Source organism: Acomys russatus, chromosome 18, assembly GCF_903995435.1.
Source record: "Acomys russatus chromosome 18, mAcoRus1.1, whole genome shotgun sequence".
Classification (NCBI taxonomy): domain Eukaryota; kingdom Metazoa; phylum Chordata; class Mammalia; order Rodentia; family Muridae; genus Acomys; species Acomys russatus.
The window spans coordinates 22,801,672-22,873,760 of record NC_067154.1 but is presented as its reverse complement, the minus strand read 5'-3'; the positions used below and the strand labels follow the sequence as shown (position 1 = coordinate 22,873,760).

General features: G+C 41.7%; 1 pseudogene; it reads right to left on the bottom strand.

The window, feature by feature from the left end:
- Nucleotides 1-25,539: 25,539 nt before the first annotated feature.
- On the bottom strand, nucleotides 25,540-26,323 carry LOC127202381 (60S ribosomal protein L7a-like; annotated as a pseudogene).
- Nucleotides 26,324-72,089: the final 45,766 nt, after the last annotated feature.

Here is a 72,089-nt window from a genome sequence, read left to right as displayed (position 1 = left end):
CTGAGGTAACAGCCTCATCCCTCTATTTTGAATAGCTTTTTAAACATGAGACTACATTACTATTCTTTAAAATATATGTTTGATCAAATTTGATTGACACAGTTCAAACATTTCCTAAAATATATTTCATAAGGCATCAGTTGTATGAGATATTAAAAGACCTAATGCAAAAACAAAACATAAAAAGACCTCCTTCTTTCTACAGTAAGAAAAGAACTAGAAGATACTAGTTACAAATTCTAGTTAAACATGTGTCTTCACCATGTGGCTTCTGAGAATCTTTAGTTTATTTGTTATCTGCCATGTATTGAGATTCTCGTAACAATCAGGCCCATTCTTATTTCTTAATGGTAAAGAATTCTTCTGGTTTTTCTCCCCAACTCATATTTTAATAAAATATAGAAATGTTGATTTACTGGGAAAAGCAAAATAAAAACATCATATGTATATAAAATATGAAATTTCCTTTTTAATATCAGGTTTATTTAATAAATATAAAATTGTGTCAAATTCTTCCTCAAGAGTCTCTGATTTTTTTCACATATCTCATCAGGGTCAGGCCAAACAATATGATGTGTCTAGTTGGTATGGGAGTGTCTTTCCAAGAGGCGTATGTGCTGGGAACTTAGTCCCAGCTGGTGATGCTGTTTGGGGAGATCCTGGAATGATTAGGAGGTTGGACTGGGCTGGAGGAAGTAAGTCACTAGAGAAGGGTCCTTTCTCTTTGTTTCCTCTCTGTCCTGAGCTGGATAGCCACCTGTTCTGTATATTCCCTCCACCATGACACTCAGCTTCACCACAGGCCCAAAGTAATACAGCCAGCCATCCACCCCTATGAGTGAAAACACATCTTTCCTCTCTTAGGATGTTTATGTCAGGTACTTTATCACAGTAATGCAAAAGTAACTAAGACACCAGTGTTCAGAGAGAACAGGTTGGAGAATGCTGCCTTGTTTGCAAAATGTTTTATTACATTCTTCCAAGTTTATTTGCCTTCAGACGAAAATACTATGAATTAATTACCAAAGAACAAAGCTGAATCCTTTTAAGACTAAAGGATGAGGAAGAGTTATATGAAAGGCACCTGGGATTAATGTCAATGGAAGATGCTACAGGGTAGGAAGGAAAAGGAAGATGGCCTCATGGCCCTTGTTTTCTGTGGATGTCTTCAATGCTCAGAAAAAGAAAGGGATAGTTTAAAAAAAGGGGGAATGTGTAACACCTGCTTGTATTAGATTTTTAGTTAAATAAATCCTATCATTAATAAGCATGCAATCCTGGCCTATACGTAAAATGCATCCAGTAAAATCCCACAGAGGTCATATGAATCTCAAGCTACATCTTTTTTTTCAGTCACTTTGGATTAATGAATCTTATCTTTTAGTTAATTAATATGTACCTAATAATGTCTCAAATTCTATGATGTTCAGATTCTGATCCTATTTTCTAATATAAAAGTAAAAAAAAATTAGGAGTTGGTGGTATTTGCCTAAAGTTTTGTTCCTCCAAAGAAATGCTAAATTATAAAACTATAAATCATGGTTTTAAGAAATGTGCCCTTGGTTAGAAAAAAAAGATTAATGAGAATTCTTCTCAAAATGGAAGAATTGTAGAAAACAAAAGGAAATAAATTCCATTGACTTTGTATTTGACACTGTTGTTGAAACCTAAATCAAATTTCTTGAACATAGTTTTGGATATTAAAATGAAACCTTCTTAAGGCATAATGTGCTCACCAGAACTGAAATGCAAAGAAAGAATGTTTTCGTTTGCCCTTCACTCTTTCACAGTGCTTTTTGCAAAAGGTAGAAACTTAAATTATATTTCCGTAAGCATATTGTGGTACACAATATTATACTGTAGAGTGACTGGGTCAATCTGCTTTGGTTAGTATCCATTAAAAATAAAGAAAACATTATTAAAGTCCATATGAATGAATATAAGCCAGATATAGCACTACAGGTAGCTAGGGTCAATAGTAATAGTAATAAGTTATTACTTATTCTTTCACCACAGTCTCTTAAGTAGGCTAAAATTCAGAGCCAATAGGAGAGGAGAGGTATTATTACGGAGACCATCTCTACTTATCCAGGGAACTCATAAGTAAAATGTTGTTGGTTTCAGCTGACCTTTTCTCTTCTGTACTCTTCTTACTTTGGCTAATGTCCCATTTTAACACCTGAAAAGGTCATTGTCTTACTGCAGTCAGATGTGTGAGAATTGATAATGATGATGGAAGTTTTTGTCTTCCCCATATAATCATAGTAGGCCACAGATTGTTTGACATTACCATGTAAGCGGAGTCAATGCTGTAGAAAGATTTTACAAATGTCACTTGAGGAGTTGCAAAATGTCCACTTTGTCCTCCGAATTTCTCTCCCAGTGAAAGCTACATCACCCGTCAATTTGGAGCTTGGGATTGTTGTTTGAATAAAGATTCAATGTCCTTATGATAAATGCATCTTCATCAATTTCATGGTGGTGATGGTAGCTTTAAATGCGTGAGCCTGGATGGGTAGGGGATCAGAAAGAAAGAGAGATCTATGCTAAGGGAGCACTACTTAGAAAGAGCAAGAGAGTACTGAATAGCAAGAAAGGCCAATGGGAAAATAAGTCCAGAGAGGCTTCAGCATCATCTTGAGGGAAGGTAGAAGCCAAAGATATTGTCAAACACCTGCAGTTTGACAGGCAATACATGCAAGGAAACAGACCACTAGACTGATGTGATAGATGCTTTACTGGAGACAGCATGCTAAATCATCATCAAGATGGATCTTGATGATGCAGATAAAAACTGCCATAGAGCCAAACTGTTAATATACTAAATCCAAACTACCTTGTAATTAGATATACTGTTCTCACTTGACAAGGGAATTGCTCCATATTTACATGGTACTCTTGCCCTTTCTACATGTACCCGGAAGAGTTTGTTATAGCCAAGACACTAGAGAAAAGTTCCTATGGATTCCCAGGACATCACTGCTGTAACTGTCGTAAGACCCTATGGCTTGTCCTCACCCTTCACTAGTCAATGTTTTTGCATCACTTTGAGTACATCAACCTATAGGAAATGCATATAATTTAAGGATTAAAGACGTGGTTATCAGAGCCCATGCCCATATCCTAGGACTTGGCCTGTGTAGACACAGGGTGCCCCTGGTTCTCCCTGGTGGCCCCCTCAGCCTTTTATTATAGCCTATCTCCAGTTCTCTGTGACTCCATTGAGCCACAGAACCTCTCTCCACCAGGGACTGGAAGCTGCCACAGTAGACTGAGACCCAGGTGTGGGGATAATCGTTTCCCTCCCTATCCTCCAGTCATGTCCATTCAGACTTATCCTTAGTCCTACTGCAAGTGTGCACAGAAGCCTCTCCTTTCGGTCCACACCCATCCCCTAAGACGAGGCCTTTTAATGCAGACTCAGGGTTCCCCAAATTCTTCCCCTGCTCAGCCTTTTATTCCAGCACATCTCTATTCCTTTACGACTCTCCACCACCATGCAGAAGATCTCTCGTCTAGGGATCCCACACATAACACACTGAATCCAAGGGCCCTACAGCCACCCCACTTGTCTAGGACCTAGATTTAAAAAATGCAACCTAAGAATGGAACACCCACCAAACAAACACAAGGCCAGATATCTACGATAAAAAGCACCTCAAAACCTCATAACTCCGGATGCTCGAGTCCCAGTGCAAAAACACAGTCATAAGCAACCTAATCACTCCACCTCCTCCAGAAGCCAGGAATTGTATTAGGCCTGAAACAAACAACTCAACCTAAGTACAAGGCAAGGACATCAAAATAGCAATTATGTACATGCTACAGATCTTAAAATGACACAAATAAATGTTTTGATTAAGATGATGAGAACTCAAACAGTTGAACGCAATAAAAAAAAACCATTCAAGACATTAAAGTTGAATTTAACAAAAAGTAGAATCACAAAAAAAAGTGCAAAACTGAAATAAAATTAGAAATGAAAAACTTAGGATGTTAAATAAAAGCCTCAGAGATAGTTCTCAGCAACAGATTAAAATACATGAAAGAAAGAATTTCAGGTCCTGAAAACAAAGTAAAAGAAATAGCTCAGTCAAAGAAAATGTTAAATTAAAAAAAGAAAAGAAAACTAGGCATAAAACATCCAGGAAATATGGGACACTATGAAAAGTTTAAACCTATGAATAATATGTACAAAGGAAGGAGAAAAATCCCAGGTCAGTGGTACATAAGCAAAATGATAGAAGAAATTTTCCCCAGAAATGTCTATCAAGGTACAAAAGGCATGGCAAAACCCAAATAGACAAGACTCTAGAAAAGAAACTTCCCATGATACCTAACAACCAAAATACTAAATGAGTGGGACAAAAAAAAGAGTATTAAATTATTCAATGGAAATATACATATAAAGGTAGACCCCTTAGACTAACACCTGACTTTTCAATAAAGACTCTAAAAGCCAAATGGGTATGGACAAGTGTTTTACACAATCTCAGAGACTACATATTTCAACATGGATTTCTTTATTCAAAAATCTTTTTTTTCCATTCTTTAATTTTATTAATTTATTCATATTACATCTCGATTGTTAGCCCTTCCCCTGTTTCCTCCCATTCTTCCCTCCCTCCCATTTCTCTCCTTCTCCCCTCCCCTATGTCTGTGACTGAGGGAGACCTCCTCCCCCTATATATGCTCTTAGAATATCAAGTCTCTTCTTGGTACCTTGCTATCCTTCCTCTGAGTGCCACCAGGTCTCCCCATCCAGGGGACATGGTCAGAAAAGGGGCACCAGAGTTCCTGTGAGAGTCAGATCTCACTCTCCACTCAATGGTGAAGAATATCCTGTTTGTCGGCTAGGTCTTTGTAGGGGTTCGAAGCTTACTGCCTATATTCTCCTTGGCTGGTGCCTTAGTTTGAGGAGGACCCCAGGATCCAGATCTGCCTGTCATAAAGTTCTTCTTGTAGGTTTCCAGGACCCTGTGGGTCCTTCTATTTCCCCTTTCTTCCATGCTACTCTTGCCTAAAGTCTCAATCAGATGTCCTCTCCTCTGACCCACTTTCTTGGTAAGTAAAGATTTTCATGGTATGTATCCCTTGGACTAGTGTTTTGATATAAGTGAGTATATACCGTTTGTCTCTTTTTTGCTTCTGGGTGAACTCACTCATTATGATAATTTCTAGATCAATCCATTTGTCCACAAATTTTGGGAATTCCTCATTTTTAATAGCTGAGTAGTATTCCATCGTGTAAATATACCACAGTTTCTTAGTCCATTCTTCTACTGAGAGACACTTAGGCTGTTTTCATGTTCTGGCTATTATCAACATGGATTTCTATATCCAGCAAAACTACCAATCATAATCAATGAAGAAAGATAAACATTTCTTAATTAAAACAAATTTAGGCAATTTCTGTCAACCAATTTAGCACTATAAAAGGCAATAAAACAATCGTACTCAACCTGTGAGTCATGACACCAGAAGAGCCACATATCAACTATCTTGCATATCAGATATTTATATTATGATTCATAACAGCAGGAAATTACAGTTATGAAATAGCAACAAAAATTTTTATGGTTAGAAGTCACCACAACATGAAGAACTATATTAAAAGGTGGCAACATTAGGAAGTTTTAAAAAAACACTTTTAAAAAAATAAGGAAACTTTAGGCTGTAAAAAATAATAATAAATAATATTTATACCCAAGGGAATGCAATAAATAATTTCAGAGCAGTTAGTCAAAAGAGGGTTGGAGGAGTCTTCACACCATAACAGCAAAACAACAAGCATTAATAAACTGCTTATTTATAACTCTCAACATCAATGGTCTCAATTCCCCAACAATAAGATACAGGTTAATAAACTGTATTTTAAAAAAAACAGTGTCTATCTTTATTCTGCAACCAACAAACACATATCACCACCAAAGACAGACACCATCTGAGGACATAGGAATGAGAAAAGGTATTCTAAGCCAATGGACCCAAGAATCAAGCATGTGTAGCTATTTTGATATCTGACAAAACGGAGTTCAAGCCAAACCTAATCAGAAGAGCACTAAATACTGAAGAAGGAAGTCCACAAAGAATATATTACAACTATAAATGTTTAGGCACTAAGTACAAGGATTCGTAAAAGAAGCATGGGTAAAATCATAAGCTAAAATAACATATTGACCAGATGTGATATTTGTAGTGAGCATTTTGGTGTCTTTAAAAACTCAGTTGTTAGTTAAAAATATTTTTGTTTTAATCTCGGGTATAGGATATGGGGTTGTTTCAGACTGTCCACAGCAGCAGACTATTTGCATTGTGCATGCTCTGGCAGGGGCATGATTCTCCCAGCAGAAGATAGTTTAATAATGGGGACTCTAGAGAGGGTATAAAAAGACCAGAGCCCCAGGAGAAAAGGCACAGCTGTTCCTCCTGCTGATTCCTCTTCCTGCTGCTGTTGTTACTGGTGGAAAGAAAAGAGACAAGACAAAAAAAGTAGAAACAAGGCTCCAACTAGGTATCTTATGCCACCAACTAAAACCTCCATTGCCAAGAAGAGGTAACATCTTGTTGGGTTGTTGACCAAGCGCATCCCATAGAAAGCCCTGCCCAAAACATCATAGGCTTTTCCCAAAGCTATTGGTGACTCTCTATAATTTGATGGCAAGGCCCTTACTTATGTCACTGAACAAGGAGAAATCAAGCTAGTACCCAACTAGAAGCTTTACCCCTACTGACTAGAATTCTTGGTGATAGAAGGTACTTGGCACATTTCCAAAGGAGAAACTTTTACCTAACATGTGACCTACAATAGTCACCCGCCTGTAAGTTATACTGATGTAACAGTAGCATAAATGTTATGGGACTAACCACTCACTGTTTGATTGGATTTAAAGCCTATTCCATGAGATTGAACTTATATGTGACACTGATAAAGTGACTAATAACCTAATACTAGATAGGTCATGAGGTCCAAGGGGAAACCTTTTACTATTATTCTGCTGAAAGAACATAGCAAACAAATGACTTTCAGTGATATGCTGCCTTGCCCATAGATCAGTGCCTTACTCAACTGCTCATCAGAGAAGCTTTTTTTTTTTTCTTTTGACAGTACATGGTAATTAAACAAAGACCCAGAACTGGACAACATGAAGACAGTGAGAAGCTTTGGAATACTCGGCCCTAAATGGATGTCTTTGGCAAACCTTTTACCTCAAGGCTCAGAGGTTTATGCTGAAGAGGAGGCATCAAGATTATTATAGCCAGAGGTAGGAGATAACTCCAAGGAAACAACAGACATGACAGGGCTTATACACACATAAACTCACAGAGACAGTGACAGTATACACAAGCCCTGAAGAGGACCAAACCAGACACAATCCCATCACTCAGAAGGCAAAGTGAACATAAAGTCCATCTGTAACCAAGAAGCTAACTGCCATTTATAACCTGATGGGGAAGGAAAAGTCAAGTTTTCTCCAGTGGAATGTCGACGAGAATACCAATTGCACTCTAGGCCAGTCCATGCCCAGGGGTAGCTCTCCAGTGCAAAAGCTTCATGATTTGATGGGGTAGTATGTTTTTGTAAACCACTTTACAACCTAATCTCTGCCCCCTCCCCTCTCTCCTCCCAGTCCTGCCCTCATGCTCACCTCCCAAACTCGAAGATTTTTGTGTGTATGCTTTTTGGTTTGGGTTGTGGTGGTGGTGGTGGTAATATTATTTTTCTTTTCCTCTGTTTTTATTTTCATTTTTGTTCTTTTGTCTATTTTGTTTTGTTTTGCCTTTGAGAGAGAAGGGGGGTGGGTGGGGGACTAGAAGTTGTGTTGAGAAGAGAAGTCAGGGGAATCTGGAAGGAATTAGGAAAAGGGACAGAATATGATCACAATACATTTTATAAAAAATAATTTCAATGATGTTTTTCAAAAGAAATAGCTATCAGGAAAGATAGTCCTGAAGAAATAACAATAAAATTGGATAAATGTTGTATACAGAAGAACATTTATGAAAACCTAAAAATAAGAGTAAAAAAAAAGCACTCTAGAAGTAGCAGAAATCCAGTACAATGGCCACGAATAAAAATGCGGGTCAGACCCCAAGGCTCTCTTGGGACATATTACAAGTTGAAGCTTTTGAAGACTGAAAGGCTTCAACCACTGTGGTCCTGGTGGTCTCCACCTTAGCTAGTCATGGAGTGTTAAGTCCTTGCTCAGGACTGAACGAGTCTCAAGTAAGCTCCATTCCCATGGCTCCCTCTTGACAGTAGTTGGCGAATGTTGACTGTCAGCTGCATCCAGCATGCCCACACTATTCTCATTAGTTTATTCATATTAAGTCATTTAACACTCACAGCAAACCTGTAAATTAGATAATTATCTAATAATTATATAATATGCAATAAACAATTATCTCCACTTCATAGATGAGGAAGCTAAGAGTCAGATAAATTTAGTTACCATGCCAGCAAGCCACAGAGCTAGCTCCTTAATTTTACAATGTAAAGAAACTAATGTAATTTCAAATTAGGTATAGCAATTCAGAAGTGCCAGTATTTTTCTGATAGCTAGAGCTAGATTTCCACATAGTGTATCTATCCAGATTAATAATGAGTGAGCAGAAACCCAAGGGTCAATTATATGAATTTGAGTCTACAAACACATCATGTTGGGTCAGTGAGTCTCAGTGCTATTCATGAGCCTCGCACATCATAAATACATCATGTACAGAAAATAGAGAGAAACACAATAGCCAGCCAATGATTGGCGTTATAAAGCACAAACCTGGGACTTGGAGAATAGGTGTAGAAGAAAGGGGTGAAATATTTATAGATTTCAACTTCACATTTACCAATGAACACCAAGCATGAGTGATTCAAACATCCTTGGTGGGCACCACATTGGGGAAGATACAAAAATGTAAGAATATTGCCTCTAAAAATGGGAGAGATGTTTCCTACTCCTCAGGAATTTTAAATCTTCTGGCAGAAAGTAAAAGTAATGTCTAAATAAATATAACATAAGACATAAAATAAATGCTCTGAGCATATATAAATGAAACCCAGAGACCCCCTCCAAAGGTCAAAATCAGTAAAATTGGGAGGACAATTAAAAGTCATTGATAGGATCCTGAAGAATGAGCCAGGGAAAGACTTTTTGGGGAAAAATAGAGAAAACCTAGTCAAACTGGAGTAGCAAATATATATATTTATAATTTTATAATTGGTGTGTCTAAAATTATGGGGTTTATTTTCAATGGATATGTTACATGACAAAGAAAAAGCAAGGGCATAAAATGAGGTGTCATCTGGATACAGCGACGGTACACTGGGAGCAGCTGAAATGCCAGATAAAGGCATTCTGACTCCATTCATATGTGCCAAGGAATCAAGGTTAGGGGTGGTGAGGGAGGTGTAGGTTGTTGGTCAAAGTATGACTGCCAATATAACGTTTTGAAAATCTTAATCACAGAGATAGAGCTGAGAATAAAATAGGCAAAGGAAATATACAGGAAGGTCCTGCATTAGTCTATGAAGAAGAACTAGCGTAGTGGGTGTAAATATTAAAATGTATACGAGTGGAAAGGAGAAAAACAATAAAGTAAACACATGCCTTGGGCAAACATGTGGTGAGTGAGGTCCAGAGCCAACGTCTGACCAAGAGGTAAACAACTCTATTAGTGGCCCGTGAAGCCAGGGAAAGGTAGCAATGTTAACAGAATGTCTTATCCCTACAAAGAAAACATAGAGCAGAATAGGGTGGGGGCCCAGAATCTACTTTTAACCATGTACAGCTTGGTAGCTAACTAGCCCACAGGAGCAAATTCTCAATTCTGACCTAGGCACTTATCTTTTTTATGGTGTCCATTGCTGTGATGACATACCATGACCAAAAAGCAAATTAGAGAAGAAAAGCTTATTTGGATTACACTTTCAAGTCAAGACAGGAACTCAAACAGGGTAGGAAGCTGATGCAGAAGCCACGAGCTGTGCTGCTTACTAGGTGGCTCTTCGTTGCTTGCTTAGCCTGAATTCTTATGGAGTCTAAGACCACCTGCCTAGGGATGGCACCACCTACATTGGGCTGTGCTTTCTCCATCAATTACTAATTCATGTGGGTCCACTAATAAGGAGAGCAGAGGCTGTCTCTGACATGAACTCTTTTGTCTGCTTTTCAATCACTTCCCCCTGACAGGGCTGCCTTAGCAGGCTACAGAAAAAGAGGACACCTGATACAACTTGATGAGCTGGCGTGGGTGAGTATTTCTGAGGAATGGGTGAGGGGGACAGGGATGGAGGGAGCTATGACATGGCTATAAAGTTAATTAATTAATTAAGAAGAACTAAAAATCTAAAGAAAGGGAAGAGAGAGAGAGAGAGAGAGAGAGAGAGAGAGAGAGAGAGAGAGAGAGAGAGAGAGAATATGTCTTACAGGCTTGCCTACAATTCAGTCATATGGAGTCATTTTCTTAATTAAGGTTCCCTCCTTTCAGATGGCTTTAGCTTGTGTCAAGTTGACATAAAACTAACCAGTACACTACTTAAACATACCCAATAACCCATGAAGATAAACTGTCAAAGGCCAGCTTTGACACCACGGGGTAAACTGAGTCAAGGCATAGCTTGGCAGCTTGCTGATCGCCCAGCAGACCTCCTCTGAGGGTAACTTTCCAGGCCAGAACTGATTGTTCATGGTGGTGGGCAAGAGCTAGTAGCTTCCTGGCGGGAATTCCACCTGAATGTGGCAACTGAGGGGCGGGGCTGGCGACTAGAGCTGATGACTCTTAGAAGGGGCTCCTACTGGTGGTGGCAAGCCTCTAAAAAAGAAATAAAAGAGAGAAACACACACACACACACACACACACACACACACACACACACACACACACTTACACTTGATGATGAGGTAAGACATATTCTAGCTTCTTCCAAGCTTCTTTAACTTCATACATACATACATACATACGTACGTACATACATACGTACATACGTACACACACACACACACACACACACACACACACACACACACACACACACTCACATTCACATATTGGGTGGATGGAGCAAACTCCAAAGAGCGAGTTCCAACCCAACCTTACACACGTACATGTACACATGCATACATCTTTGCAGATGGAAGAAGATTTCAACCTCTCCAGCTACTACTGTACATATGCATATATACACTTGGTGGATATAACACACTCTGAAGAGTGAGTTCCAACCTCTTTTATTATTTCTCCCATACCTTATACATCCCAGCAAGATCTTTCAAGCAGAATAAAAATCACAATGTGGTTACATTCTATTTTTCTTTAAATGAACAATTACAATGAGCATGAGTAAGAAAGACATGTCCCCCAATACCCTCACATGATCAAATATCTTACATATTAAGGTGAGGAACAAATATGAAAAACAAATTATTCCCAAGAACCTATATACAATTCTAACTAAGAAACTTGTTATATATTAACAAAGTGTGAGCAAGCGAGGTAATTTCTCACCCAGCTTTTCTTTGCCAGCAGGCTGCAATTTGCAGTTACAAAAAAGGAATCAATTATCTTAAAAAGTAATCTTATAAAAATATTAAAAGAATCACAAACTAAAACTTTTATATAGAAAAACAATAAGCCATTTCTACTTCAAGTCCTCAAGGTGCACATCTACTCATTAATAATTTTTATTAAATAATATCAGGAAGCTGAGGGCATAAATGAGCATAAGATAACTAATTGCTGTCTCAGTCCCCAGCCCAGCTTGAAAGAGTCACATCTGCCAGTGCTATTCTGGGCTATTGCTCTTGCTCTCCTACCTCAAAAAGTCTCTAGCTTTACTATTAAGAGTGTATTTTGAGCCTGGTGCCATGGTGCACCAGCACTCAGGGAGGCAGAGGCAGGCAGATCCCTGTGCATTCAAAACTAGCCTGCTCTACAAAGTGAGTCCAGGAAAGCCACGGCTACACAGAGAAACCCTATTTCCAACCACCACCACGCCACACACAAAAGAGTGTACTTTTCTTAACTTCAGATTCTTTTTTAATATTCTCTACATTAGAGCCACTAGCAAAAACATCTTATCCTGACCTTACTAAACAATTTATTTTTCCCTGAGATTTTCTGCATTAGAGACTCTAGCAAAAATATCTTTACCTAATCTTGCTAAACAATCTATTTTTCCAAATTCTTTCTAAAGGTAGTGGTCACTACTAGCAATCAACAGCTCTAAGTTCTTTTCAAGGGTGGTGGTTGAATCATTAATCTGTTCCAGCAGCAATGCCTGAAAGAGATCGAGCATTGTTACTGTGACTGCCAGTGACGCTGCCCAGTGAGGGGCTGGAATTCCCCTAGAGCCCTCATACAACTCATATATTATAAAGGATGTGGGGACCACAAGGTCAACAAGCAGAGCTACGCTCCGTAACAGCATAAAGTCCTCAGGACATGTAGTTCTCGGGACTCTGCCACTCCAAGATACAACCACTGTGGTTATGCTAACAGGTGGGCCACATTCCATGAGCTCTAGAGCTGTTTTGCTGTCCCTCCTCCATGACCCCCAACAATCAACATCTGAGGATGTGTTCTAGACTACATGTTATAGATGATTCCCTATATAATTAAAAGCCTATAACTGAGGTAGCGAATGTTAGCTGTAAAGAATGCTATACGGTAATTGCTACTATAAGCAGAGAACTGAAGCTGCCTGAAATCTGATAACGCTGAGACATATGCGACACCATATACAACACTGGAACCATATGTATGCAAGGATATGTGAGTGAATGTGTGAGAATGTGTGTATGTGTGTGTGTGTGTGTGTGTGTGCATGTGTGTCTTTTTTCTCTTGACCTTAAAAAAGCAAGGGTATGAGATTCCAGTTATCTTCATAAAATTTTTAGGAGAGAATTTCATAGGAATTTCTAGTACCCTTACTTAAGAAGCTAAGAGGCAGCACTGGGCTCATAGGCTCCTGCCTTTCTCTTCAGTCCTGCAACCAGTACTGGAAGCCTTTAGAAGAAGGGTAAGAGAATCAAGTATGAGTCATGCTGCCGGAATATAAGAAACAGCTTATATTTTAAGGCAATATACATTACATAACAGTTTCTTGTTATTTGGGATATTAATTGAATAGTTTATCCCTGCAGAAAAAAAAAAACATAAATAAGAACTGAGCGAGGTGCAGAATCTACTGATAGCTGTCTGTGCTGCGGTTGGTGCCTACCTATCCTATGGAAGCAGCTCCAAACTAAGCAGAAAGGCACACATCATAGCAGCACAGGAAGCAGGAGAGCAAAAGGAGCCTCGTAGTCTGCCATGAGAAAAATCTATTCCCACACTTCTAGATTTTCTTTCAATGTGCTGCTGTGATTTTCTTCAGAGTGACTCAGTGAAAGGGCTGCATATGCAGGGGAGGAGGAATAAGCTTTCTCTAGAAATGCTCATTTTAAACAAGGTAGCACCCATAGAGGTGTTCGTCATATTATTTCATTGACTTTGTACCTGTTTGGGTTTCTGGAACAAAATAGTTCATTTTTCACTGAGAATGTATTCCTTCCAAGAGTCCTGGGATGTAATGGTGCCCCCATTCTGAAGGCAGAAGAAAAAATCCTCTGGGATAGCCAGCATTTCCAAGAGTTGCTGTTTCCCGAGGCAGCTGTGGATGTGCCTACCCTCAAAGGGGACTTGTGAGGACAGACAGAGTCCACACCTTTACCCCCTACAATCTCAAAAAGGATCACGATGAAGTAACCAGAAGGCTACACAAAGAAAAGCAGTCCCAGAAGACCATCAGGGACAGCAGGCCTGCTTTTATAAATTAGGGGAGGTTGCCGAAATCACCAGGCTCATACTGAGGCAAAGGCTGAAGGGATGTCTCAGTGGAAGCCGGAACCACTTTCTTCCCATTGTGAGCCTTGGGGAGACCTTGACTCTGAACTTTCTGTAAAGACAGAGTAGAATGTCATACTGAGTGATTAAAAGCCAGTACAGCACACTGTTTCTGATACGCTAAGAGGAGAGGTAAGGACTCTAGGGGCACACTCTCTTAAGAAGCTGAGCAAAGCTTTGGGAAGGACTGAGGCAGACACACATAGCCCACAGACACTGGATTCGTCGTCATCCTTTGAAATAACAAAATTTTGGAAAAAGCAAACCTACAGAAAGCACAAGGAGCCCGTGATGCTACATAGGTCAGAAGATATATTAGCAAGAGAGACGCCCCTCAGATGTTCAAACTTAGAGCAGGATCTAGGCCAAAAACTGGAGACATCATCCCAAGGGATATAAAGATAATTTAAGAAATAAAGGGTAACCTTTAAGCTATAAATAGGAAATAGAGAGAGAGTTTTGGGAAGAAAGATCAGGAAGAGGATAATACCTATGTGCACACATGCACACACACATGTGCATACACCCACCCCACACATATATACACCCACACACACACATATACATACACATATACATATGCACACATATGTACCCCCATACATACGTATACATGCACACATATGCATACATATACATACATTCATATTGCACATATATTAAAATCACAGAGAACTCAAAACACTGATCCTCAGAATGAAAACTACAATGGAAGACATGCATAGAAGGCACTAGTAGAACACTTCCAATACATAGATGAAAATGACAAAGAGATAAAAACCCTAGTCTGAGACACCAAGTTCCCAAAGGAAAAACTAAGGAAGATGAAAGACAGAAAGTAATTTTTAGAAAATAAAAATAAAATACTTTCCAAGGCTAAAATAAAAATCCTCATTGAAACAGCCTACTGAGCTGAAAATTTTAAAACTGCTCTTTAAAAAAATAACCCATTGCTTATATGTGACATATCAAGAGATAGATGATGAAGTTGTTATTTGAAATCATTCAGAGAAGCAAGACCAAAAAGTGTTAGAGCATTTTGTGCTGAAGTCTTGCCATAGGAAGTGGACAAATGCCCAAAACCAGCCAAAAACCAATGAAATCATCAGTATCAGAAAGCAATGGAAACTCAGGCATTCCGAAGACCTGTGACAATATTGCAGTGTTACAGGTCTCTGGTTAGGCTACCATGCCAGGCACGACAGGGGAAGAAGGCAGAAGAAGCTCAAAAGCAGGTCCAGTGAGACACAAGACCAGCAGGTGCTTCCCCAGCAGTCAGCACCAGCCTTGCCACAATGGAGTAGATAGTTCCACAGCCAGGAAAAAGGCGAAAGTCCTGGAAGTTCTGTGCATTCCTCGGGAGCCCTTCTTTGGCCAGAATGAGTCAGAGATGGTCGTAGTGGAGTGAGAAAGCAAGCCAAACATTACTTGTGAATCAGTGATTTAAAAGCTCTGGGCAACAGGGAGAGGTCTTGAGGGTGACTGTGTCTGATTTGCTAGAGCTAAGGGTGCCAGGATACTTAATCTACATACAGTGCCTCATTTACAGTCAGTAACATGGGGCCCTATCACAAGTAGAAAACAGTACTTAAGTATCCTATGGGTGAGGTGATAATTTCTAGGACTATGTGATACCTATTACAAAATCTGTGGTTACCATATCAGGTGGAGTGAGAACCCCACTAAAAATGAGAGTCCTTCTTCATAGACAGAGCGTGAAATGGCTATTTGGAGAAGTCAGACTTCAATCTTATCCAGCAAAATCCTAGAAATGTAGTCAGAACTACAATGGCCAATAGCTATGTACTGATATCACAAACAGTTCAGGCAGATATTTTCTAGAGTACTTTGGTCATTTCACTAATAATTTGCATGTATTATGTGAATAAAATAAATTATACTTAGAAAATAAAAATGTACATTTTGACTAATAGCAAACACCATGATAAATAGCATAAATCTATAAAACATGTTATGTCAGCCTATTAGTGAACAGAGAAAATATACATCTGCAGATAAAAACAGGTAATAGATTAAAATATACAGATCTCCTATCACTAAGAAGAAAAAAATACATGTAAATAAGCAAAAACTCTAGTGAAATTATATACCACATGAGGAAGACAACAATTAGCAGCCTGTAAAATATGAATGTTTAATTACTAAGATATATCTGAAACAAGACTGCCAGCCTTGGACAATAAACGGTTTAGAGGCACAATCTGAAATGTTAGTGGGAAGAGGAAAACATAGTAATATTAATGTCAACATACTTGATTTTTCCAACACTACAGCTATTGATTATTTCCTCTGGCACATTATCTGGAAACAACCATTTGTCTGATATAATTTTATTTCAGTTATTATTCCCAGCAGCTACTTTTTCAAATAGCAAGTGCAAAATCAACCAGATTTGAAAAGTTGTGGAAAGGTTTCTTCCAGTAGGAAAAAAAAAACAAAACAAAACAAAAAAACAAAAAAAAAACCTCAAAATAAAAATACATATAGGAAGCTCCATTTGGTCAAACAAAGCCATTGACTTCAGAAATTCATACTTCAGAATTGAATTGGTGTTTGAGCATCTCTGAGTCCATCTCAGATGGTAACCCTAAGTCCACATATGCAGTTCCTAGCAACCTTGAGAGATGACATGCTGAGACTTATGACAGACACCTGAAAAGGTATTCCATTTATCTGGGACTACCAGCTTTCACTGACATCTGAGGCATCTTTGGGAAGATAAATGCTTTATGTGAGATGCTGATGGCATGGGGCTGATAGGGAAGACCGATCTAGACACACCATCACTCTGTCGTCAGGACATCAGAACCTTACTGATCCCAAAGCCCTGAACTGCCTGCCTTCTGCCTTTTCTTCTCCCCAGCTGTAGGATCTCCGGTGGCCAGTGGCCTGCCATATAAACTGGCAAGATCATTCTTCTTAGTGGACACTCTTTACTTTAAATGAGAAACTGAGAACAACTTACCAACTACATGGTTTTGAGCACATGTTATTTTCTTGAGGATTCATATCCTCATGCCTATTAAGGAGAATGTCGGTCTAGGTAATGCCTTCTCACTCCCAGGCTGCCCACACTGCTTCTTTGCTACTGATTTTAATAACAGAATCGCACCATAATGAAACCCTTTAACATATGGTAATTTAATTGTGGAAACCCTGTCTGTTTCAACAAAAGCCTTCCATAAGTAGCTTTAAAGATTAAGTTATGGGAGGCAACACTTCTGCCATCTCCCAGTGGATGTGTACTACATTGCATTACATCCCTGCCATTCTACACTGGCACAAAGGCAGGCTCAGATCTCCTTAGCTCAGCTCTGAAATTAAAATTTAGGTTTATAAACCCATGAATCATTCTGTACAGTTGAGGGAGTCAGCTTTCAACCAGCTCTAGAACTTAATAATCTAGCTGTGTTGAGAATCACAGAAAAGGGAATAAGAGCTTCTTCAAACAGATATAATGATAGACATAATAATTATGCACTCACAATAGCCAAAATGTATTAAGCTTCAAATGTTTGTTAGAAACTATTACCGAGTAATCAACTTTATCCTGCTAAGTCTCTGGAGCAAGAGCCATCATTGTCTCAGACAGTCAAGGAACGACATGGGTACCATCTTCATTTTCTATGGCAGCCATAACAAATTGCCCCAAGCTGGGGAAGTTGGCAACAAAAATTTCCTGTTTTAGTTCTGGACCCTAGAAGCCTGAGATCAAACTACTGATGGGCTGCTTCCTTCTTAGAGCTGGGAGGGTGAATATGCTTCTTGCTTTCTCCTAGGGCTTTGCTGGCCATCTTTGATGCTCCTTGGATTGTAAAGGCATCACCTGAATCCCTGCCTCTATCATCACCTGTAGCTCTCCTTCTGTGCATGTCTGTGTCCAAGTTTCTACTTTTTAGAAGGACATTAATCATGATGGGCTGGAGTGTACATTAATGATCTGTACTTAATTAATTATACCCACAGTAGCCTCTTTTCCAAAAAAAAAAAAAAAGGACAAAATTGTAGGTTTGGGTTAGAATTTTAATACATAATTTTTAACAAACACAATTTAAGCATAGATGTCCTCTGAGAGACTCCACCCAGAGGGGTTCAGGACAAATGCTGGGACTTACTGATGGACTCTGGGCAGAGCACTGAGAGCTATGTGGAAGAGTGGGAAGATGGAAGGACCCAGAGAGTTCAGGATACCATCAAGGCCTGAGGATCTGTACACCAACCAAGGACAATGCATGCAGTAAATCTAGACCCCCATGTTCGGATCTAGCCAATGAACAACTCATTCTCCGTGGTTGTGGGGAGAGCGGGGACTGCCTCTGACATGAGCTCTGGCTTCCCTGATTTGATCGCTTCCCCTTGGTGGGGAGGCCTGGTGACACACAGAGGAAGGGGAAGCAGGCTATCCAGATGAGACCTAATAGGCTATGGTCATATGGTAGGGAAGGAGATCCCCTTCTGTCAGAGGTCTAGGGGAGGGGAATAGGGTTGAAGAAGGAGAGAAGATGAGAAAGAGAAGATACACGTGAGGGGATAACAACCAGGGCATAATCTTAGGAAGTTATAAATTTAAATCTTTTTAAAAAGTCGTTTTGATGACAATATCCTTGCCAGGCCCCTGATTCTCCTTCATATGCTTTTTGTAGGACCTGCCCCTTATACTATAAGAACTAAGGGATAATTGTTTCCTATTTACACTCTAGACTAGTGGCTCTCAAACTTCCTAATGCTGTGACCCTCTAATAGAGTTCCCTATGTTGTGGTGACCCTCAGCCATAAAATTATTTTTGTTGTTACTTCCTGTAACAACAGGCCTCCATGTTATCACAACTAATTGTGATAGCCTCCCTTTTGGTGAGAAAAGAAAACTATGTTTCTGTCATTTCCAATGCATCACAGGAGCCTGGAGCAGTGTTGTCTTATGCTGCTTTCTGAAATTACCAGGACTTGTTATGGCAACTCCCTTCTCCTGTAAGAACTAACAGATAATTGCTTCCTATCTATACTCTAGACCAGTGATTCTCAACCTTCCTAATGCTATGACACTTTAATACAGTTCATCGTGTATGGTGGCCCCTAATATAAAAAAGCTGCTTCATAACTATAAATGTGATATTGTTATAAATCATAACATAAATATCTGTGATTTCTGATGATCTTATGTGACCCCTGGGAAAGGGTCATTCTAACCTCAAAGGGATCACGACCCAAAGGTTGAGAACCACTGTTATAGGCCTACAAATCCCAAGTGAACAGAGTCCCTGTGGCTCCCAGTGATCTAGCCTAACACCTAGAAACTCTGTTCTGCTTATAGTAGCCAGAGAGTGACAATCTTCTTTGAAACTGAGGTAGAGGTTTATAACTTGCAGAAAATTCTGGGATTCCAATAGTTAGCAGACAACAGTCTCCATTGTACGTTATCCCTACTATGGAATGGGATGCAGTCTGGTATTCTATATCATTCGTGGGCTTGTACCTTTGAATACAGAGTATCTGAAGGGCTTGTTCATGGGAAGTCCAGTTACAGGTACAGTGTATCTGAAGAGCTCTTTCAGGAGGTAATCCCCCTCAGGAACAGTCATAAGGGAGGGGAATAAGGGTAAAATGGGAGGGAGGGAAGAATGGGAGGATACAAAGGATGGGATAACCATTGAGATGTAACAAGAATAAATTAATAAAAAATTTTTTTAAAAAATAATTAAGAAAAAAGATTCAACATCAACTACACAGCATAATGCATCAGTTGATTCATGAATAAGAGATTGACTCTTAGGTTCAAATGTGGGCTAGACTTGGAGGGTAGGGACGAAGAGGAAGGAAACTAAGACCAGAAGGAAAAGACATAAAAGAAATGAGAACTCAATGCACTTATTGCCATCTCCCATATTCTAGCCATCCAGTAATTGTATGCTTCTTGATATGAATAGTGAGACTTCAAATAGCCTCTCAAGCAACCGCAAGTTATTACCTTCATTAGCCACCTTCACATCATCACATCAATTGCCATGCCTTCCTTTCGGTGAGAAAAGAATGCTATAATGTTTCTGTCATTTCCAATGCATCACAACAGCCTGTGGCAGTGTTGTCTTGTGCTGCATTTTGAATTACTAGGACTGGTTATCATTTTAAGAAAGGAACAGCGTTACTCATAATTATTGTTCGGTCTTTTATGCAATGCGTCATGACATAGCATAAGTAACCACCCCCACCCCCCAAAAGAAAATTATCAGAGTGTACTGGGACTCTTTCAGAAGTGATGAAATTGGTTCATACAGGCTTAGTATGCTTAAAGGTTTTGCTCAAAATTGTCCAAAACACTGTGATCCTTGGAAAGGCTCAAAGTCATTGATTCCCAGGCCAGTTCCAGAAACATTGCTCAGGCCCTCCATGACCCATGTGGGGATTCAGTGTGCTTGCCTTCAGCTTCGTGATGTACTTCCCTACTGTGTACCATGAGTTTAGTTCCACTTGCTAATTTTTAAGAACAGATTGTTTAAATGGTTGATGCCTTATGATTATAATTGGGCAGGGCACCTTATTAATTAGGTGATCACAGTGTAATTTATTACCATAGGAGCACTGGGTGTTTCCTTTACTTATAATTGCTCTGAGCATACCCAGGGAATCAAAATTGAAGGGGCTGAAGATTTACTAGCCCTGCCTGGGGGGAGAGAATGTAATAATCCCTTCTTGCTAACTCAAACCAATCTTCTAGATAGAACAGGGGACTGGGGAAGGACAGAAGCTGACACAGCACACAGCTCTACCTGAAATACCAACCCCCCAGCCCCTGCCTCAGCCCCAATAGACTCAAGGACTCAAGGAACAGCTAGTGTTAGAAGTAATTGCCTTGCAGCTCTAATTGACTTCAGAGGGGTCTTGGGAGGTGGAGGTAAAACAAGGTTCCTAGCAACTTTTCATTACGCCTGGGAAAGACGACTAAGCAGATTCAGATCCTAAAAACCAAGCAAGTTTTATGTAGGCTTTAGTGTTTTTTAATTGAAGAGGTGACTTCTCTACTCAAAGGATTAGAGTGGGAGAGTTGGTGCTTGTCTTCCCTCTCTGGCCGTCAAAGTAGACTCAAGATGAGTGCAGAACAGAGATTTGGATGGAGAGAGCAGTCAAGTGCTTACAGGAGAGCAAAGCAAAATGGGCATGGAAGGAGGCCAGGGGAAAACTTGGGTGGCTAGTTTACATGAAGTTTGAAGGGAGGGTGTTCTTATATTTTGGTTATTTTGGTTTGTTTATGTTTGGTTGGCTAAATTCAAACTATTTCCTACACTGCAACTTTGTCACTGTGGCTGCCTTCTACATTTACTGACCTGGGGGATATCTAGCATATGAAGTCAGACCATACCAATATCTGTTTGACCTATACATTTTTCTAGTTTCTCTGTGTGATTGTTTTCTAGAAGGCTGTTGAAAACATGCTCTTATGGTTCTCAGCATGTGGAACAGTCTTATTTGCGTAGTAAAACCATAACTTCCTAAACATTTTTGGCTGACTGCTTAGGCTAAACCTTCAGTTGAACACTTTTATTTACAGGTGTTCAAAAGGACCTCACTGGAGAAAGGTTAAAAGGTTAGAGATTTATAGTCAAGGAGATAAAACCAAATTCACATCTTAGATCTATACAGTACTGTCTATATAAGTTTGAGGAAATAACAATTAAGACCATAAGTATTAAATCTCACAATTTGGAAAGAATTACAAAGAATTAAAATGATGTGGTGCAGCGATCTAATAGCTGTGGTCCTAGCGATGGCTCCTGTCTCAGAAGCCAAACATAAATGGACCATGTACAGTACAGATGAAGCGTGAGAGGCCTCTGCCAGTTTAGGGATGATCATAGGGCTCCTGGGTTGCAGCACTAACATTTTATAATATTTGTAATGTTAGTCTTGTCCTAGTTGCTCTACCAACACTTTTTGTGCTGGGGGATTATAAGTACCACATCTATCAATTCTCATGCCACAGAATTTCATCATCATCTACTACAAAGCGCTACAGCAGAGTTGAACTGGGCTCTTGGCAGACTCACTCACTTCCGATGACTAAGACCGGTGTCAGAAATGCTACCTGGCTATCCTCACAGTAAACAGTACATCACTCACAGGACAAGCTTATGTGCTTGGTCCCCTCTTCACCTTTAATTCCTTAATCCTCAGACATTCCACCTGCAGCACCTAGCTTCCCTCAAATTCTCAGGATTCGTAATTCTAATATAAAGGAAAAAGGGCTTCCGTGTACCCATTTACCTGACTCTGGTCCTACCTCGGTTCATTCTTTGTTTTCATAGGCCCTCCTACTACAGTGATGGTTCTTTGTGTCTATGAATAACTTCTAAAGGAGCTTTGAATGTCGTGATTTGGATCCAAGGAAAAAAGTTAGAACAACCAATATGGAACTAAAGTCAGGTTCTGGGTGATGGAAACTATTGTTACCCTAAATTCTCCAACAACAAGGTAGGAAGAGAGATGGGGAATCAGAGAAAATGAGAACAGTGGAGGCTGTGGATCTTTTTCCACAAGGGTTTCCCTCTCAGCTTTGTCTTAATGCATATGTCAGAAATGATTAGGAAGAATTATCCAAAGGGATCCTTGTCTCAATTTATGTACGGTGTTTTCTAGTGTTTGCCAGAGTCTGCTTTCCAAAACCATTACAAAATTCATGTTGTTTGGGTTTATTTGATAGTTTCTAAATTAGTTATAGCTCATAAGACTCCACAACTTCTTAAATCTGTTATCCATTACTTAATTTTGCTGCTGTCTCCTCCTCTAGAGTTGCTCAGTCCTGTGATGCATGGGTGTGCACTGGAAACATGGTTATAGAGTACAGAGAGGCTTCGGAGATTAAGAAGCAAGTGGAAGACAATGAGATTTCAGATGAGATTGGAAATTAGATAGAAAGCTGGTGAGAGAAAGTTGATGAAAGGAAGCCAGGGGCCAATGAAGGAGATCACTCAGAAAAGAGTTTGGGTAAGACAGAAGAGAAATTTAAGTATGTGCAGAAGCAAGAAATAGAAAAAAAAAATCCAAAGTTCTCCAGTCTCGTCTTCTAAATTGGCTTCCAACTTTGTGATTTTTTTTCAAAGCAAGTTAATATGCAAACCCTTCTGTCCTCTTATTTAGTGAAAACATTTCTATTGAATACCTGCCATGTGCCAGTCAATTCTGAGTGTTAGGAATACAGCAGTGACTAAAATAAATGATATTTTATTCTCATGGTACTTAGAATTCTGGAGTAAAAGCAAACAATGATAAATAAATGCGAAGAAGAATAATGACAGGCACTGTGAGGAGAAACAAGGCAGGGTGTGGGGTTACAACGTGATAAATGGTGCTAATTTCAGTAAGATGCCCCAGAAGCCCTTTCTGGAAAACTGGAACCTATGAGGGACCCTCAGATAAGAAAGCTTTGGGGAGTTTCCCAAGCTGAAGGGTGGATGAAGTTCAGGAGCTCTGAGGAGAAGCTGTATTGCAGGCTAGAACAGGAAGTGCTAATAAGAATCTAGCAAGGAGAGATGTAAACAGGAGATTAAGAGTCAGTAGAATTTGGGCCCTGTGAATTGTGGTAAGACAGTGATTCCAGTCCTAGCTGGTGCTGAGAAGATCCAATGTGCTTGCTGTAGCAGCTTTCCCATATTTTTGCAGTTGAGGAGAGAACTTTAACTTGAATTCAGAATTCCTTTCCTCCAACCCACAAGGGTTAGCAGATAGAAAGAGATGGTGGTTGAGAATGCAACCAGAGGGCTGGAGAGATGGCTCAGTGGTTAAGAGCACTGACTGCTCTTCCAGAGATCCTGAGTTCAATTCCCAGCACCCACATAGTGGCTCACAACTATCTATAATGAGATCTGGTGTCCTCTTCTGGCGTGCAGGTATACATGCAGGCAGAGCACTGTATACATAGTAAATAAATATTTTTTTAAAAATGAGAGAATGCAACCAGATAAATTTGAACCAAGATGTAAAGATACATAATAACTCAAAGGAAACATGAATATTTATGTCTGCCCCATTGCCACTATTTTGTAGATTCTCCCACTAATAAATTACTCCTTTAAATGACCCCGGCTAAGTTTACATACAGTCCTCTGAAAGTTCCATGGACCTTCAAAATCTCCCCTCCCCATACTGCTCAGTCATCTATGGCTCTGGCGAGGCTATGCACTCTTCTCGTAGAAAAGGAACTCGGCTATTCTTGCAGACAAAGCCTAGCCGAGATTTCCTCTGAGAGGCTCCACCCAGCAGCAGTTCGAAACATGCTGAGACTCACAGCCAAACATTGAGCAAAGCATAGATAGCCTTGTGGGAAAAAAGGGGTTGCGGGGAGAATAAAAGGACCTAGATATGATAGGGCCTCCATGAGAAGATCAATGGAACTAACTAAACAGGGCCCAGAGGGGTTTGCAGAGATTGAAACACCAACCTTGCATGGACTGGACCTAGGCCCCCTACAAAAATATAGCCCATAGGCAGCTCAAGCTTCATGTGGGTCCCCTAGAAAGAGTAGTAGGGCCTGTCTCTAACATGGACTTGGATGCCTGGGGGGGGGGGGTTGTTGTTGTTGTTGTTTGTTTGTTTGTTTTTTGTTTTTTATCACTTCCCTCTGGCAGGACTGCCTTGCCAGGCCACACGGGGAGGGGACCTGCTCAGTCCTGATGTGGTTTGATGAGCTGGGGTGGGTGGACAGAGAAGGAGGCTCCCCTTTTTCTGAGGAATAAGGGTGAGCAGGAGGGGAAGAGGGAAGGAAAATGGGACTGGGAAGAGAGGAGTGAGGACGCTATGACTAGGATGTAAAGTGAATAAATTGAATTAATTAATTAAAAGAAAGAAAACCTCATGGCCTACCCAAAGATCTACCCCACCTATGAACTGCTGGAGCATGTGAAGGGACCAGCCCTGCAGATTCAAAGCTGCAGGATCTCCATGACACAGGGCAACAACAGGGTATCTGAGGGGAGTCCCAGTGAGGAGTCAGCATTGAGAGTGTAGCAGAAGCCAGAGGTCTCGAACCAGACCAATGACTTATTGCAAAGAACATTTGTAAGCAAAGAAGTGTGGACAAAAGGGAAAGGGGTATAAGGTGGGACTAACCGTGACACACTAAAGCTTCCACAATGAGATTATTTTTTTCATGGGATGGTGAAGAATTTCCATTCTTATTTCTACTAAACGTACTGCTTCCTTGTAGGAAAATTAAGGTGACGATATTTTCCCTGCTTCACAATTGCTGTTTTCTAAACCCCTTCTTGTGATCTTGGCCTTCTGCCTGCTGAGTTCTAGAGGCCTTGACAACTACAAGTTCCTAGACCCTTTTCTCTCAGTTTTAACTGTGTGGCACACCCCACTTCCACAGGCACATGGCCATCCCCAGAGTGTGGCGCACCCCATCTCCACAGGCACATAGCCGTCCCCAGAGTGTGGCGTACCCCACCTCCACAGGCACATAGCCATCCCCAGAGTGTGGCACACCCCACATCCACAGGCACATGGCCGTCCCCAGTGTGTGGCACTGTTAAAGTAAGTGATTTTGATAGGGAACATATACAACTTCTATGCTTATAATTAATTCACATATAATTTATTTTTAATTTTGTGATTATACTTATGTACAGAAAACTTAGCAGTGTACATTTAACCCAGTTTATTGGCAAATTCTTTTGCCTTTGCCTTTTCCAGCTTGGCAGTTCAAGCCACAGATTTAGGACCCAGGATGTTGCCTCTCCAGTGGCAACGGATCTCATCGTATCTCTCATCATAATTGGTCCTAATAGCTTCCAGCAGATTAGCCAAGCACCCTTGTCTTCTGAGTTAACCTCTGTGAAGGCAACAATGGTGCAAGTCTTCCTGTGGACCAGGGGCCTCAGCCTGGCCTTTCCCTTGATGATGCAGTAGGGACCCCCATCTTTCGACACAGGGCAGGTAGAAAGACTACCAGCTCATTGGGGTCTACATCATGGGCAATCACCAGCTGAGCCTTCTTGTTCTCCACCAAGGTGGTGACTGTATTGACCCCTGCTCAAAGGACAGGTGGCCTCTTAGTTGGGACATCCCCTTTCCCAGCAGCTTTCTTCTTAGCATGGGCCAGTAGTGTCTGCTTCTTCTGCTTTGTCTCTGGTCTGTACCTGTTGGCAAGCTTAAACAACTGGGTAGCTGTTTGCCAGTCCAGGGCCTGAGTGAGTTGGTTAATGGTAAGAGGTACTTTGAGCTGCTTATAGAGAATGGCCTTGATGTAGTGAGGCCATTTAACAAAGCAAGTGAGATCTCTTTGAGGCTGGATGTCCTGCTCGATGCCGAAATTCTTGGTCCTCTTCTCAAACAAAGGATTGACCACCTTTTTGGCCTCTTGTTTCTTCACTACTGCAGGGGTCGGGGCCACTTTCTTCCCCTTGGCCTGCTTTCCCTTGGACATCTTTCTGGGCTGGATGAGAGAGTCACATATAATATGTAACAATTTAAAAAACATTAGGGCCAGTGACATGGCCTGCAAGATAGATGATCCAGCTTAAAGCTCTGCAGACTTGGGGAAGGAGAGATAACTTCTGAAAGTTGTCTTCTGCACATAAGCCCTGACACACAAATAATATAACAAATTTTGAAAACTTAAATTAAGCCAGAAAATAAATTTAAAATAAGAATAAGCCTAATTTAATCATTTTTACCATAATCTAAATATTAACCTGAGAATTAATTCTTTATTATTATTATAATTTATTCACATTACATCCCAATTGTAATCCCCTGGCTCTTATCTTCCTGTTCCCACTGTCCCTCCTTTTTCCATTCTATTACCCTCTCCTAGACTTCTGACAGGTGGGGTCCTCCTCTCCCACTGTCTGACTATAGCCTATCAGGTCTTATCTGGATAGCCTGCATCGCTTTCCTCTGTGTTCCCACAGGGCCTTAAGGGGCAGAGATCTTGTCAGAGGCAATCCCACCCCCTCTCCCACCCATCATGTGGAGAATGAACATCTGATCAAGGAGTCTAGGTCCTCTGCTTGCAATTTCCTTGGCTGGTGCATCAATTTGTGCAGGCCCCCTGGGTCCAGATCCGCCAGGGCAGGTACAAAGGGAGAATGGGATGAGTGAGATTGGGGAGCATGATAGGAAATTCACAATGAATGGATAAAGAGTTAGAAAAAAGAAAAACCTCACTAAGTGGTTGTTATTTAAAAAAAAAAAAAAGGAACAACAAAAAAAAAAAGACCACAACTGTAAGAACCGGAGCCAAGACTGTTGTAGTGGAGGAGACTAAACTCGGCTACTCTGAAACAAAAGGCAAAAGGATTTTTCCTCCAATAGTTTATGTATTTATTCACTTTACATCCTGATCACAGCAACCTCCTCCTCTCCTCTTAGTTCCCACCATCACACACCCATTTCCCTGATTTTTCCTTCCTTTTCTCTTCTGAGAAGGGAGAAGACCCCTATGGGTACCAGCCTGCCTGGGCACATTAAGTCCCTGCAGAACTAGGTGCATCCTCTCCCTCTGAGGCCAGACAAGGCAGCCCAGTTACAGGAATGGGATCCAAAGGTAGGCATCAGAGTCAGAGAGGGCCCTGCTCCAGTGGTTGGGGGACACACATGAAGGCCAAGCTGCACATCTGCTACTTATGTGCAGAGGCTTAGGACCAGTCCATGTATGCTCTTTGGTTGATTGTTCAGTCTCTGTGATTCCCCCATGGGCCCAGGTTAGTTGGCTCTATAGGTCTTCTTGTGGTGTCCTTGACTCCCTCTCCTTCAATCATCCCCCAACTCTTCCATAGGACTCCCTGAGCACTGTCAAATGTTTTGCTGTGTTAAGTGAAGCCTCTCAGAGGAGTTAAGCTAGGCTCCTGTCTACAAGCAAAGCAGAGTGACAGTAATAGTGTCAGGGTTTGATTCTCTCCCATGGTATGGGTCTTAAGTAGGGCCAGTCTTTAGTTGGCCATTCCCTCAATCTTTGCTCTGTCTTTGTCCCTACACATCTTGTAGGCAGGACAAAACTTGAGTCCAAGGTTTTGGGGGTGGGTTGTTGTCCTTATCCCTCCACTGGAAGTCCTGTCTGGCTACAGGCTCCATATTCCCTGTTGCTAGGAATCTCAGCTAGGGTGTCCCCCATAGAGTTCCTGGGTCACCTCCTATCCCAGATCTCTGGCACCCTAACTCTGATTTCCTTTCTCCCACCTGGCCTTCTCTTCCCTGCTCTCCCTACTCCTAATCTACCCTCCTCATTACCTCCCCTATCCAGTTCCCTCCCTCCCTCCATCTCCAATGCCTATTTTATTTCCCCTTCTAAGTGAGATTCAAATATCCTCCCTCCCATGAGCCCTTTTTGTTATTTAGCATCTTTGGGTCTAGGGATTGTAGCATGGGTATCCTGTACTTTATGGCTAATATTCATTTATAAGTGAGTAGATACCATATGTGTCTTTCTGGGTCTGGGTTACCTCACTTGGGATGGTATTTTCTAGTTCTATCCATTTTCACTCTAAAAAAATGTTCACTGTCCATAGCCATCAAGGAAACGCAAAAAAAACAAAACAAAACAAAACAAAACCCAAAACCTCTGAGATTCCATTATACACCCAGCAGAATGGCAAGGAACAGCACATGTTGGCAAGGTTGTAGAGAAAGGGGAACATTCATCTATTGATGGTGGGAGTGCAAACTTGTACAACCACTTTGAAAATCAATCTGTCAGTTTCTCAGAAAATTTGAAATAGTTCTTCCCCAAGAGCATATACCCGAAAGATGCTCCATTGTACAAAAAGACATTTGCTCAACTATGTTCATAGAAGCTTTATTCATAGTAGTCAGAACCTGGGAACAACCTAGATATCCTTCAACTGAGGAATGAGGAGAGAGGTGGTACTTATACACAATGGATTATGACTCAGCTATTAAAAACAAGGTCAGAAGGATTTTTAAGCACATGGGTGGCCCCTCAGAAGTAGTGGAAGCCCTTAGCAGGCAGGTTAGCCTGTAGATTGTGTCAATAACATTACTTAAATGCTAGTGAAAGTTAGGTTCCTACCTTGCCCTACAGAGCAGAGAGAGGGGACATGACTTTCTTAATTACATTTCAAAGGAATGGCTCTAAGACCCTCTTTCTCAAAAGATTTACATTCCAGAGAAGAAGAGGAAGAGTTAAAATTACAACCTGGGAGAGGACTCTGCAGAGCAGTTAAGGAACATTCAAGGATTTCTTGGTCAACAGCAGGTAAGCCTCAAAGCCCACAGACAGACACACTCAACAAGGACTCTCCTAGCCCAGATGACAGCATAAAGGCTCAGTGACATGGGGCTCACTGAGAAAAAGTGGCTAGGCCACCAAGGGGTCTTGTGGAGTATCCCTCCACACCCTAGACCATTAAACTCTTGCCTATTGCCAGTGCTGGCATCTATTGCTACCACACCAGGGGCTGCCTTTCAGAGAGGGCAGCCAGCTCAGTCTACCGCTCTGGCTCCAGAGTCTACCATCACATTACAGATCAATAACTGGAATAAGTGCTGTGAAAGAAATTCTTGTATTTGTTTTTCCTCCAAGATGTAATTGCCAAATAATTTATCTGTTCCCTCTTCATTCATGACCTTCTTAGTTGTTCATGTTCTAGTTCTCTTACTTACCCTATTGTACTTATTAAGAATACTTTCTAACTTAAAGAAGAGTTATGTTGGTTGTACCAGAAGCACCCAGAGCTAACCCCTGCATGCACAGTACATATTAACACCTCACAGGACTATGACACACTGGCCAGCTAACTACTTGATGTTGGTACATTGTTACTTTCACACTTCAGATATCTACAGCTTTTACTTGCGTCATTTTCCTGTCGTAGGATCTCATGTGACTCAGTCACTTCAGGCTGCTGTAACTAAAATCCCACAGAATGGACATTTATAAAATTAGCACAAGTGTGTTTCTCTCAGTTTTGGAAGCCCAGGTTTAGCACATGCGTGAGGCTGCATGATTGATGGTTTATTTCACTGTAAGGTCACATGCTGGAATCACTCCTCTCTTAGGGAAACAAGATGAAGAGTCTATGCTCCTGACTAATTTTCCCCCTAGTTCCTTGTGGGGAGCTGCCCTTAGCGGCTCTTGGCTTAAAACATTGGGCAATTCCACCTTGTCTGTAGATTCCATTTTCTATACCTCTGCCTGGCACGTAGCAGGCTAAGGTCTGCCCAGGCCACTCCACCCGGACCCTGGGAACTGCTGCCTGACACATAGCAGGCTCCTCCGGATCCTGGGAGGCTGCTTGCTTATCTTGCTTCCTTAGCTGTGTTCCCTCAGAGCTCAATCCCTAATCTTGGAGTTCTTCCTACCAAGGACAGATGGCTGAATATCTGCCGTTAGGTTCCCACAGCAACCCTGCCCTTGCCCTAGATATTGCCTATGTAAACCCTGTAAGAATTCTCAATAAACGGGGCTTGATCAGTGTTCAGACTTGCCCTCATTTCTTCGTGTCTCCTGTCCTTTATTTTCACTTCGGCACCCCCTCCCAGGTTCCGTTTGAAGACACCACGGGCCGGGGCAGTTCCTACATTCTGATCACATTTAAAAACTGCGTTTCCTTTTCATTTATTCCTATAATCTGGAAGAATATCATAAAATAGTCCCTAATGTTACTGATCTGTTAGTGATGTGCCAAAGAGAATGCATCACCAAAGTTCTGGAGGCAAAAGGACAACTGCGTAATATAAAGCTAATCCTGACTGCTGTTTATAGAGGTAGAAAGAACGGGTATGAAGATAATCTTGACAGGCAAGCCTGCTAGAGAAGGTCAAGGTCAAATGCTCATAAAAACTGGAAATGATGACTCCTGTACTTAAGAGAATAAGGTAGGAGAATTGCCATGAATCCAAGGCTAGGGTAGGTACATAGGAGTTCCAGAACAGACTGAACCCTATTTTAAAGTGAAAATGAAAAAGGTACTGGTAAAGATAAAAATGCAAAAGAGGTAGTATTAAATGTGAATTCAACATCTCGTTCCTTTGACGCAGAAAGTGATTTCTTATTGTGAAGTTAAGACGAATAATCAAACCTGGGAAAAGGTAGATGTGTACTCAGAACTGTTAAGTGTGAGGGGAAGGTACAACTAGTTTGGCTTGTCAATAATAAAATCTTCTGAGTCTCACCTGTGGCAAGGCTGCAAAGTTCTATATAATTTAACTTTCCCATCTTAACTTTGGATTGCTTGTCCTGTCTAAATCTCCCTGGAAATTTTCTCATCAAACAATCCACTGAAGGGACAACCATCCATTTCTGTTATGGTGAAAATTAAAGTGATGCTCTTTACCACCTCAGATCACTCATGGCTTAACTGGGAGATGGCCACATTGAACATTGGATTTCAGCACTGTCATAAAGCATTCCTGTCAGAAGCAAAAGACAGCAGGTACTCATGTCACACTGTTAACATTTTCTGATAAGAATTTAAAATAGTATCCATTCTCAAAGCTAACCCATTCTTATGGTTTGGGGTAGGGAAGGTATTGGGAGCAACTTAGCTCTTTATTTCTTTAGGAGCCATAACCTTCTATCCATAAACTAGAAGAAAACTCTCCAGTCATAATCCCAAGGATTTTGGAGATAGGACTTACAAATAAAGATGACTGTGAAGGTAAGGAAGAGTAGGACCTCTGAGGTTAACAAATTAGGGTCAAGACCATATATACTTAATGTAGAATTTAATTGATTACTGTCCAATATAAACAGGTGATGCTGACTGCCTCTTCCCTCACAGGCAGATCTGAGCACTCACTAGTCTTTAAAAAGTGTTGTGTTTAATGCCATAGTAACACGGAGCTTGAATTTTTCTTCCTATCAATGTTGATATCTTAGACATGTGTGTACAGAAACACTCTCATTTGTAATTATCTTGATCCTTCTGTTTAATTTAGTTGGGTGCATCAAGTTTTGTGACATCACTATTTCATCAAAATGACAAGAAATGTCAAGTTGTGGGTTGTAACATCACCAAAGGAATCAGACAGCAGACAGGCTTAATTTACAAATAAATTTTATTTATAGCAAAACAGAAAGAAGAAATACAATGGAAAAAAATCAAGAAAGGTGAAGGCTATTCTGAAAAGATTTTGAGTTGACCCAAAGTCTAACTTCTGTTTACTTGAAGATTCTGCAAATTCATAAAGTTTTGCAAAAGACCATTTAAAATCTCAAGCTTGAGAATGACAAACTAGTAAAGTACTAAAACCAGAACAGAGTTTTGAAGTCATACAATCAGAATTTGCAATTTTATGGGTGAAAAAGGAGAGGCCCTGGAAGGCTTTGTAACTGTCCCAGGATCACACAGTAAACAGAGCCAGACCAGAGGCCAGCATTCCTGCTGGCCTATCCTACGCATGCTTTGCAAACTTGCTTCATCTGCGTATGCAAGCACTCCCACGTACTAGAGAGCCTGGATCATGCTGGTAATTTGGTGGAAGGGCTAATAAAACCAAGACTAAATAAAGAGCCATTTGTTATTGTGGGTCTTTTAAGATAGAGATGTTTTCACACCTGCCTTCTCCACATGTTCTGTAATAAGTTTTCATAGTGCTAAGTTTGCATATCGGTACGATAGACCTTCATAGAAAATGCATCATATCTAAAAGTGACTTGGGTGGTTGTCTCAAAAGAATAATTTAGAAATTTTGACCTACAATTTCCCAGAATTAAATTGTCCCTTTCTCAACCTGGATTTTGATGAGCTTGTTTTAATGTTCAATCTCTTCCAAGAACTGTAATGATGTTCTCTGCAAATCTTCAGGTGCTGGTGGATGCTCAGATCATGGCAACTCACTGCCTGGTGTTCTTTCAGGGAAAGAAAGGGGTCCAAATGGTTGGAAGACTCACTCTGTACTCTGATATAGTCCTTTTCCTTCTATGTAAATAAAACAGATAATAATGGATAGATACCCTACTCCTGTTTTCCTGACTTATGATAATGTCAATACTTCTGATACTGAAGGCAGAAACCACGAGTGAATCTTCACCTTCTTCCTTCCCTGTACTCTTGCACATGAAATCTTCCCCTTCTTCCCGGTACACTTTCACATAATGAGCAGCCCTCTGTCCCACAGTAAAAAGTCTCTCCTTCCTCAGTCTCCTTCACTCATTCCCAGCATAAGCACACTCCATGGGGGGATGATCCAAGAAGACTTTTGTGTCCATACAGATCCCAAAGTCAGCCTCCACAGACACAGAAGCCCCAAGTGTTCACAAGCATCTAAGTGCCAAGTGGTTTCCTAAGCACTTGGGTACTACAGCACTTCCATTATGTGCATATGCTGTCTATAGACCCAGCTTCTCAGGTCTCTGCTACTTTTCAATTTTTCTTTGAAAAGACCTAATTGGGAAATAGAAGAATCCGGAGGGTCCTAGAATCCTACAAGAAGAGCATTAAGATAGGCGGATCTGGGCCCAGGGATCCTGTTCAAACTGTGGCACCAGCCAAGGACAATACGTGCAGTAAACATTGAACTTCTACCCAGATCTACTCAATAGACAGGACATTCTCCACAGCTGAGTGGAGACTGGGGACTGACTTTCTTTCTTTCTTTTCTTTTTTTTTTTTTAATCAATTTATTCTTGTTACATCTCAATGGTTATCCCATTTCTTGTATCCTCCCATTCTTCCCTCTCTCCCATTTTCCCCTTATTCCCCTCCCCTATGACTGTTCCCGAGGGGGATTTCCTCCCCCTGGATATGCTCATAGGGTATCAAGTCTCTTCTTGGTAACCTGCTATCCTTTCTCTGAGTGCCACCAGGTCTCCCCCTCCAGTGGACATAGTCAAATATGAGGCACCAGAGTTCGTGTGAAAGTCATACCCCACTCTCCACTCAACTGTGGAGAATGTTCTGTCCATTGGCTAGATCTGGGTAGGGGTTTAAATTTTACTGCCTGTATTGTCCTTGGCTGGTGCCTTAGTTTGAGTGGGACCCCTGGGCCCAAATCTGCCTATCATAATGTTCTACTTGTAGGTTTCTAGGACCCTCTGGATCCTTCTACTTTGCTATTCTCCCATGCTTCTCTCATCTAGAGTCCCAATAGGATGTCCTCCACTCTGTCCCAGTTTCCTGATAAGTGAAGGCTTTCGTGGGACATGCCCCTTGGGCTAATATGCAGATATAAGTGAGTACCATTTGAGTCTTTCTGCTTCTGGGTTAACTCACTCATTATGATCATTTCTAGCTCAATCCATTTGTCCGCAAATTTCAGGAATTCCTTGTTTTTGATAGCTGAGTAGTATTCCATAATGTATATGTACCACAGTTTCTTTATCCATTTTTCTACTGAGGGACACTTAGGCTGTTTCCCATATTCTGGCTATTGTGAGTAAGGCTGCTATGAACATGGTTGAGCACTGGTTCCCCATATTTGACCACATCCCCCGGATAGGGAGACCTGGTGGCACTCAGAGGAAGGATAGCCAGCTACCAAGAAGAGACTTGATACCCTATGAGCACATACAGGGGGAGGATGTCCCCCTCAGTCACAGTCATAGGGGAGGGGAGTAGAGGGAAGGCAGGAGGGAGGGAGGAATGGGAGGACACAAGGGATTAGATAACAATTGCGATGTAATATGAATATATATATATATATATATATATATATATATATATATATATATATATATATATATATATATATATATATATATATGACCTAAAATCCAGGCCTTTAATTAAAACTCCCATTTTTCCTCTTAGGTTGAAGCTTACCCCACCTTTCCTTCTAGATTCTAGCTTGCCCTGATCAATCTATCCTTCTCAAACCATGTTTTTGAGAAACTTAATTTTTCTCTTTTAACCTATCAACCTACTTTTCATTTGCATCATTAGTAAAACTTTACTGCCTTATATTTCATCTGTGATTTACTGTTTCACTTCCTTGTCGGTATGACTGATGTGATTCACACTCCTTGTCAGTTTGGAAATGTATTTCTCAGAGTTGAAATCCTCAAGTGCTGGATCATAAAAGTTACCAAGGAGCCACAGTAGTAGCACGGGCTGTGTTGGATGCTGTGCATACAGCTGCATTTATTGATGGAAAGATACTTGTTAGGAGCTTATATGCTTCCCACATGTTCTAAAACTTCAAAATCTTAGAACTTGTTAATTTTCTCTACAAATGAGTGGTATACAATTCTATCTCCTACACACCCCCAGAAAAACAAAAGCAGATGAAGCCCAATATTTGGGGGACTATCATCTTTAAAGACAGAATAGATGTCTAATTCCATTTCAGTGGTGAGAAAACATCGACAGTAAATATTCAGAAATGAGTGAAATGGGTCAGGAAAGTAGTGGTAGTCATTCTTGCTGATCAACAGATGTTGCCTATTTTCTGCTGAGCAAATGATCCGATTCTATTTTCTGCTACTTCCAATACTGCATATGCCCATGTATCTTTAATAAGATGTTACTTCTCTCAAAGGAAAGTTTGAGGAGCTATGGTATGGGTGTACCACTTCTTTCTTCTTCTATGGGTACTGGCCATGTTTTAAAGGATGGCTCTTTCTAAGAATGATAGTGCAGGTAAACCAGCCAGACTTTGTGATGTCAGCAAGAAGCAAACCTCATTGATCTAAGCCACCTAGATTCTGACAAGTACAGTGTACTTTGAATGAATTAGGAAAAGCATATTGTTAATAATATATTATTATTTTCCTTTAAAGCGAAGCTAGGAAATAGACTCAAAGGAAAATCAGAAATAACGGGGAGGGTCCACCTTAAGTAAAAGCTTTTATTTCATTTCTTTTTACAAGTGGAAGAGCTGACTGACTATTGACAGATCAATTAGCACTACAAGAGGGGTGAACACTTAGCATAGAGAGGAAGGAATTAAACCATAAAATATCAAGAATGTTTGATCTATTCAACAGGAGATGCTATCTAGACACTCTTCTCTTAGAGTCTGAGAATACTAAATAAAAAGGAAAATAGCTTTATTCCCTCGAATGGATAAGCTTAGACTGAGATACAACACACAGACTTGAGGGTACAGAGATTTGCATAGCATTGAGTTCCCATCTAAACAAAGAAATCCTGAATCCATCTCTTTATGGCATCAAAACACATACTTTTAACTTTATAGAATAAAAACATGTTGATGCTGTTAAAGGTCCCTTTACACCATAAGCTTCAAATAGAGCTAGAAATAATCATTGTGGAGCAGGGAAGGGAAGAGAAGACCAAAGAGAAGCTGTCCTTGTCCCTTTCCTTCTGCAAGTGCCACCTTGCCAGTGGGTGTGTGGTCACAGACACTGACTGCCTCTATGGTACATTTCATGGCAGCAGCTTGCAAAGGGTGGATGGCTACCTTTTATAGCCAAGCTGTTTCTAGGATAGCTTTAAACAAATGACTGCCTCGGGTGCACCTTTAAAAGCAAGTTCGTAAATGCAGAAGGACACTGGCTAGGACCCCAACATTAGCTTCTATTCTGTTTATAAGCCTTCATGAATATATAATGTGAATTTTGCTGAAGCTTTAACAATGATTTTGTTGTTATGAACTGCTCAGATATCCTCATGTACTTTTCACCAGAATAAGCTTAGCACAATTATGAGATGAGTGGATTGCTAAAGCCCAACAACACAGCTAATGAAATTGTCATCAGTGTGAGCAGTGAGTGTCAGCTCTATCTCCAGACTCCGTGGTTAGCATTCAGACAGAGAGCAAGTGCAAAGGGAGTCTGTTCTATTTGAAGTGCTGAGCAGTGGTCTGCCCAGCCTGAGCACACACATCAATCCAGACTCCCAGGGAGACAAATGGAAATTCAAAGCAAGTATTCAATCACCATGAGAAAGCACAGCCTGAGAATGTGAGTGGCAGGAGAGGCTGGGGTTCCAGAGACAGCTCTGTGACTGAGCAGCTGTGTGACTTTGAAAAGGTTATACAGTTTTTCTGGGCTGGCTTCCTTTTCAGAAAAACAAGGTGACTGAACTAGAGTCCTAAGGTCTCCTTCCTTGGTAACACCATGTGTGATGCTCTTGAGTAAGGCTGTAATGGAAAAACGTTGAAATGGCTATGGCTGTAGATTTAACTGAGAGCCCTCTCCTAAAGGAGCTTCATAACATTAGCATAAGCAAAAGACTTATTTCCTACTCCTTGGAATCTTGAAGTTTGGAAAAATAGACATTGGAATCAAGAGTAGCGTGAATATCCCAAAGTTATTTGGCTTTGCTGAGTCTCATGGCTTCAGACATGATTGTTCATCTAAAAGAATGACTCAGTATTTTCGTGACGAGGACCCCAAAGCATTTGTTTCTATTCAACGGCACTACCTGCCCCTATCTATTCTTCAACTTCTACTGATTCTAAGATGATTAAAATCCTCTAGCATAATCCTGATGTTTCTTCAAGCTCCAACTGCCCTTGTCACCTTAGCCATCTCAGTTCTGTCCTCACTTTTGACCCAGATTTTAAACTCTCCTGAGTTAATGGTGGCTTTATGTAGATCAATCCCTTTGGTAGTAATTCTTTCTCATGGCCAATAGGTTTCTCTCAAGTGATAGACCGATGTGACTATGGACTGATGTAAATCATGAGACAGACCTTCTGCTCTAACCTGATACGTGCCAAGGAAATGGACCTCTAGAGTTAAAGTTTTTCATCAGTAGGAAGTACCCCTGACTGTCCCTCAAAGTGGAATTTATCCCCTTAGCTTTTTCTTATGGTAATGTCTCATGGCTTATTCTTATCCTTTCCAGAAAACCTTGTCCAGAACTTTGAGAGTGGCTTTTCTCCCCTATCTTCTGTGTAAGACCCTTGAACCTCAAATCCAGATTCTGTCTTATAACTCAAAAGATTATATAATTTTTACCACCTTAGGTACAACCTCAGAGTTTCTGGGTTGAGTAAGTCATTGCATATTGCCAAAGCTTTCATTTAAAAAACACAAGCAAACAGAAAATTAACAATGCAAATAGGTAATACAAAGAACCAGGTGTGTGGAAGAGATTTTAAACATCATTATCATTTGGCAAATACAAAACCACTTTAAAGCTAAAACGGCCTATTTATCTTTACAACTAGGTCACTGAAGAGGATGCTAAGAAAATGTGTATTTCTAGAACTTTTTAGAAATAGGGATAGTTTAATTTTATACCAATCCTAGGAGATAGTCATCATTGTCACAACATTATAGATTAATAAATAAAGATTGAAGAAATGTAAATATCTTTCAAATCACCTAGTAGCAGAATGTTTGAACAGTGGATCTTGCAGCCTTGTAAAACCACTATCTTAAGTCTGAGCCATAAGCAACTTGAATCAGATCTACCCGGTTCACCTCTCAAAATGTGGGTTGATGGGTACCATCCAGCATTGTAGAGACAGCATCTCCAGGAGAGGCTCCTGGTTGACAATCTCTGCCGGAGATTCATATACACTAAAGTTTATTTATCAGCTTCCTGTAGCACTCTGGCACTCTCCAAAATCAAAGGCAGTGCCTCATAAATCTTCTATGTATTCCTGGAAGTGTCAAACACAGAATTAGGCACCTGGAAGGTGACTAATTAAACCCATGTAGAAACAAAATCATTCAAATGTAACCTTTTTCCTGAACTGAGCAACAGTGTCTATGTAAAGGTTAAGGAAGCAAGAGACAGCCCACAAACACAAGGCTGCAGAACCAAGGCCAAAGTGGGACAGATGCAAGGAAAAAATTCAAGGAAATCCTCCAGTCTTTCTTGCTGTGATTCCTTCCATCTCTTTGGGGTGTGGTAGTATTTTGCTTTCTAAGTCCAAAGCTGGGCTTGAAACTCTTTCAAAAAATCTTAATAAAAATTCTTAAATGCTATACATGTGTACAAAGACAATATTTAGAGAAAATACAAATAAAATAAACACAACCATCTCTAGGATTCCTATCTTATGACTCATTTGGCTTTGAGTCTTCACAATACACAGTTACTGTAAAGAACTTACTGAGCTCAAAATCTCTTCCCTGTTTGAGAGAAACTTCATCTCTGTCCTGAAGGATGCACTGGCATCACATTTAAAAAAAGCCTGCCCTCCTCCCTGTTCCTACTTTCTGTATAAAGTGTTAAAACTAAGTTTTTGCAAAAGAAATATTCCTTTTTACAGATAATAGGAAGGCTAGAATGCAGTTTAATCGAGAAGGGAAAGGAACAAATGTCAACCTGCTAAGGAAAGGATGCAAAAGCCCATTATTGGCCCAGCCCTGGAAAACAAGAAACTTACAAGAGGGATGCACTGACTTTTCCTGGAGAGCAGTCTTGAAGTGCACATGTCTGCACGGCCTTAGAAATATATTCAATTAAATTTCTCACTGATTATTTATTGATTTTGCATTTTCCTGCCCTGCCACCGTCCAAGCAATTTTCGAACCATTCTCAAAATACCTCTTCAGCTTCTGAGGAAAAGGCTGATACAAACCAAGAATTCCCAAACAAGAGCTGAAATACAAAGCTAATTATTTCAGGCATGCCTCTGCTTCTGCAGCAGGTCTTTATGGGTTCAAGAGACTTCGTGGGCTTGTTACAGAGGCCAGATTTCAATTTGGGTAATTAGACTTTGCCCTACCCTTGAGAGTTATAGCCTGACATAGTTTCCTTGCTTTTCTTCCTGGGTCTCTCTATGTTTTTCAAAACTACTTCGTTCCTCTGCACTCTACTAACCCTTTCAAGGAGCTGGCTTTCACTTCCTATTCCTGGGTGTCTCCCATCCATGGGATCAGAAACAACTGCCTTGAATCCTTCAGGACCGTTGCTAATGCACCCCGACCCAAAAACCTCTTTTCAGTTTGTTCCTCAATAGAGTTCACTGTGGCATTTTTTTGGTACCCTTGCATATTTGTCTCTTATTAGAACAGTGATTTTTTTTTCTAGCCCATATCAGAGCTGGCATTGGGCATGTCTCTTGTTCCAGTGAATGCAATCCCCTTAAGATAAAAAATACTTCTTACTTCTCTCAACCCCGCCCCAACCCACCTATAGGATAAGTACAAGTTTGAAAAATAACTGACCATCCTTAAAACTAACAATACTTAAAACATTGTATGTACTAGGCAATACAAATAACCTAATGTCATTAAATCCTGAAAATAACAACTATCCTAATTTTACAGCTAAAAGAAAAGAGATTGGATATTGAGTGAGATGCATCAGGCCTTTTGAGGTTGCTATGCTGCAAAGTCTGGAGCAGAGATGACTTGCCAGGGTGCTGAAACCCCAGTACTCCTTTCATAGCCCAATACCACTTCCCTGGCCTTAGCCAGAACCTAGCCTATCATGAATAGTCAAGGTTCATGGATCAGGAAGTTAAAGCTTTTATATAACCCCTCTTGTCTTCACAACTGACCATTTGTGGTGGTTGGGAGTCCCTTCTTATAGGTTCACCCATAAGCGATCACAGCTTTGAGAGAGCCCTATTTACCTCCACACAGACAGCAACAACAACAACAACAAAACTCCTTATTTGATTTTTCTTCACGGCAATACAGGGAAATAAAAGTAGCAGGCCAATTTTCCCCACTTTGGCATCATATGAATTGATTCTTTCACCTACTTTTAGACTTTGCAAAGCAAAACACAATCTAAGTCAGAATAAACAATAGAGAATTCATTGTGTGAGAAATAATGTATACTCTCACAACCAGCATGGTATCTGCCCAGTCATGAATATGGATGAGCCTCCCAAACATAGCCTATACCACTGTTGTAGGTACAATATTCTACTGAAAGAAAGCTTTCTCTACAAGCTGGTATCTCTAAAATTGGCCTCTGTTTCAGTAATGTTTTCTGTCCCAACCACACTAACATGCCCATGCCCCTTCATTTTTAACCATCTATCAAGTGAGGAATAATAGCCTAACTACAGTCATATTTATAAACATAAGGGCTGGGAGCACTTGCCTAGCATGCACAAGGCCCTAGATTGTATTGCCAGTACTGCCATTAAAAATATAGAATGTAATTTTATTTTGCCTATAATTATAGCAGCGAAGAAAATAACATGTACCAAAAACATAGGAGCCAAGAGTTCACCGTAGGACCAATTCGCACAGCCTTTACTTCCTGGATTGCACTAGAAGTTAGCATGGAGTCTTTGTTCCAACTTATCTGAAGACCAGATACATGATTAAAATTCTTTACTTCTTTTGCACTCACATCTTTTCTATCTAGGGCTTTTATTATATATCACCTATATGGACCATATTATTGAGTAGTATCTTTGGAATCATTTCCCTTCTTATCGTAAAATCTACTCTCAAAGTAAAATGTCAAAGGTCCACTATGTTGGAGAAAACCGTGTAAGTAACAGAACAAGACTCCTTTAGCTTACATGCTGGTGCCAGCCTTCCCCTGAGACTCCCCTCTGGACACGTATACAGTAGACAAAGAAGAGACTGACCATTCTAAGTTGGTGAGGGGGAAAAAAAGGTGACAAAAAGTTAACAGAGTAGACTTGGTTGTCACATGCTCTCTTCAGATATTACCTGCATTGATATTTTTAAAGATATTTTTGTGTCTGGAAATCATTAGATCCAAATCAATTTGGAGGCATTAAAATCCATAACCCAAACCAAGTGTTTCTGTGATCCCTTTCTTTTATTCTTCTTTCATTGTTTCTGTGAAGTATGGAATGTTGAGGTCGTTTTCTGGATTTTTCCATTGGAGCCATGTAGTAGAGGAGAAAGTCATAGAACAAGCCCTGATCACCTGAGATGAGTGGGCAAGAGACAAAGGAAGCAATTTGGTGCCAGGCTATAAATCAGAAAAAAAAAAAGGCAGATCATAGGGTAGGCAGAATCTTTGCATTTGGAATGGCCTACTATTGCCCCCTTCTGCTTTTGATGGCTGGGTGGAATTTTCTGGGAAGGGGATTTGGCAGAAAGAGTATATTTTATCCCAAAGTAAATACTTGGAAGAGTGAAAGGCCTCATTTGAACAATGATAGTTGCAGGTAAAATGACAAATTAAATTTATGCCTACCCCCAAAATTGGCATTGGTGATTAACATATTAATAATGACACAGATGTTGTTATGACTCTAAGGCAGATATCATATATCTGACCAAAGCAAAGACTGTTTCAATTTAATAATACAATAAATTACATGTTTATGTATCTATTCATAACAATTCTCAGATGAGCTGACTACTTTTGATAAATTAGTTTAAATTAGGAATTGATTTACATCACATGAGTCGATACATCAGACGATAACCTATAGAAGCTTCCACAGAGCTAATTTTCTGGATTTTGTGATAACTTTCAGAGCCTTCCTTCTCTCACTCTCCTTACCCACATTGCAGAACATAGAGAGGGCTTCTCAGTTCCACCTGACTTTTGACTGATGGACTGGCTAGCAGACAAATGTACAGAGTAGTCCTCCCACTGAGAAAATCCTAACTATATAGGCATCTTCACAGTGTGGAATGCAGGAAAGGTTAGGGCATATATATCTGGGTGATTTGAGAGTTGATCCCTTCTCCCCAGTTAGCCAAGGAGGCTTCAGAAATTTCATGACTGTGAACTTAGAAAGGTGAGAAGTGACAATGCTTCCCACGGTAGAATGATTGTCAATATTTAATATTGGTTCATATAATTATTAAGGAGGCAGTAATTCCTAACCTGCTATTATATAAATAAAAGACACAGAAACCTGTTAGATTTTTGGTAAGCCTTAATGCACCGAGGCCGTGCAGATGTGAACTCTCTGAGCTATCTTGTCTGCTTCCCAGACAAAACCCTCATAAAAACCTGCACGTTTTCCATTTGGGCTACTGCTCTCCATCACACCAATCCTCAGGGTAAGCTGTTCTCTGCTATGTGCTTCTAGTTCACAATAACCCATGGCAACCTGTTGTCCTTTCTCACTTTGTGAGCCTTCTGCCACCCGCAAGCCTGCCAGCACTGGCTCTGCCTACCTCTCTTCTGCCCAATCCAGGCTGTCAGTGACTTTAATTAGCCAATCAGAGATAATTTGGGAAGCAAAACATGTGCATTTGGATATGTGAGAATTTGTCCATAGAACAGTAAGGATCTTGAGGGGCAAGTAACTAACATTTGAATATATAGTACCTCTAGATCGACCCCAACATCCTACAGTGGAGCTATTTGGAAGAAAAATTTAGATAAAGATGAAAGAGACCTTTAGAAGGCCGTCATGAAAGTTTAACCTATGCTGCTCTCTTTAGAGGGTAGTCCTTACACTACAATGTCCACACACGACATCACACTGAAGTTCGGGATCTGATTCAGTCAGCATAGGACAGGAGCATATCTCAACCAATTAATAAGCTAAGATGATGTCATGATTGATAAACTAATCAGAAAAATAACTTACTTGGTCTTTATCCTGATTCTGTCACTTAATAGCTCAGTTTCTTCATTTAAAGAGCCAATTCCGAGGAGATCCAAGATGGCGGCGAGCAGTGTGGACCGCGTTTGGAGGCTCCAGTGAACAATTCAGGGAATTGCACAGATTTCTGAGCCAGGAACACCGAGGTCCGAACATCACGGCAGCGGGAGTGCTCCACGGTTCGGAGGGACCAGGGTGCGGAGGACCTGCGTGCCCCTGCACACGGGAGGAGCGTGGTTTTCTTCTGATCGGAGCGGCAGCAGCAGAGGCAGCAGCACCAGCGGCACCAGCAGCGGCGGCTGAGGTTTGCAGCTCATAGCCTTCCGGTGGAGGCGATTGGTGTGGTGGCTGGTGGGAGTTGCTGCGGGAGAGGGGACTCAGGGCAGGATTTGGGTCGCGTGGAGCCTTTGGACCCAGACTGGACTCGGCGGACAGTTCGCCCCCAGAGTCCTGGGTATTGGCCCGGGCCCAGCAAGCAATTCTGCCTGAGGCACTAACTCAGCGTGGCCATAGCTCCCCTGCTGTGGCACAGGCTTAGTTGAGCTCGCTGCTCCACACTAGGCAGCACCTCAGCTCAGCGGCAGCTCCCCTGCGGTGACACAGTCCGGGCGGAGCACTTGTTCCACCACTGGCGCTAACTCAGAGCAGCCGCAGTTCTCCTGCTGTGGCGCAGGCTTGGTGACGTGCTCAGTTCCATCCTAGGCACCACCTCAGCTCAGCGGCAGCTCCCCTGCGGTGACACAGCCCGGGCGGAGCACTTGTTCCACCACTGGCGCTAACTCAGAGCAGCCGCAGTCTCCTGCTGTGGCGCAGGCTTGGTGACGTGCTCAGTTCCATCCTAGGCACCACCTCAGCTCAGCGGCAGCTCCCCTGCGGTGACACAGTCTGGGCGGAGCACTTGTTCCACCACTGGCGCTAACTCAGAGCAGCCGCAGTTCTCCTGCTGTGGCACAGGCTTGGTGACGTGCTCAGTTCCATCCTAGGCACCACCTCAGCTCAGCGGCAGCTCCCCTGCGGTGACACAGTCTGGGCGGAGCACTTGTTCCACCACTGGCGCTAACTCAGAGCAGCCGCAGTTCTCCTGCTGTGGCGCAGGCTTGGTGACGTGCTCGGTTCCATCCTAGGCACCACCTCAGCTCAGCGGCAGCTCCCCTGCGGTGACACAGCCCGGGCGGAGCACTTGTTCCACCACTGGCGCTAACTCAGAGCAGCCGCAGTTCTCCTGCTGTGGCGCAGGCTTGGTGACGTGCTCAGTTCCATCCTAGGCACCACCTCAGCTCAGCGGCAGCTCCCCTGCGGTGACACAGGCTGGGCGGAGCACTTGTTCCACCACTGGCGCTAACTCAGAGCAGCCGCAGTTCTCCTGCTGTGGCGCAGGCTTGGTGACGTGCTCAGTTCCATCCTAGGCACCACCTCAGCTCAGCGGCAGCTCCCCTGCGGTGACACAGTGCGGGCAGAGCACTTGTTCCACCACTGGCGCTAACTCAGAGCAGCCGCAGTTCTCCTGCTGTGGCACAGGCTGGACAGAGCTCTCGGTTCCACCAGCTCTAAGACTCTGGTTGGACACAGTGTGCAGTTTGAATCCAGAATTCCTGGCTGAGATTGGTGGTCAGCTCGGGCCCTGAGTCAATAACTGACCACAGCACGCACTTTGGGCCAAAAGGCCCTAGTGGAGCTTGGTGCGTAGTCCCAGCCCAAAATTCTGGCTGGACCCTGCATTTTGGGCCCAAAATCCCTAGCTGAGCTTGGCAGACGGTTCAGGCCCTGAGAATCTAGCTGAGTTCTGCCCGTGGTTCGGTCCCAGTGCTCCTGGCTGGACTTGGCAGGGAACACAGAAGGCTGTGGATACCTTGGCCTGACCCAACGCTCATTCAGAGACCCAGAACAATTGCAGGATCCACAGCAGAGGGGTACTGAGGATCACTGGCTGTGAGAGACCAGAACAACAGGGCTAACCTCCTAACATCCACACCAGTGAAGCTTTGAGCTCGCAGCCTAGGGAAATCGTAAGAAAACAAGTGAATCTATCGTCAGACACCCTCCATTCAACTCTGGAAGCTACCCAACAAAAACAAAGACGGCAAGATGTCTAAAGGACAACGAAAAAGCATACGCAAAAAACCCCAAAACAACATGGCATCTCCAGTTTCCAGCTATCCCAAAGAAAACCACCCAGAGAACTCAAATACAACGGAAATACAAGAAAATGACCTCAAATCCTTAGTGATGAGGATGATAATGGAGGAAACAAATAAAATTCGTAATCAAATGCAGGAAGACGCAGACAAACAGGTGAGAGACATAAAAGAAGCACATAGAGTGGAACTGGAAAAATTGCAGGAAAATGCAAACAACCAGATGAAAGAAATAAGTAAAACGGTTCAAGCTCTGAAGACCTATAAAGAGGCAATGGAAGAAACTCAGGAATATACAAAAATCAGATGAAAGAAATCAAAAAATCAGTTCAAGATCTGAAAATGAAAATGGATTCAATGATAAACACACAGACAGAAGAAAAAAGAGAACGTGAGACCTCAGAGAAGAAGGCGAGCAACACAGAGGTGAGCTTTTCTAACAGAATCCAAGAGATGGAAGAACGAATCTCAGGGCTAGAAGATACAATCACAGATATTGAATCAACCATTAAAGAAAATGCCAAATCTGGAAAACTCCTGACACAAAACATCCAAGAAATTAAGGACACCATGAAAAGAAGAAATTTGCGGATAATAGGCATTGAAGAAAGAGAAGACTTCAGACTCCAGGGCCCAGAAACTATTCTCAACAAAATCATAGAAGAAAATTTCCCCAATCTAAAGAAAGAGATGCCTATAAACATACAAGAGGCCTACAGAACACCAAATAGAATTGACCAGAAAGAAAAACTGCCCGCCACATAATAATCAAAACACAAAACATGCAGAACAAAGAAAAAATATTAAAAGCTGCAAGGGAAAAGGGCCAAATAACATTTAATGGTAAACCTATCAGAATTACACCTGACTTCTCAGCAGAGACCATAAAAGCCAGAAGGGCCTGGACAGAGATCCTGCAAACCCTAAGAGAACACAGATGCCAGGCCAGACTACTTTACCCAGCAAAATTATCAATAACCATTGATGGAGAAAACAAAAATATTCCATGACAAAAACAAATTCAAACAGTACCTATCCACAAACCCAGCTTTACAGAAGGTACTAGAAGGAAAACTCCATCCCAAAGGGTCAAGCTACAACCAAAACTACCCAGGAAATAGATAACTATCCCATGGCAAAAACACAACTACACAAACACTCGACTGGAAACAACATCAAAATTAAGACTCTTAACAGTCATTGGTCATTAATATCTCTCAACATTAATGGCCTCAATTCTCCAATAAAAAGACACAGACTAACTGAATGGGTACATAAACAAGATCCAACATTCTTCTACATTCAAGAAACACATCTCACCCATAATGAAAGGCATTACCTCAGGGTAAAAGGTTGGAAAAAAATATTCCAAGCAAATGGTCACAAGAAGCAAGCAGGTGTAGCCATTTTAGTATCGAACAAAATAGACTTTCAACCAAAATTAATCAAAAGGGATGAGGAAGGACACTTCATACTCATCAAAGGTAAAGTCAACCAAGATGACATCACAATTCTGAACATCTATGCTCCCAATACAAGGGCACCCACATATGTAAAAGATCTCCTAAAAAAGCTTAAACCACACATCGATCCCCACACAATAATAGTGGGAGACTTCAACACCCCACTCTCACTGAAGGATAAGTCATTGAAACAGAAACTAAGCCGAGAAATAACATCATTAACCAATGCCATGGGTCAAATAGATCTAACAGATATCTATAGAACCTTTCACCCAAACAAGAAAGATTACACCTTCTTCTCTGCACCCCATGGAACCTTCTCCAAAATTGATCACATCGTAGGTCACAAAGCAAGCCTCAACAGATACAAGAGGATTGAAATAATACCTTGTATCCTATCAGATCACCATGCTCTTAGGCTGCAATTCAACAACAACAGAAATAACAAAAAGCCTACACGTTTGTGGAAACTAAACAACTCTCTGCTAAATGACACCTGGGTCAGGGAAGAAATAAAGAAAGAAATCAAGGAGTTTCTGAAATTCAATGAAAATGAAGAAACAACATACCCAAATTTGTGGGATACATTGAAAGCAGTGCTAAGAGGAAAATTCATAGCACTAAGTGCCTTTAAAAAGAAATTGGAAACATCGCACATAAGCATCTTAACAACACAACTGGAAGCCCTAGAAAAAAAAGAAGCAGAAACACCCAAGAGGAGTAGATGCCTGGAAATAATCAAACTCAGGGCTGAAATTAACAAATTAGAAACTAAGAAAACAGTCCAAAGAATCAACAAAACCAAAAGCTGGTTCTTTGAGAAAATCAACAAGATAGACAGACCATTAGCCAAACTAACTAAAAGGCGGAGAGACAGTATTGAAATCAACAAAATCAGAAATGAAAAGGGAGACATAACAACAGACACTGAAGAAATTCAAAGAATCATAAGATCCTACTTTGAAGGCATATACGCCACAAAATTTGAAAATCTAAGGGAAATGGACGATTTTCTTGATCAAGTTCACTTGCCAAAGTTGAATGAAGAACAGATAAACAAGTTAAATAGTCCCATTTCCCCTACAGAAATAGAAGCAATCATCGATGGTCTCCCAACCAAAAAAAGCCCAGGGACAGATGGTTTCAGTGCAGAATTCTACCAGACCTTCAAGGGTGAGCTAATACCGATACTCTTCAAGCTACTCCAAAAGATAGAAATGGATGGAAAATTACCAAATTCATTCTATGAGGCCATAGTCTCATTGATACCTAAACCTCACAAAGACTCAACAAAGAAAGAGAATTTCAGACCAATTTCTCTTATGAACATAGATGCAAAAATACTAAATAAAATACTTGCAAAACGAATACAGGAGCACATCAAAGATATCATTCATCATGACCAAGTAGGCTTCATTCCAGGCATGCAGGGATGGTTTAATATACGGAAATCCATCAATGTAATCCACCATATAAACAAACTGAAAATAAAAAACCACATGATCATCTCCTTGGATGCAGAGAAAGCATTTGATAAAATTCAACACCCATTCATGTTTAAAGTTTTAGAGAGATCGGGGATACAAGGCACTTTCCTCAACATAATAAAGGCTATATACAGCAAGCCAATAGCCAAAATCAAAGTAAATGGTGAGATACTCAAGGAAATTCCTCTCAAATCGGGAACAAGGCAAGGCTGCCCACTCTCTCCATATCTCTTCAATATAGTACTCGAAGTGCTAGCCAGAGCAATAAGACAACAAAAGGAGATCAAGGGTATCCAAATGGGAAAGGAGGAAGTCAAATTATCCCTCTTTGCAGATGATATGATAGTGTACATAAGTGACCCTCAAAACTCCACCAGAGAACTCCTAAAGCTGATAAACACCTTCAGTAAATTGGCTGGATACAAAATTAACTCAAAAAAGTCTGTAGCCTTCCTATACACAAATGACAAGCTTGCAGAGGAAGAAATTAGGAAAACCACACCCTTCACATTAGCCACAAGCAATATAAAATATCTAGGAGTTACCCTAACTAAGCAAGTGAAGGACTTGTATGAAAAAAATTTCAAAACTCTGAAGAAAGAGATTGAAGATGACCTGAGAAGATGGCGTGATCTTCCTTGCTCATGGATCGGGAGAATTAACATAGTAAAAATGGCCATCCTACCAAAAGCAATCTACAGATTCAATGCAATCCCTATTAAAATAACTACACAATTTTTTAAAGACATTGAAAGTTCAATTCTGAACTTCATATGGAAAAACAAAAAACCCAGAATAGCTAAAACAATCTTGTACAATAAAAGGTGCTCCGGAGGAATCTCCATACCTGATCTCAAACTGTACTATAAAGCAATAGTACTTAAAACAGCATGGTACTGGCACAGCAACAGGCTGGTTGATCAGTGGAATCGAATCGAAGACCCAGATATGAATCCACACACATATGGTCACTTGATTTTTGACAAAGAAGCCAAATCCATTCAATGGAAAAAGGATAGCATCTTCAACAAATGGTGCTGGTCTAACTGGAGGTCTATGTGTAAAAAAATGCAACTGGACCCTTATTTGTCACCTTGCACAAAACTCAAATCCAAGTGGATTAAAGACCTCAACATAAAACCAGAGACACTAAGCCACTTAGAAGAAAAAGTGGGAAAGAACCTGGTACATATTGGCACAGGAGACAACTTCCTGAACAGAACACCAACGGCCCAGGCCTTAATGTCAACCATTAATAAATGGGACCTCATGAGGCTGAGAAGCTTCTGTAAGGCAGGAGACACTGTCAAGAGAACAAAGCGACAGCCTACAGACTGGGAAAAAATCTTCACCAACCCTACATCTGACAAAGGTCTAATATCCAAAATATATAAAGAACTCAAGAAATTAAACACCACCAAACCGAATAACCCAATTGAGAAATGGGGCTTGGAACTAAACAGAGAATTCTCAACAGAGGAGTATCAAATGGCTGAGAAACACTTAAAGAAATGCTCAACCTCCTTAGTCATCAGGGAAATGCAAATCAAAACAACTCTGAGATTCCATCTTACACCCATCAGAATGGCTAAGATCAAAAATTCAAGCGACACCACATGCTGGCGAGGATGTGGGGAGAGAGGAACACTCCTTCATTGCTGGTGGGAATGCAAACTAGTACAGCCACTTTGGAAATCTATCTGGTGCTATCTCAGAAAAATGGGAATAGGGCTTCCTCAAGACCCAGCTATTCTACTCCTTGGAATATACCCAGAAGATGCTGTAGCACACAACAAGAAAATTTGCTCAACCATGTTCATAGCAGCCTTATTCATAATAGCCAGAACATGGAAACAGCCTAAGTGTCCCTCAGTAGAAGAGTGGATAAAGAAACTGTGGTACATATACACTATGGAATACTACTCAGCTATTAAAAACAAGGAATTCCCGAAATTTGTGGATAAATGGATTGAGCTAGAAATGATCATAATGAGTGAGTTAACCCAGAAGCAGAAAGAATCAAATGGTATATACTCACTTATATCTGCATACTAGCCCAAGGGGCATGTCCCACAAAAGCCTTCACTTACCAGGAAACTGGGACAGAGGGGAAGGCATCCTATTGGGACTCTAGATGAGAGACGCATGGGAGAACAGCAAAATAAAAGGATCCAGAGGGTCCTAGAAACCTACAAGTAGAACAATATGATAGGCAGATTTGGGCCCAGGGGTCCCGCTCAAACTAAGGCACCAGCCAAGGACAATACAGGAGGTAAACTTTAAACCCCTTCCCAGACTAGCCAATGGTCAGAATATTCTCCACAGTTGAGTGGAGAGTGTGATATGACTTTCTCACGTGTTCTGGTGCCTCACATTTGACCATGTCCCCTGGAGGGGGAGACCTGGTAGCACTCAGAGGAAGGACAGCAAGTAGCCAAGAAGAGACTTGATACCCTATGAGAATATATAGGGGGACGTAATCCCCCTCAGGAACAGTCATAGGGGAAGGGAATAATGGGAAAATGGGGGGGGGGGGAGGAATGGGAGGATACAAGGGATGGGATAAACATTGAGATGTAACAAGAATAAATTAATAAAAAAAAAAAAAAAAAGAGCCAATTCCTCAACTTTAAGTAAGCCTAATACAGTGCACCTTATCGGGATGCTGATAACATTAAATGAATTGAGACACCTGATGTTCTTTAAAGAAACTGCACAAAGTAGGCTGTGGGGTGTAGGTGTGGCTCCCCCCTGTGACCTCAACCACACTTAGGTAACTGGAGACATTTTCAATGGCTCAAGGATCAGCCAGCCTCTGTGAAGGAAGTTCCGAACAACTGTGGTCCCCTCCACACAAAGGCTTCAATGACCCCAAAATGCACTGATCCAGGGAGACCAGAGTCAGTTTTTTCTGGCAGTAAGAGCCCTTCCGAGAACACATGCGTTGTGCTCTGATCAACAGTTTGGAATCAAAAGCAACAGCAACTAGTAACATGAAAAACAGTTCAATAATGAAGCGCTGTGTGCATAAAGCCGTTTCTATCAATAGCTTTTAGAAAATTTTTTTTTTTTTGGTTTGTTTGGTTTTTTAATACAAATGCCTTCCACTTTTAAGTCATTTGAGAGCTTTAGTTCTATTATCTCAATGGAACCTGAAAAGACCCTTAGGAGTGGCAGCGATAATCCTTGCTCACAACCAGAGAAACTGTTCTGCAAGTTACCCACAGTAGTTACTCCAGAAAGACACCAGGCAGCCTGTCCCTTCTGGGCTCTGATGCTTTTCTGAGTAAGATGTGACTCATCTGAATCCAACAAATACTTAAAAAGCCTTCTACATGAACAAGCCCTGCAGCAGAAGGAAAATAGCATGCTAGAGACTTTATAATCCGCAGAAATCTTTGCTTGCATCTGTTGCACATCTTTAATTTTACAGATCAGACTACTAAGGACAATGAAACAGAAGGACTTATCCAAGTCTCCCTGTTAACTCTGGTCCATTGGAACGTTCCGTCCATCCTGAGGAGCAGTCTTTAATAGTCCACGCACCCAGGTGCCCAAGGTTATCATGTCTGTTCGACATTCTTTCTGACCTGACATAATTACCATTAATTAATCTAGGACTGTAAGAGTCTTACATTTTATCAACATGTGAAATTCGAGGATTATGATTACTAGGAAGAGGTAATCCTCAGTTGTCTGTGCCCTCTTTAAGTCCAGTGCTCTTGCCTGACTATGGAAAGGAAGATAGGACTGGCTTTGAAACATTTCAAATGTGAACTGGTTGGGAAGAATCATCCGCCATCTTCCAAATAATGAAGGAGGCGAGCCCCAGCCCGTCTGAACTCCACCACTGTCATGTCTTTAATCACAGCTTAACTGAATGAACTGCAAATAAAAAGGGAAAAAGAAAACATTAAATATGAAAGGCCAACTTACTAGCCTATATTTTTAGTTCAAGTGACAGCTTTTAAATTACAAAGGTAAAAACCTTTTGTTAAATCGGATTTTAAATATGCTATTTATCAAACTAGTACCTTTTTATGATGCTTAAACTACTGTTTTAAATCGTGGAAAGTAGGAATAGTGAGTGGTGGTATTATTCTTCATTTCTAACACACACACACATACACACACACACACACACACACACACACACACACACACACACACACACCTTTGCATGGAAAGGCTGTTTTGTTAGGACACAATCTGGACTGCTCTAAGCAGAACTCTTAGAAATACACATTTTCATTCTCGTCACAATACTGTTAGATCACTTTCTAACTCCAGAGCTCTTATCGTGTCACAGGAAAGGGGGAAATTATTCCAGGAGCAATTATAGAATTTCATGGCTGAAGGGTGCCCAGAGGACTAAAGGATACTGTATCTGGACTGAGGTCCAAAAGGCACACTGACTCTCTGCATGTCTTCTCCACCTCAGAGCCTGCCCTAAATGATTCTTACTCTCTTTAGGACAGTGAATGATTTTGTATCCTGTTACAATTCCCCCTCTTCAAATAAACAGATAAACAAACAACCCACACCCCTCCCCCAAATCTGCTTAGGGTTGTGTGAGTGCATATCTTGTAAACAGCCAGTACTTCCTGGTTTCCATCCCCCAGATCTGTTCTCCTCTTCCAACCAGAGGTAACAGTGTGACTTACAGGACGATCTTGAGAACTTGTAGATCTTGAGAACTTGTAGATACTTTACCAACAGAACCAACATCCTAACACCTTTTGCTTTTCTTGTTCTCAAGAAAAGAATTACATCATATGCTGTTGAGGTTTGTGTTGTATGGAAATGAATACACAGGAGCCATAATTATGGGCCACACAATGATATTCTGGTCTATACGACAGTGGTGCCGCACGATTCAAATGGCACCGGGAAGCTCTTTGCACCATCGATAGCACAGCTGCTGTAAGTTCGCAGCACAGAGCGTTGCAAACATGTTTACAGCAATACCGATAGACACAAATAACTGTAGTGCCTACTGCTCATGCAAAAGTATGTCACATATGGCTATATCCGGTGCAAATTGGTTGATAACGGCGACAAAGGACCGTGTTACTGGTTTGTGTGTTTAATGTAGTAGTATTTACCATCATCTTTGAGTGCTCCCAGTTATTCAAGCAAAGGGTTACTGTAAAGCAGTTTGTCATGTTACCTAGGCAGCACCCTCACACATCCAGGGTTTCACACAGCTGCTGACTGCATCAAGATGCCACATTAAGTGACTGAAGTTATGCCACCGAGGTCTGTGTGAGTCCGGGCTGTAACATTAACATAACTATGAATCAATGGCAGTAATTAATTTCTCAGCCCACGTTCAAACAGTACATGATTTTTAGTCTCATCTGAAAAGAAGGCACAATGGATCCTCTCCTGTGAAAACAACTCTTCCCCTCCTCTCTATGATTATGTCTTAAAAAAAAAAAAAAAACTGCATCAATCTTTCTTAAGCAAAGAAGAGAAGAAACTCTGATTTCAAAAGCATTTTCTTTTCAGCTGTAGAATCTGCCTCGGCATATAAATAGCTATGGCTGATAGGAAGTGAGTTGAAACTGCTATCAAGCAGGGAGAACAGCATCCCATGGGACTCTCTGGCCAGGTTGTACCTCAGATCTTTTAGGGACCCCTGAGCAGCCCACCGTCCCATCAGCTGTCTGAGGGCCTCCACACTTACCTTTCTAATGGAAGATAAGTGCGTTGGTATGGAGTTTTCTTAATCCTGTCCACAGAACCTAACATGCAAACAAGGTGTCCATTCTAGTTGACCTTTAGGGACTGCCACCCTAAGCCTCTGACCACACTCAGCCTAGAGTGGCAGCGAAAAGTGCCACATATAACCACATCCCTCAATCAAATGTTTACTTTCCTAAAAATGGACTGACACCAGTAGATTATTATTAATGAAATAAAAAATATATTCACATTTGCTAATTATTTTTACTCACTTATGGTTTAAAAAAAGAGAGAGAGAGAAGAGAAGAGAGAGACTGAGCTTTAAACCCTATAATTTGGTGACCAATTAGTCTTTGATTTACGGTGATATGCTTAGAGAGTATTTTTTTTTAATATTAAAAAAGGCTTGCAGCTGAAAATTTACATTTAAAAAGTAATTAATGCCAATTCAATGAAGAAATCTTCAGTTTTCTACAGAATTACATTGAACTTCAAACCCTTCACGAGTCAAGCAAGGCTTGATCATCAGTTAAGAGACGCTTCTCCAGTGTTCTGCTAGACAGCGTGCACAGGGTGCCCTACCCCAGGTGAACTTCTCACAGACCCCTTCTCATGTTCCTACTCAGCTCTGTGACCTGCCTGGGAAGAGCTAGTCCTTCGCATTCCAAGTAGGTGCCTCTTAGGAATAAGCCAACTAGGACCAGGATGGCTGACCCAGCATCAACTGCTAATCTACTGTGTCAACAGATATTCCCTCCTTCCCTTTCTCCCCCCTCAGGCTCTTTGAGCTTCTATGGGTGAACTCACACATGCTTCTTGCTCTCCAAATCACCCCCTCTTTAGTTAGGAGAGTGAAGGAATCAGAGTGGTTTAGGTTCCCATTATCACTGTTGTCTAAGAGCTTCAGTTGCTCTCATTTGGCGTCTCCAAGGTTTTTTCCCTAACTAGAACAGAGTATTTTCTTTTTTTAGTCTAAGTATCACTGAGCCTAAGAGACATCCCCCCCCTTTTTTTTAACAGTATCTTTGTGGCTTTTTCTCCTTTTTAAAATTTTATTTTTGACACATTCATACATGTATGCAAGAAAATATGATCAAATCTACCCTTCACTTCCCTCCTCCAATCCTCCTATGTTCTTCCAAGCATACGTCCATCCTAGCTTCATATACATATATGATAGATATATATACGTATTTACATATGTGTATTTATAAGTCTAGTTAATGGTACCTGTATGTGCATGGGTGTGTCCTTATGTCTTTTATATTAACAAAACCTGAAACAAAATTTACTGAAAGATTTTATTAAAATGTAAATAATTTAGGATGGGATAGGTGTTAGTGTTTACTGGTAGTTTAAGATATCAGTGATTCACAATCTCTCACTCTGTCACTGTACCATTCGGCCATGAGCATGCCTCTGCCTCTTATAGTTCTCACATCTGTGGGCCCCACTTGGAAGATATAGAGTGATAGTCAGGGATCTCTAATGCATGAGGTATATAATAGATTCAAGAATAAATGACAGACCTCACCTCTGGTTCCTATGTGGTTTTGGTCAATACCAAAATTCCAAAATAAATATAATTTAATCATTGATTATCCCCATTCACCATGGGTTTGTTCAATGCTCTGTACTAAGACTGTAGTGTGCACATACATACGCCATTTCCATATACTAAGCAATCACTCTGTGCCAGGTATTTTACATACATAATATTCAAGCTTCCCAACAAGGACTTTCTTACTATGCCAATTATTTTTTTCAAAACAGAGTTTCTCTGTATAACAACCCTGGCTGTCCTGGACTTACTCTGTAGACCAGGCTGGCCTCGAACTCACAGGGATCTCTCTGCCTGCCTCTGCCTCCCGAGTGCTGGAGAAATGTGGTGCTGAAAGAAACTACATGTCTACTGTCATTAGCAAGTAAGTGTCAAAACTCAAATTCAAACCAGTGCTATGAAACTATAAACTACTCTAAAGGAGATTTGGAAATGGGATGCACACAGCAGACATCAGAGATGTAATGGAGTATAGTGTTGCCCTCAGCATCTTCACTTGGCAGCTATTTTCTGGGTCTGTCAATAGATAATGAAGACCCTGGTCACTGAAATGTGCATACCTTGTAAAATAGGAAAGAACTGACGCTAGTACATGGACAGAATTTCTCCTGTCTGCACACTTTCCTCTGACCCAGCTCACAAGAACTTGAGGTTCCACAGTTCACCCTCTGTCACAGGTTCCAGCTCCTGTCCTTTACTTGTTAGGCTGGGAGGCAGAGCAATATCCTCTATAATATGAGCTCTCAACACCTTCAAATCAAGACATTGCTTCAAGACCTGAGATCTGTAGAATATCACCGTTTCTAGACTCATACATTGCCATGCCAACAAACTCCTCTTCAATCCAACAGTCTCAGGATATAGGGAACCCATAACAAGCCCTTAATGTCTAAGTGACTCCAGTCCTTCAGCCCTTCTCGTGGTGACCCTACCTATAAAATGGAACTCCCTCATCAATTTGCTCTATTAAGTCTGATTAACATCAACTTCCCAACCTACACCTGGAAATACCTGCTCAGCACGGTGACATGATGGATAACTAAGTAGTCTATTTTAGTCTTTTGAGTCATTTTTCCCAGAAGCTGAAGTATTTTTCCCTGATGCTCAGGATACCTGGAACCTTGCCACATGAGAACAGACCTTCTGATCTTACCTATCTCATACATATCAAATCCTTGAATTTCATGGTTCTGCCTCAATGGTGGAGACAGCCCAGAGCCACCAATGGGTGTGTGACATCAGACATGTCCTTGGACATTCTATCAGCTCTCTTTAAATTATACTGGATAGTTACCTAAAAAGTTTCTCTCCCAGAGCCACCACACATGCTTGACTTTGAAGCTTATCCAATAATGTAAGGCAATCCTTATCTGAAAAAGCTTTGATTCTCCCATCACAAGCTGAGATACTTTTTCCACAATGACATGGAAAGGAAACAGCATTTCCCCTCTTGAAGTAGACTGCCACTCACCAAATAGCTTGTTATTAAGGAGAGCCATTCAAATGTCCCTACAACCTGATCATTTCATTTGATTGGTCTAATTTAATACTAAGTGACCCTCCAGGTATCTAGGGGCATGCCTTGAACTATCAAGGTTCTTAGTGGTTTTATTTCTGTGATTGCAGCCACTGTATAAGTACATCGAGAGGCCAGCCAAGAACACTTTAGGTGAGGAGGACTCAAGCCACAGGGCTCTGCATCGAGGGTGGGAACATAGAAATAGACAGAGAACATCCTCCAAGCAATTGCAGTATGCAAGGATATTAATGGCAGCATCTACAGTGCAAGCTTCGACTCTATGGGAAGCAGAAACTGTTAAGATGACTGTTTCTTTAGCCGTTTTACCCTCTGTTAAAAATAAATCCCCAGCATAGCACCACACACCATCAAAATCTGATTTTTTCAGCCTCTGTAAGTCTCAAAGACAGGAGCCTGACTACGGGGGCTGACTTTCAGATATGTGGTGCACTCGACTCGAACAGCCTTCTCCCAAAGATGAAGGCTGCCTCCCACACAGCCTTCCTAATGAGTGATACTACCAGCACTGCTAACTATGCCACATCATTAATTGCTCAATCTAAATTAATCAGATATCCTAACGTTATTACTCTTGTTTTTTTTTTTTCAAAGGCTTTTGTTAGAATAGTCTAAAATAATCAGGTCTCTGTTAATGAGTGTAATACCAATATTCTATTTCTAGATACTGCCCAACACCTTCTAAACTAACCCAAAGCTTAAAGTGTCCACAGGCAAAGGGATATAGAACTGAGTTTTTGCCTTGGCTATATTCACTATAGATATTTAACCTGGTTCAACTAGACTTGAGCAATATTTTTTCCCACAAGTAGGAATTCAAAATTTATAATGACACTGGCTGGCAATGCTTGCCTAGTTTCATATTCTCTTAGCACCCCTGAATGACAATGCCAAAGAAACACAGTCTCTTTTTTAAAATCCCTTTGTTGCCTCTGTGCCGGCTAAAATCATATATATTGCAAAATGTCTTCTCCCAAGAAGATACTGAGTGTGAGAGTCTGAAGACAAGGATTAATTTTCAGCCTTAACTGATACCTGATACCAGATTCAGGAATTGGCCAAGTAGCCAGGCAGCAGCCCATACCCATAAATCCAAGCACTCACTAGGGAAGCACAAGTAGGATGCTTGTTGCAAGTTTGAGGTTAACCTGCTCTGTGTAATATGCTCCAGGTTACTCATGGCTACACAGCAGGACCCTATCTCATAAAAACAAGTAGGCAGAACAGCTGATCTTCTCCTTAGTGTGATGCGAGGAAAGCCAAGCAAGACTCTCCAGTCAGCATAATCTTTCTTGTTGTTAAGATGGCCCCCCCCAAGTTATATAATCACTATGCATACATTATGAAGGTGTGTTGGTATTTTAGACATAGAAGGTTGGACAAAAAGTGAACTGGGGAGATTCAAAGACCTCATTTCAAATTTCAGGCCTTTCGCCCCAGCTGGGTGGAACTGGCAACCTTTGGCCATGCAAGTGGTACTCAACTTTGCATACACAGAACACATCAGTACAGACTTCATGTCAAAAACTCTCACAAGCATATTGCATTTATAAGCCTATAGCCAAGCCCATGAAATGTAATGAACGACCCTTAAATGTTATATCTTTTGTTTTATGGATGTTAAATTACTGTTATTATTACAAATAGGTCAAAGCAAGGAAAGAGATAAATGTTCGAGGAGAAATTGGGGATAGGGGCAAAGGGATATATTTATCCCTAGGTGCATTAAGTATGTACAGCTTTTTTCCCCCATGTCATTCTTCATGTAGTGTTCAGACCAGGTTCCTGAACATCCTGTTTGCAAGTGGCATGGCTTTCCACACACTTGTGTTTCTCGGGCCAAAGGAAATTATTCGGTGACACCCAAGCTCAAAACAGTAGGACAGGACTCCCTAACCCAGTTCTAGAAAATAACCAGATGTATGCGAGGAGCAGAACTATTGACATAGATGCTCCTTCTTCCCTAGTGCTTGATTATAAGCTAGCACCTCTTTACTTTATTGTGGCAAATGGTTCTTGTCAAAGAACAAACCCTTCCCTGTGAGTTGCCTCTGGGACTAAGGCAAGTGCCCTTCTTTCTCCAATTTAGAGGCTTCACGTACCCCGTGGCAGCTCCTCTGGCTATTGCATTTGCAACCAATATGAAACCACCATGTCTGTTTCCTGGGCGATGTTGTTGTAGCTCCAATTCTTCACCTCCAATCTTGGGTTAGTGTCTGGGAGTTTATTCTAAGGGAATACCTGCTTTCCAGTTGTCTTTGGCCTGAGGCAGTATAGATGGGCTTGCTGTCTTTCCTCCTGCAGGGACTACACATTTGTGGTGGGGTGCCTGGGTGGCAGGACGGTGGGACAGCAGGATGGCAGCTTGGAATCATTCTTCTGAGTGACAGCTCTCCGTGACTCTCTGTACTCCAATGTGTGAGGGAGCAGCTGTTCACACCAGAGTGAGAAGATATTGAAAGGGGGGGGGGCTCCTTTTTCCCAAATTTGGATGAAGTATAACCAAACTCTAAGGCCTTTGATGATCTAGTCATCCTTTGCACTCATCTCTCAGAGAGACTAAGAATGTTCTTGTTCCTAGGTCCCCAGGATCACCACAGTGTACTGAGTACATCATTGTGTTCTCTCATACTGTACTCTGAGAACACCAAGTTGCCCGCTCAGAATCAGCTAATGAGATGAAGTTCTACAGAACTTCAAGTTCTGAGGCCTCTAGGGATGAAAGCACTTAGACAAGCTGACTTTTTTTATTGTAGATTCCTAACTCAGAATGTAATTTGCTGGAGTTTTCCTCTCTGCTAACAACTTAAAATTTGGAACAGGAGCCTACACAGAGGTAACTAAATCACACCAACAGGAGTCCCTCAAGTAGCATGCTGCCAGGGAATACCATAGGCTCACTTAAGCCAACTGATTGGAAAACTGAAATATTTCCCAGACACTTCAAGCAGACTCACAGAGCATCGATTCCAATAGATCTGTTTGGCTAGATTGGAGCTTACAGGATTATTAGGACCACTGCAGATAATGAGCCTCATGCCTTGCAAGTTAGTGTCTACCAAAGCACTTTCTGAGTCCTTCTCTACTCCTCTGATCAGAAAATGTCTTTGGAGGTAACTCGATTCAGACACCATGATGGAGGAATCTGCAAAACTGAATACAAAATGCCATATGTCGTAGAATGAGCCAATGCTGTGCAAGAACCAAAGTACAATCTAAGTCCAAAATATTATGCCAATCAAAAGCCAGTCGCATGAGGACATATGAAAGAATGAATGATAGAGAGGGAGGGAGGGAGGGAGGGAGGGAGGGAGGGAAGGAGCCCAAAAGGTTGTGTGGTTGAATTAGTAAGTAAACCTCACACACACAGATGGACAGTTGAAATGTCAGAAAAGGAAATGAATCTCTAACATGCCCTTCCCACAAAAAAAAAAAAAAAAATGCAAACTGAGCTGTGGCAAATGCCACAATCCATCCCTCCTCCCTCTCTTGCCTTTTGCAAAGATTTCTGATGCTAAAGCCAAGGAAAATCCAGCAACACTTCTTAAATAAAACTGAAATCCCGTGGCTCAGCCCTGACCTAAGCTCTGCTTACTGAAGTTTACATATGCAGAACGGTCTTGGACTAAGGATGTGATTCCAAGTACAAAAGAAGGGGAGACACAGCCAGCCTGTGGCCAGAGCTCTGGGTCTCATGTGTGACCTGGCACTGGCTTCATTTCCTGCTTTCTTTGGGAGAGTGATTTAGCCTTAGCTCTTCCCAAGGGCTCCTGGAGCAGAGATAAAGATTATCTCTCTTCCTGCCTATTTCTCCTTCAGTTCTAAGCTATATATCTGGGGTCTGAGACATGTGTGCCCTCGTCCTAGATATTGAATTCTGGACTCACCTTATATATCACTCACTTGCTGCATTTCCTCTCCATTTTTCCTTCTCTTTTCTTCCCTTCTTGTCCCCTCATCCATTTTAGAGAGGCTGCCAGGCCATTTTCAGACTGGAAAACAATGAATCTCATTCGAGCTCGGGAGCCTACTCTCCTGGAATATTTAAATGAGATAAATGATGCCGGTGTGAACAGCGGTTCCCTCACACATTGGAGTGCAGAGAGTAGCATAGAGCTGTCACTCAGAAGAATGACTCCAAGCTGCCACCCTGCTGTCCTACCGTCCTGCCACCCAGGCACCTTACCACAAACATGTAGTCCCTGCAGGAGGGAAGACAGCAAGCCCATTTATACTACCTCAGGCCAAAGCCAGCTGGAAAGCAGGTATTCCCTTAAAATAAACTCCCAGACACTAACCCCGAGGTTGGAGGTGAAGAATTGGAGCTACAACAGCATCTCCCATGAAACAGGACGTGGTGGCTTCATATTGGTTGCAAATGCAACAGCCAGAGGAGCTGCACGGGGTACGTGATCCCTCTAAATTGGACTATTGTGTTCAAGCTGTCATTTTTCATTTTTAAAACTAGGATCCCTTCAAGTAATCAGTAACCTTGAAGAGAACTGAACTCTCCAGCACAGGTCTGCAGAAAGTCCTCTGAGAGACTAGAAAAGTTGGTGGAGAAAATATAAACATCAGTGCCCACGCTGCCCCCTCTGCCTCCTCCGCATCCCTTGCTATCTCCTTCTATCTTCGCCTTGAACATTTCACAAAGTTTAGACGGGTTTAGGTTATCACTCAAACGCTGTGACTCAAACTCGGGGAAATTGTTCCTGTAATGGAGTTCTCAATTTATTGGTCAATTTCACCTTGATTTTGTGTCACTGTTAGTTTTGCTAGCTCTTCACCTTGTATTACATGCTCTTAAAAAATGTGATACATTTTCAAATATTTTAAATATCACAGATAATTTGATTCAGTTCATAATCTTCTTCTAGAAAAATAAATAAAAATACATTAAAAAGAAAAAAAACGACATTGTTCATCAGCCTTGCTTTCTCATAAATAGCTAAAATCTGCCACCTTCTGGACTTTGAGCAAAGGTTAAGACAAGCTGGCTTAATGTTTCTGAGCCAAAGGCTGGATTTTCTTCACCTATGCGGTGACACTGCCATCTTGTGGCCGTTTGTTAGACTCCCCATTCCACAGAAACAGGAAAGAAAGGGAACAAATGCTCACTTAAAGCAGTTCACTCAAAATAACAAAAATTAAAAAGGAATTTGCGTGAAGTGTACAATAGCTCATCTCAAAAGTTATAATTCATGAAATAAAAGAACATACGGGATGTTTATGTTCACATTGACACAACCTCCTGTAGGAAAAAAAAATGTGTTTTTATTTCCAAAGACAATAATAATTAGATAATGCCCACATTAGCACCCCAACAACTTCATCCTCTGTCTAAAGGAAGCTGGGAAGCGGGGCTGTTCCTCACTGTTGTGATATCCTTGGTCTAAGGAGTCGGCCAAATCATATTGGTTGCCTGGTAGTTTTAATGCTGCAATGAAAATATGATCGATATGTTTCCACTTTTAGGATTTCTAGGCGCTGCACTCCAAGCCATCCTAGAATTTTTTTCTGTGGCTGGGAGAGTCCATTTTGAAGGGCTGTCTTCATGGTCATTACCTAGTCATCTGCAGGAATCCAGCTGCTGCTGCTGTGGAGAGCAGAGCAGCCTCTGTGGATAATGCTTCCCGGGTGTCCTTTCATTGCTTTCTTCTTGTGCATGTTTTGAACTCTCCCTAGCGTTTTCCTTTGGGAAAAGGAAGAGTCTTGGGTCATCTTTCCCGTGGCCCCCATCTCCCCAGGGTCAGCAACACTCCAGCAATGTGCTCGAGTCCCACCGTTGTCAGGAATTTGATAAACTATCTCAGCTGCTGTAAATCTGCTTCGTGCTGAAAACACAGCAAAGCGTACACTGTATATCTGCAATCTGGTACCAAATTTTGTCTCAGAAGATCAAAATCAGCTTAAAGCTTCTACCGATAGAGGAAAGGGAGAGACTTATCCTTCATTCTTTCTCTTTCTTTCATTCAGGGCAGCTATCTCACCTCAGCATGCAGAGGAGCCCTGAACAATCATCTCCTTTGTTCTGCCCTGTGATCATGTGATGCTGGCACAGAGTGACTCACCCTTGTGTGTAACAAGGCAGCCTGAGGTCACTGTGGACCCCATACCAGCAGCCTTGGAGAAAGAAATCTTGCTTCTGATGCTGTCCCATCTCCCATTGTTTAATATTATGCTTATTCATATGCTATTTGTTTTGTGGGTAGGAGGGCTGGAGTTACATGTAAAAACTAAATTGGGTCTGGCCACCCCAGTGTAAGAAACACTGAAGCCAGACTCAAGCTCCACAGCATTTTAAAATATGAGTCACAGAGCATTGGTCTGGCCCAACCATGCAATTCATCTGGGACCTAACAAAGGATTTCAGCAATGCTTCTGGCTGGGATATGATTATCCGAGACCTCTCAGGGCTGCTATTGATCACAGAGCTGGAGCTACTTCCAGGTGTTAACTTCCCTCTCTCTCTCCCCGTTCTCAGTATGCTTTGCAGGTGTGCTGCCCTGGAGCAGTTCTGGGATCAGATCTGAAGAGGAATAAAAGTGTCAGGGGGATGCAGAAGGGCGCTGTGGCTAGACCAGCAGCCCGAGGCTCTACTGACCTTTTGGCTGCACACAGATGAGGTTTCTGCATGCTTCTACTTGCTGGGGTTTTCCCCACAAGAGGCTCTGACGGCCCAACCCCTGAGGCCATAAGTAAATCCTCAGCAAACCCCTTTCTTTCTCCTCCTCCTCCAAATGGAGAGGTAAAGGAGGTGTGGGACATTCTTGGATTTTGCTAAGGGTAGTTGCTACTCTAGCTACTAACTATTGGTTAAATTAATTGTAGAAAGGGATGACGATGACGGGGACTCAGGAAGAAGGAGTACATGTGTTAGTGCTAAACATAGACCTATTATGGTTAACTAAACATCAAGAACCAAAACCATTTCTTGGATTCAAGGAGCTCTCAAGCTAGAAGGCAAAAATCTATGCACACATGCGCGCGCTCGCGCGCGCGCGCACACACACACACACACACACACACACACTCAAAAACAAACAAAACCTGTGGAACACTTTGGTACTGGGAAAGAACAAGAAAAGAGTTAATGGCGGGAAGAAAGCGTAACTCATTTTCTGGGAAGGGTCAGAGAAAACCCACACAGAGAAGATGCCAGGAGGGCCTCATATAATTAAAAAAAGAGGGGAAGAGGGAATATACCAATGCAGGGAAAATGGCCTAAGCAGAAGGGGTGCCATCAGAGGCCTTGTATAAGACCAGGACACTGAGGCAGACTATTTCCTGAGTGAAGGTGAGGTACAGGAGCTACAGGCATCAGATATTCTCTCCCATTTGGACACGGTTGTCCTAGCAAGCAGTGTCACACGAGGGAGCTGGTAGAATTCTTCAGGCAGGGATGTATTTTAGAGACTATCTCTGGCAGTAGTGATGAGAGGCGGTCCAGGGGGAGGTAAAAGAGGGTAGAGACATGAAAAGCAGGTAAAAGGCTATTTCAGTGTTCAAATGAACAACAACAAAACCCTCCACTTCGGGCAGAGAATTAGAAATGATAGAAGAGGGCTGGAGAGATGGCTCAGTGGTTAAGAGCGCCGCCTGCTCTTCCAGAGGTCCTGGGTTCAATTCCCAGCAACCACACGGAGGCTCACAACTATCTATAATGTGAGCTGATGCCCTCTTCTGCAGATAAAGCACTCATATGCAATAAATAAAATAAATAAGTCTTTAAAAAATAAACTTTAAAAAAAAAGAAAAAAGAAATGATAGAAGAATCTAAAACAGAATTGAAAGAATAGGGTTGGAGATGAGGCTAATGGCAAGATGACTTATGTAGGTGATGTAGCGGGGACCAGTCATCTGGGTTGTAGCATAACAAAGAACAAAGAACGGGGATGAGAAGTGCTGGCAGGATGGGATAAACCGATAATTAGCAGCACACATTAATTAGCAGCACACACACACACACACACACACACACACACACACACACACACACGAGGTGGGGGTTGCGGGGTGGAGAAGCCAGGAAATGCCTGTAGGTGTGCAGATGAATGGTGGTAATTACCACAGCAAAAGTTGGGTATTTAGTGACCAGTAAAGAATGGTTTTTTCCCTAGACGCCGAAGCTGGTGTTATTTTAAGGTCCTCCTCCCGTCTTCCAGGATGACATAGATGCTGTACATTTCCAGGACTTGCTCCAGGACCATCCTATGCATATACTAAGAGTCTGTCTCTCCTACCATTAGTGCATGACATCTCTCCAAAAGCCACCAGTGCTAGGGCTTTGTAGTGAATGAGCACCGATGACCACCAAGAGTCTTCTCACCACTGTAGGTTTTGAGGGTAAGCTTTCTTAGCACTTCTGCTCCAGGCCATGAAACACAACCCACCGCTGGATATGTGCATAATTTTCCTTGTTTTTCATAGATGCTCTCACAGGAACATCAAAAAAAAAAAAAAAAAAAAAAAAGCATTGCATCCCCATTCCTATTTTAGAGGTGGGTAACTGGTGCCTGGAATTAAGGAGATCCCATGCTTAGAACCTTCCTATCAGAGAACACATTATCACTGGCTTTCTGTTACTTACCAGGCAGATTTCCAGATGCTAGATATTGAGACATGAACAAAGCAGACAAATAGCCTGCCACCCCTCCCGGAGTTCACATTCTATGTGAGACTTACAAGCCACACACATAGATGCAGACATAACCAGATAAGATCATCTCCAGTAATGATAAGGCTCTTTTCCGAATAACTCCTTGTGCAGCTTTTGGGCTCTGTGGAATGTGAGCTGTGAAACTCTGCGATCAGCAACACAAACCCCTGATTGTTAAGAAGGCAGCACAACCCACACAGCAGGTCTGTCTGCCGTGTTTGTGCTGCGCCTTCCCACCAAGTGCTGGAAATGTGTTAAATAATCATTGCCATTCCACTGCAAGTACATTTCTCTTTTATTTTAATCCTATTATAGAATTTTTTGATGGCAACCTGCTGTTAGAGTACATCTAACTATGTTAAAGCTCCCCAGGCCCTGAGCATGAAAGAACCTCTTCAGAACACACGCCAGGACAGGTGTACCTTGTTAGCATAGAAATGAAAATAAAAGACAGTGCTCTGGGGCAAGAAGGAGGACCGTGGGCATTCTGATGCCATTGCTTAGGAGGTAATCTCTCCTACATAATTTGGGGGCAGCAGCTTGATAGAGGGATGGGTCCTTTTCTGTGCCTGGTGCTTGAGGCTTAAGAGCTGAAAACTAGAGCTAAGCGCGCAACCCTTAGCACACAGGTCACCTCTGCGGTTCTGATGCTCCAGACACTTCTTGAGATGAGAATATCAGTGGTCTGTGTAGCCTACATGTCTGTCGTTGCCAACACTGGAGATGTTTTAGTATGACATCAAAACAAATACTGTTCAAGTGCACGGGAGGGTGGGTCTTTCTCCACCTGCAATCACTCAAATGGAGAGAAGTCTGGCCTGGCACAAATAACTTCCTTGGACATGCTGAGCTCATTTTCTTGAAATAAAGTTATGGTTATGGGATGCCATACAAGAACTTGTATCTTAGCGAATCATTTCACTCTAAACAAATGGCAAAATGTGCTTATTGGAAAAACTGGCCATAAAAATTAGAAAATAGGCATGGTATCCTAGACCCTTACGCCAAGCTAATATATAATGGATGCTGCAAACAGACCTAATACCTGAAATCCACTTTGATAATCTACGTCACTCTTGTTTGTGCCGGTGGCACTGGCACGTGTCTTCCAAAATGCCAGATCCTGAGAAAATTGCAAGTAAGTTCTCGTATAAGGATTCCATGTCTTTCTTTTGATCTTCCTGACCCACAGAGCAAGAAACAATGTTTTTTCTCAATGTATGTTCCGGAGTTAACATAAAGAGCAGACAGTATATTAGTAACACTGTCTAAACGCTGCTTATGTATTCATTGCCTGGGAGCAAGAGTGGTAGCAAGGAGATAAAACCAGGTTATTTTAATGATAGTTTAGTCAAATGTGAGGGAAGAATGGAAAGAAGGAAGGAAGGAAGGAAGGAAGGAAGGAAGGAAGGAAGGAAGGAAGGAAGGAAGGAAGGGGAGGAGGAGATGGTAGAGGGGAGAAAGAGAGAGAGAGAGAGAGAGGGATGGAGGGAGGGAGGGAGGGAGGAGAGAGAGACTTGAGGCATCATTGCTGATATGGGAGTGTGAGACACAAGTCACCCTTTTCCTTCAATACTGTAGAAAATTATACTGAGTAAATTTTTCAACTTGGGGTGATATTTAAAATGCTTTATTTAACTACTAGCCATGCCTGAACTCTTCTGAGTAGACTCTTTCTGTGCCAGTGTGTTTATCATGCTCACAGCCAAGCACCCCCTACCTCGATCCACATGGTGCTCCCTTGTGAAGGAAGCAACTCTCCGCTCAAAACCAATTGTTACTAAGTGTGTTCTATGGATGTCTGACATCCTGGGAATAAAGGCTAGCATCTTAGATTGAAATGATGTGGCACTGCCCTCACAGAGCCTAGAGTCCAACAAAGAATATAAAACATAGATGAAACAATTTTTTTGTATGTGATAGAGTTTCTCTGTGTAGCTTTGGCTGTCCTGGACTCACTTCATAGACCAGGCTGGCCCCAAACTCAGGGAGATATGCTTGCACCTTCCTCCCGAGTGCTAGGACTACAGGCGCATGCCACACTGCATGGCAATATTGAACATCTTAAAAGGAGTCTGTGCAAAGAGTTGCATCTGTCACTGTTTTTGTTTTATCCTAGTCCCAGATGACAGTTGTAGGGCAGGGCAAAGTCCCACTGTTGAGTACTGAGCAAAGGAAGCACTCCTCACTATCCTTGCACAGAGGGTGCCGGAAAGGTACCATGGAGGAAGGCGTGTTTTAAATAAGACTTGAAGAGCAAATGGCATTTAGAGACAAAGCATCAGAAAAGGGGAACAACAACAGTGATACCTCAAAGGCAAAAAAAAAAAAAAAAAAAAAGGCAAGGAGAAGTGCTTCAGCATGTCAGTATCACAGGACTGCAGCAGCTCAGTGTAAGAGACACAACTAGAGGAGTAGACAGGAGCCAGATCATAACAAGCCATGAATGCCAGAGGAAGAAAATTGGATGGGATCCTGTAGGCGTTGGAGCACATTCAAAAATTATTTCAGCAGGAAAGTAGCATGAAAAGAGCCTCCTCATCAATTAACTCGACAACACTTTAACCTTAGCAGGTAATAGTAGTAGCGAGCTGGCCCCTGGATGCCAAGCTCAGCTGTAAAGGTCAGGTACTGGGTTGTGTGTGCCTCTTGCACCTGAGCCTGAGGAAATAACTACTTATTCCGACTGTCAGTCACTGGCTTGCTGGAGGCACCCTCTGTGCAAGGAGAGTAAGGAGTGCTTCCCTTGCTCAGTACTTAACAGTGGGACTTTGCTCTGCCCCACAGCTGTCATCTGGGACTAGGACAAAACAAAAAGCCTTGGGAGCTACAAGAGAGCAGACTTTGGACACTATCACATTTGCTGTATGTTTCTGTGAGCGTGGCTGACAAAGTTCGTGGTCAGTGTTGGTTTTTCTGCATGAGATAGAAAACAGGTCTGTTGATTTTATGTTTTATGGCTGATCGATGGGGTCAGAGTGAGGCTTTTGAGACATGCTGAGTGGGAAAAGCTGTGATGCTTTTGATGGCTTCATTTTGTGTGTGTGTGTATGTCTGCTTCTGGGAAGAAGGGAGGTCAAGGTGACTTCCTCTTTCAGACTCCCCGGCTCAGGCAGTGTCTCTGAAGAGGCAATGCTGTGGGTGGTTCCAGCCAAGCAGAGCAAGGAGAGGTGACATTTAAGGGCTTTTGAAGAAACGCTGCATCTTTTGGCTAAGGGACCCCAACTGCACCTGCATTTCTGCAGGCTCTTCACTTGCTTTTTTTATCCTCCCAAGCTGCATGTAGATTTGCTGAAAGGTGGAAAATATGCATAGCCCTTAGGCATTAGAGAAGACAGCAAGGACAGGGAAAGAATCTGCTGAGAACTCAGGAGACTCAGGTGCCCTGTGACCAGGCACGTGGAATGCCAGCCCCAATGGTGGAGCCTTCAATCAGGCTTCTCCCCCTCTTTATATATAATAACAGCTGCCAATTATTAAACACATCCAGTACTAATGTTTACCGGTTGTATGTATGATACATAACCCTTATAAAAACCTCTAAGAAAGTCACTGTTGCAGAAGAAAGTTCTCAAGGGGTAAGAAGCCAGCAAAATGCTGTGCAGAAATATGCAGTAGAAAAGCTTTGAGCCCCCAAATCTTACGTTCTTAGCTATTTGCTGTGGTGTAGTCCCTTTGCCTTACTTTGCTCACTTTCATATTGTAACTCCGGGGCCTTAGGAGAGATCTCAGTAAAAGTGCTGGCCTTGCAAACCCAGGGACCCAAATCATATTCCCAGAACTCTTGTTTTTTTTTTGTTTTGTTTTTTTTTTTTTTAACAAAAAGAAAGGGGCTCTGGAGACAGCTCAACAGATTAAAAAAAAAAAACCTCATGGTGTTAGCATGAGGACCTGGACTCAAATCCCCAGAATCCACATAAAATTCAGACAAGTGGTACACATCTGTAACCTCAGTGCTTTCTTGACAAGCTGAGAGCTGGAGAGCAGAGAATCTCTGGTCACAGGTCAGCTGGCCTCCTATGCAGCAGAAAATGAAAGAACCTACCTCAAACAAGGTGGAAAGGGAGAGCTAAAATCCAAGACTATCCTTTACCCTCATTCTCATATTCACACACACACACACACACACACACACACACACACACACACACACACACACACAAATGCACATCAAGCTACACAACATGGTAAACAGGCTGAGCAAATAGAAAATAGCTCTGCCATAATGTTCTCTCTAGCCAGTGACATGGTGAAGGAAGATGTGGATACGCTTTCAAAAGCCAAAACAATGAAACAGAAGTATAGAAAGAGCATTTTTTTTTTTTTTACTGTGTCACCCAGCACCCATCAGGGAAGCAGAGAAACAGAAGGGGCTGCCCATAGAACCACGGGAATCATTCCACTAGGGAGGAAGATTAACCGGCCTTTTTCAAAAAAGCAAAGAGAGACAGAGACATGTGCAGAGGCACAGCTGCTCAATTCACTTATGCAGGAGAAGCAGTTCCCGACCCAGCAACCCCTTTCCTCTCTTCTACCAATTTAAGCTTTTCCTCCAATGTTCATCTTTTCGTGGTTTACATGTAAAAGCAGCACCATGTGGCCATCATTAAAAATACCGTGACTAGAGGCTGCAGTGAGACACTGATTGTCCTATTAAGCAACAGATTTCATAAACAAATGCAGTTCGTTCTACCCGCTGTCCGACATCGCGGTCTGAGGAGCACTGCTGAAAACAATTTATCTGCAAGCATTCTACTTCAAGTTTTAGACTGCAAAAAGAGCCCTGCTAAGTCACAACAAAATAGATGTGCAAGCGGTTTGCTACAGGCATTCAGGGGTTAATGAGCCCCCCCCATCTACCATCCACGCCCCGACTGGGAAACCCTCTGAGGGTCCCTGTTACTGTTAAACCTCCATGGCTACAAAGTCACCAGTGCAACCAACCGGAGCTGTGGCCTCCCGAGAAATGACAGATTTAAAGGAAGAAATACTGTGCACTTGCTGGAGGCAAGTTATTTTAATATAATGCCGAGATGACAGCTCTCCACATTTAATCATCAAACTCCTGATTTTTTTGCCACGACATTAGAATTTCTCACAATTGAAGGAAAAATGTTTCTTTTCCATCCATGCCTGACAGTTGCATATTTGCAAGGAATGTCTGTAAACTTTTCCAATTATTTTTAATAAAATGTAAATTATTGTCTACATAAGCTCTCTTTTCCGTCAGCCGCCACCCAGAGTGAAGAGAAGCAGTTGCTAATGCTCCTGGGCCAGGCTTCTGTGCCTTTGTCATCTTCCTCATAGTAATAACTTACCACTTAGAAGGCTGCTTCTGTCTTTGTCACCTATATTATGACCATTTCCTTTTTAATAGTGTCTGTAATCAGTACCTGTCAGAGAAGCTGTGCATTTGATTATCTATGCCTCAAGTGGGCTGACACAGCTTGGCTGGCTCCCAGTCAGGAACACACACACATCTCAAGGTTTGGAAGCCATTAAAATGGACATTTACATAAGGTCCCCTAAGATAAGTCTGCCCTATCCTCACTCTTGTTTCCCTGTAACAGATCAGAGGCTGACAAATAAAGATATTTTATATCTCAGTTAAAGATACATGCCAGGTATGGTGGCACACAACTTTAATCCCAGGACCTGGCAGGCAGAGACGAGTATCTCTCTGTGAGTTCAAAGGCAGCCTGGTCTACACGGAAAGTTCCAGGACAGCCAGAGCTACATATAGAGACCCTGCCTCTAAAAACAAACAACAAAGAAGGGACAAGGGTCTCCGTCTGCAGACAAAGGCAATACACATGGGAAATATGGAAGGGATCAAGAGAAGTCTCTGTGAGGGGGGGAAAAAAACAGTTCGGTGTCACTTCCAGGACGTACACCCAAAATACAAGGTTCTCCATTTCCTCCTTCAGGAAGCCGTCAATAAGTGTCTGTTGTCTTAGAGCCCTATGGATGCAAAAATAAATAATGCATCTATATTTATTATTGATTATGTTGGTCATTCTCAAGAGAAGTTAAGAAGGTAATGAGATAAATGGATGAGGAAGTGAACAATTTGGGAGTTTGAGGACAACGTGAAAGGCATCACAATCCTGGTAAGCTCTGAGTGCCTCAGAAATATTTCTGTGAGTGAGTCACCCTGGAGTTAGGGAGGAACTCTGGGAGGATAAATCTGGGTGCTTAGTAAAAGAAGGGATAAAGGTCTCTGCCTACAGACAGAACTGCACAAGCAAAGGCAAGAGGCATGGAAAAAATAGGAAGTCTCAGGAGCAGTCTCTGTGATGGGAAAGTGGGTGCAGGTCCATGAGGATGTAGTG